Raw genomic sequence first — 72,089 nt, forward strand, 5'->3', positions numbered from 1 at the left:
TTAGAATGACCTCCCCCACCACATCTGAGCCACCTCGTCACTTCTTGAGTTCTGCAAGAAACGGAAGACATGGCTCTTATATTAACCTCACAAGGAGACATCTGCCCACCACCTGCAAAGCACCTGGATACCCTCACAGTTGATTAGCATGGTGCACGAATACTCACAACATAACATACCAAAAACATAATTATCGCCTCACTGAGGAGGACTAGCAATGCTGCCACCAATCTGGGGTTGCATGCATTTCTGTTGAGAGCAGACATTTAATAACATGGTCGGATTGATCCCATCCAAGCAGAACAAAGACTGATTTCCATAAGGTTGGTCCCAGACAGTAGTAGCACAAAGAATAAAAACATGGAGTAGAATTTCACCCAATTAATGATCAGTGTCTGAAATTTATTCAAAGTTTCCTTCCATCACTTTTTGTTTTTCTCAGCAGAACAAAAGAGCAAAAATCTCAACAGAGCCTATTGAAATATAACAATATAGAATAAATATTCCTTTGTTCTCTGATAAATAAAATCTCTCCATTTGGAAGTGCACAGAGTATAGGAATTGTGATATAAAAAAAGAGCAATATATATGTACATAACTGCCTCATACAAACTTAAAATCAGGGGAGACAAGAAATGTTCTATTCTGATTGTAACTCCTCTGCTTTCATCCTGTTGAAAAAAATGATTCCATATTTGTAAGAAACTGGGTTTTTGGTTTAATGGGGAATGTGCTCTTGTCAAGCAACAATCACAGTGCCTTTCAGGGTAACTAAGAGCGAAACCGTAATTAACCTGTGCTCAACCCGCTGGAAGCTTGGCACAAAGTGGGCAGGCTTAACTTAGATGCAATGTACAGTTTTTCTGCAACACTTCAAACAGTAACACAGTGAAAACACATTATAAAAGGAGTCCAAAATAACATTAGAAGATACATAAAACATGACCAATACAACAAAAATCCAAATAAGAGAACCGGAGATATTGAATTTGAAATTATTTAGAGAAAATAGCGCCAAAAGGTGTAAAGCACCAACTGTGGATATCTGGTCACACCAAACCGGGACAAAGTTACAAGTTCAGGCTGCCCACGATGGAGCATGGGCTAACTACAGGACACAGTTCGGCCTGCCAAACAGAACACCTTTCACCCTGGTTTGCGGAGTGTTGTGTGGAACTGCACCGAAGATGCATTGCCCATAGTAGCGAAGGGCCACTTTTGAGATGCGACTGCAGTCCACGGTCCTGTTGCGTCGAGCCGAGGATCCCATCAACAAGGACATGTGATGTGAAGTCTGAGGAGCTGCGAGGCTGTGATGCAGAGTTTGGCGTCATCATTGAGGCTGCCATCAATGAGAGTTGTGAGTGCCTACCCTAAGGAAGCGGTGGCAATGCGCTTCTTTGCAACAGGTCCAAACCACATAGCATTTAAGATGCATCAGTTCTGCTCGGGGTTGCACTGCGCAGCAGAGGAGATACATCGACTGCTAGATCCACAGAGGCTGGCAAAGCACCTAAAGCTCACTTTCAAGTGTCCAGGACTGGGGGGCACCAATTGGCAGGATAGACTCACAAATGGCAGAGTCCAGATGAAGATACAAGGTTTTTGGAAGCCTGTTATGTCCCTGTGGTTTCAGATCAGGAGGTCAGCCATCTAGCCCTTTTAGACACTCTGGGCCAAGGTTCAAGAGATGCAGGTCCAGTCCTTCTCACCAAGGCAAGAGGGCAGCATGTCAGCACAGCAAAGCAAGAGCGCAGTCCTCTAGAGTGGAAGTCCTTCAGCAGCACAGTAGTCCTTTCTTTCGGAGTATCCACAGGTCCAGAAGTGTACTGAAGACTTTAAGTCTACGATCCTTCTTTTATATCCTGGTGCCCTGGTTTTGGAAGGTGGGAGAAGCTTATAGGCAGAGGCTTTGAAATGAATGGAATTTTCTGCCTCCCCTAACCTGGCTCTAAGCTGGCTGAAGTGACAATGCAGGGTTGTTAGGCCCTTTGTGTGAAGGCAGATCACAGGCTATTTAGGTGTAAGTGGGAGTGTGCTCAGCTCTGCCCCCCGTCCTGCCAGCAGATGGCCCACTCAGTGCACCTAATACCTCTATTATGTGAGTGTCTGGGGGTATTCACAAATTCAAACTGTCAGTTACATCCAGTAACTTCACTTCGGCCAGGCTATAGGCACAAAAGGCCAAAGGCAGAAAAATGCCAACTTTCTATAAGTAAACACGAGGAGATGATGGATGGAGTGGTGAAACTTTTCAAACACTCACCCCCAGTCACAGATCTGGGTTGAATTCATCCTTAATTCTTTAGCTTACTTTGCCACCCCAATTCAGACCCAGCTATATGCAAATCAGTCTTGACCCTGTGCCTTATGGAAACAGTCTAGCCAAAAATGCCAAGCCAGGTCTTCCCTGGACTGGAAACAGGCATCCTGGGACCGGATTTGAGGTAACACCCCAAATCAGCCAGGCTAGCTTGTCCTAGGATGCTTGTTTCCAGTCCAGGGATGACCTAGCTGGGCAGTTCGAGCTGGACTGTTCCCATAGGGAGCAGGGTCAAGACTGATTTGCATATGGCTGGGTTGAAACTGGAATGGCATGGGGAGCAAAAGAACTATGATCCCTGTACTGGGGTGAGTATATATGACATTGTTCTGCATTATGTCCATCAATTGTTCTTTTTGAACTTTCTAGAAGTGGTATTTTTAAAATTGTGATCAAAAATCCAACTTTGCCAGTAAATAGGGCTTTTAAATCCAATTCCAAAGACACCAACAAGAGTATCTCTTCCCATTTGGAATTTACTCATAAATATATAATAAGGCAAGTTCAATGCTATCCTATGGGAGGGATAAGCCTTGAAAGAATGAAAAACTAATTCAAGAGTTTTTTACAACCAGGATATGTAAACCTTAAAAGTACATGTCCTACCATTTATGTTATGTTATGTTAATAACATTTATTAGGCGCAACAGCTGCCCCAGCAAAGGGGCGTCCTGGCGCCAGATCATGTACACAACACAACAGATCAAAGCTAAAAAGAAGAGAGATCAGATAACAGGGGAAAACAAGTGGGTTTTGATGGCGCGTCTAAAAAGAGTCAGGCTATTAAGAGCGCGAATATGAACAGGAAGGGAATTCCATAAATCAGCCGCCAGAACACGGAAGGAACGTCCTCCCATCCTGCTCAGCCTGAACCTAGGCTTACTCGCCAGATGGAGTGATTCAGATCTGAGGGACCGCGTGGGGACGTACGAAGAAATGAGGCCCGCCAAGGCAGGGGGAGAAGAAAGCTTCAGAATCTTGAATGTCAGACAGAGAGCCTTAAATTTGATTCTCTGTCTGACCGGAAGCCAGTGAAGAGAGGTCATAACAGTCGAGACCGAACAGCGTCTCGGAAGGCCAACAATGGCCCGTGCAGCAGCGTTCTGCACCCTCTGAAGCCTAGTGGCCTCAGCCTGGTTGACTCCAAGCAGCAAGGCACTCCCGTAGTCAATCCGGGAAAGGATAGAGGCCTGAACCACCAGTTGCCGAGTGGGATGGTCGAAGAATTTGAGGACTGGTCTCAGTCCTCGCAGTATACCATAACAGGTGGCTGCTGTCTTCTTCGTGTGGCTGGTAAAAGATAGATTAGAATCCAGCCAAACCCCCAGATTTTTAACTTCGGCCGCTGGGATGGGGGACACCCCTAGTTCGGAAGGCCACCACTGATCTCCCCAGAGATCCGCCTGCTTCCCTACGATCAGGACCTCGGTTTTCTTGGCATTAAGCTGTAGGCAGTTATTACGCATCCAGCTAGCCACAGCTATGAGTCCTGCCCGGAATCTGGGCGCAGTCACCTCAGGGTCCCCACTGAGTGTCACCGCCAGCTGCGTGTCGTCGGCATACGATGTCATGGTAAGGCCACATTGCCTGACGACAGCAGCCAGCGGCTTCACATACAAGTTAAATAAAGTGGGGCTAAGGGCAGAGCCCTGAGGGACTCCCAGTTCCAGAGGGTGGAGCGAGGACTGGCCAGGTGGAATGGCTACTTTGAAAAACCGGTCCGAGAGGAAGGAGCGGAACCACTGAAGAGCCTTCCCCGCAATACCCACTTCCTCCAATCGCCGCATCAGAATGTCATGAGACACTGTGTCAAACGCGGCGCTCAGGTCTAACAATAGGAGCGCTGCAGTCTGCCCCGCATCCAGCACCGACCGCAAATGCTCGATCATAAAGAGCAGAGCAGTTTCAGTGCTGTGTTGAGCGCGAAACCCATTTTGGCTCTCGTCAAGAATGTTATTACGAGAGAGGTGGGCAGACAGGATGGAATTCACGTGCGCCTCAGTGACCTTGGCGGTCCAAGGTAAGAGGGAGATGGGCCGATAGTTCTCCGGGAGCAAGGGGTCAGAGTTGGATTTCTTCAAAATAGGACTGACCACAGCTTGCTTCCAGGATGGCGGAACCACGCCCTCACTGAGGGAGCGATTGATCAAATCCAAAATGGGCTCACGACAGAGAGGCGGGAGACTGGTGAAAAGCTCCGGCTTCAGTGGGTCTAAGGGGGAGCCAGATTTAATTTTGAGGCTCAGAGTGTCGAATACCCCGTTAGACATGGCCGTCAAGGTGGACAAAGTTTCGGACACCAAGACCTTCACATCACTCGGGGTATCCCCGGGAGCAGATGGCATAAAACCTCGGTAGATTTTCTGCACCTTCTCCACGAAAAAGGATGCCAGGCTTTCACAGTGCGAGTCCGTGCAGATTTCTTGCGAGGTGGCCCGTTTCCCCATCAGGTCTTTAAGTACCTTAAAGATTAACTTAGAGGGGTTAGGGCTGTTGGAGAACTCAGCTGCATAATATGCGGCCCGGGTTTGACATATAGCTCTGTGGTAGGTCTTAAGCTGGGCAAAGTACAGTGATTTTAACGTGGGATCAAAAGATTTTCTCCAGGCCCTCTCAGCTTGCCGGCAGGTTCTCTTGAGCTCAGCAAGAGTCTCATTATACCAAGGGCTACGATTTTTAGCATGACATTTTGCCCAACGCAGAGGTATAAGAGAGTCGAGGGCAGTAAGGACCCAGTTGCAGAACTGTTCATATCCCTGTTCTGCATTATGCAGTTTGCCTAGTGGTTGCGCCTCCAAAATCCTGACAAACTCCTCCAGCTTGAGTTTGCGCCAATTGCGCTTTAGGATCTGTTTGTCAACAGGTTTAAGTTGAGGATTGTCAAGGGGACATATCACTTTAACCAGCAGATGGTCAGTCCAGCCCACCACCATCGGGTCAGCTGATCTAGCCCGAACTAAGGTGGTAAAAAAGGGGTCAAGCATATGTCCTCCTATATGGATGGGGGAGGAGACTAGTTGGTTCAGCTGCATCGCTTCCAAGTCCGCCAACAAGGAGCTGATGGAAGGAGATGACGTCTGGTCAAGATGTATATTTAAGTCACCTACTATGTTGAAGTTAGCACATGTGGGAGCAAGCAAGCTAACCACGTCCGCAAGGGCGGCTTTGAAAGCAGTGTCATTCCCAGGTGGGCGATAAATAAGCACGCCGCTGAGGGTGAATTGATGACTAACCTTTACCTTAAACGAGGCGCTTTCACACCTTGGCAGATCCAAAGCCTTCCACTCAGCCGGGAAACAAGATTTAGTCGCCATGGCTATACCACCTCCCCTAGTCGAGCGGTTCAGAACAAACACCGTATAGGTGGAGGGGAAAGCCAGATTTATAATGGCAGTATCGGTGTCCTGAAGCCAAGTTTCGGTCAGGAAGATGATATCAGGAAGGTCCGTATCAATCATGTCCCGTAGTGCCTGATGGTGCATGACCAAGGATCTAACATTCAAACTCCATATGTTAAGTGCTTGCCCGGTACGACCCGTATGAGTACTATGGACAGTCCTATCAACTGGGCGCACCCCAATGGGTGAGGCCAGAGAGAAGGAACCACATGCACAGTCAAAGGGTCCAGAAAGAGGGGATAAAGGGACATGGTTACACACCAGAAGACTGTCTTTTATAGAAAAAAGGGTTGCGCGATCATACCTGAGCGTCACCATGTTAATCAGGATGATATTAAAGAAGGAGGCCGAAGTCCATGTCCCGCTCCCGCTACCTCGACGCGGACGAGCGCAGACGGACAGGACTCTGGCACGACTCCAGCTAAGCGACGGCGTCCCACTGCGCGTTCCCGCTGCGCGGGAGAGGACGACTTTAAATAGGCAGCTCCCAACACAACTCGAGCGTCGGGATGCTCCAAGATGGCGCCCGCGCTCAAACACACTCACCCCAAGCAAAGATGGCGCCCACGAGTGACCAGCCCCGGGACCCGGACCCGCCAAATGGCGGTGAGTTTTCCAAAAATTAACTGCAGGTGAGGGGACAGAAGCCCAGCAGAGCGAAGGGTAAAATCAGGGCTTAAGCAACTTAAAATAACCAAAATGAGCTAAAGGTAGTATTTAAAATCTCTATTTGTCAAGCAAGCTGGCAGCGTGACCTGCGCTCGTGCAGCAATGATCAGGAAGCCAGAAAGTGTAAGTCCGCCTTAAATAGGCAGCTCCCAACACAACTCGAGCGTCGGGACGCTCCAAGATGGCGCCCGCGCTCAAACACACTCACCCCAAGCAAAGATGGCGCCCACGAGTGACCAGCCCCGGGACCCGGACCCGCCAAATGGCGGTGAGTTTTCCAAAAATTAACTGCAGGTGAGGGGACAGAAGCCCAGCAGAGCGAAGGGTAAAATCAGGGCTTAAGCAACTTAAAATAACCAAAATGAGCTAAAGGTAGTATTTAAAATCTCTATTTGTCAAGCAAGCTGGCAGCGCGACCTGCGCTCGTGCAGCAATGATCAGCTTTAAATACACTGCACTGTGCCCTCTGAGGTCTACAGGGCCTACCCTACAGGTGACTTGTATGTACAACAAGGGATGGTTTGAGCCTGGCAAAAGGTTTATTTTGCAAGTTCGAAATGGCAGTTTAAACTGCACACACAGGCTCTGCAAAAGCAGGCCTGAGACGTGTTTAGAGTGCAACTTAAGTGGGTGGCACAATCAGTGCTGCAGGCCCACTAGTTGCAAAAACAACAGGTGATGGACCGAATGTGGATCAATGTCACACACTCAACCCAGTCCAAAGATCTGGGCCCAAATCCATCGTTTTTTTGCACTCCACACCACCCCGGGTTAGACAATGGCGATATGCAAATCAGCTCTGACCCTGTGCCCCATGGGAACAGTCCAGTCCGAACTACAAAAGCCATGTCCTTCCCAGAACGGAATCAAGCATCCGAGGACCGGACCGGTTTCGAGGTAACACCTCTCATCAGCCCGGCTAGCTTGACTCCAGTGGTGTGGAGTGCCTGGGACCCACGTCTGGGCATCCCCAGCGCACTTAGGGCGGAATTTGCAAAAACAACAGGTGATGGACCGAATGTGGATCAATGTCACACACTCAACCCAGTCCAAAGATCTGGGCCCAAATCCATCGTTTTTTTGCACTCCACACCACCCCGGGTTAGACAATGGCGATATGCAAATCAGCTCTGACCCTGTGCCCCATGGGAACAGTCCAGTCCGAACTACAAAAGCCATGTCCTTCCCAGAACGGAATCAAGCATCCGAGGACCGGACCGGTTTCGAGGTAACACCTCTCATCAGCCCGGCTAGCTTGACTCCAGTGGTGTGGAGTGCCTGGGACCCACGTCTGGGCATCCCCAGCGCACTTAGGGCGGAATTTGCAAAAACAACAGGTGATGGACCGAATGTGGATCAATGTCACACACTCAACCCAGTCCAAAGATCTGGGCCCAAATCCATCGTTTTTTTGCACTCCACACCACCCCGGGTTAGACAATGGCGATATGCAAATCAGCTCTGACCCTGTGCCCCATGGGAACAGTCCAGTCCGAACTACAAAAGCCATGTCCTTCCCAGAACGGAATCAAGCATCCGAGGACCGGACCGGTTTCGAGGTAACACCTCTCATCAGCCCGGCTAGCTTGACTCCAGTGGTGTGGAGTGCCTGGGACCCACGTCTGGGCATCCCCAGCGCACTTAGGGCGGAATTTGCAAAAACAACAGGTGATGGACCGAATGTGGATCAATGTCACACACTCAACCCAGTCCAAAGATCTGGGCCCAAATCCATCGTTTTTTTGCACTCCACACCACCCCGGGTTAGACAATGGCGATATGCAAATCAGCTCTGACCCTGTGCCCCATGGGAACAGTCCAGTCCGAACTACAAAAGCCATGTCCTTCCCAGAACGGAATCAAGCATCCGAGGACCGGACCGGTTTCGAGGTAACACCTCTCATCAGCCCGGCTAGCTTGACTCCAGTGGTGTGGAGTGCCTGGGACCCACGTCTGGGCATCCCCAGCGCACTTAGGGCGGAATTTGCAAAAACAACAGGTGATGGACCGAATGTGGATCAATGTCACACACTCAACCCAGTCCAAAGATCTGGGCCCAAATCCATCGTTTTTTTGCACTCCACACCACCCCGGGTTAGACAATGGCGATATGCAAATCAGCTCTGACCCTGTGCCCCATGGGAACAGTCCAGTCCAAACTACAAAAGCCATGTCCTTCCCAGAACGGAATCAAGCATCCGAGGACCGGACCAGTTTCGAGGTAACACCTCTCATCAGCCCGGCTAGCTTGACTCCAGTGGTGTGGAGTGCCTGGGACCCACGTCTGGGCATCCCCAGCGCACTTAGGGCGGAATTTGCAAAAACAACAGGTGATGGACCGAATGTGGATCAATGTCACACACTCAACCCAGTCCAAAGATCTGGGCCCAAATCCATCGTTTTTTTGCACTCCACACCACCCCGGGTTAGACAATGGCGATATGCAAATCAGCTCTGACCCTGTGCCCCATGGGAACAGTCCAGTCCAGTCCGAACTACAAAAGCCATGTCCTTCCCAGAACGGAATCAAGCATCCGAGGACCGGACCGGTTTCGAGGTAACACCTCTCATCAGCCCGGCTAGCTTGACTCCAGTGGTGTGGAGTGCCTGGGACCCACGTCTGGGCATCCCCAGCGCACTTAGGGCGGAATTTGCAAAAACAACAGGTGATGGACCGAATGTGGATCAATGTCACACACTCAACCCAGTCCAAAGATCTGGGCCCAAATCCATCGTTTTTTTGCACTCCACACCACCCCGGGTTAGACAATGGCGATATGCAAATCAGCTCTGACCCTGTGCCCCATGGGAACAGTCCAGTCCGAACTACAAAAGCCATGTCCTTCCCAGAACGGAATCAAGCATCCGAGGACCGGACCGGTTTCGAGGTAACACCTCTCATCAGCCCGGCTAGCTTGACTCCAGTGGTGTGGAGTGCCTGGGACCCACGTCTGGGCATCCCCAGCGCACTTAGGGCGGAATTTGCAAAAACAACAGTGATAGTAGCATTTAATTTACAGGCACATTGGGGCCCATTAGGATAGCGTGCTGACTTTAGTCCTCCCGCCACCCTAGCGGTGCTGGGACTGGCCGCCAGCGATGTGGCGTCCCGCACGGCCCATTAGGATGTGACCGCCACATCAGCCGCGGTACTCCCCGCCATGGTAATCTTGCCGGGGTTAATGAGGTTGTGATGGCGGGCGGATCGCTACCGCCGGCTGGGAGATGGTGATCCGCCCGTCATCATAATCACCCCCTTAGTACTTATGTAGTAAAGTGATACTATAAGTAAGTAAATTGAATATACCAATTGGGTATAAGCCAATCTTACCTTATTCAGAGGAGAGAACATATGCAATTAGCACTGGTTTGCAGTGGTTAAGTGCTCAGAGCCCTAAGGCCAGCAAAAACGAGTTGTGCAAAAAATAGGAGGAGGAAGTTAGAACTACATCTCCTTCTGTTTCTTCATCTATCTTAAAGACACTCCAAACAACAACTAAATGATTATCTTGCTCAGGTCTTTTCAACAAAATTAGACTTAAACGTGATAGATTTTTTTCTGTCTAGATACCTGATAATCTTCTGCACAGCAACCTGTGAAAACTTTAAACTCTTTCACACTATTTGATTGGGGAAATCTGAATGCCACTGTCACAAGATGTTGTTCAACTGGATACTAACCACTAAATTCATGACACCTGTTTTCTCAAAACTCAACTGCTGGACCTATTTAACTGTTCTTTAGGACAAGGTATTTTACTACCATTCTGAAATCCCTTGAAAAAAAACAATCCTTGACCTAAGATTTCAACATTAACCAATCTTGCTTCTACAATTACTTGGACAGGACACTGATTCTTTTGGGTTTTTATGAACTTTGATACCTCATCCCTGTTTAAAGTATCGGGGCTCCAATACCTTTAGATCTCTGTAATTAATCTGCTTTTCGCAAAAAGGACAGATCCTAACTCCAACACCTCCTTAGTCCGAGGCAAGACCCAGCACTCCTCCATGGTAATAAAACCAATCCAAATGTATGAAATATAACACATATAAGTTTAATACAATACTTTAAAGGCAGGCCTTATATATCAGTCATGGCAGACTTCCAAGTAACAAATGGATCAATGAAATAAACGATCAAATTAGAATGCAGTATATACAGACAGCAAAGAATAGCAAACAATAGAATAGAAATAGAATAAAACTGGTTAGGAACACCTCACTGCCTAACTCTTCTGCAACACCCTTGCCAACTCGAGCTGAGGGAAGTTCCGTTCTGCAGCCCAGGTAGGAGTTCGGTCAGGACTCAAGTTCCATCCATCTCTACAGCAATATGTCTATTCTGTGGTGAACTTCCACCTGGCCCACGGAGGCTCCCAGCTTTAATACCATCACTGATGTAAAGCGGAGCTTCTAGAAAGTCTCGGCCCTTCTTCATCTGAAAAAAACTGAGCTGGCTCGTACTAGTCTGCGTCAAGGCCAAGCCCTTGTATTTTGGCTTCGAGGCAGAATTGTACAATCCACTGATAATATCCAGTTCTCTTTGGTCAGTGAGATGCGAAAAACAAGTGAAAGAGGGAAAAACACATGAGGAGCGAAAAACATGCCCTCCCCACTTTGCTGCTATGGGCCACCACAGAACATGGCATCAGTTAAGAAAATGGAGTCATTTAGGCAAACGCTACCATGCACACAGAGAAGCTTAAAGAAGAGCAAAGTTAGAAAGCAAGATGACATGAGACCAAGTCAAAGCCAATAGCAAACACTGCCGTGAAGCAAGATAAAGTCAGCGAGCAAGATTGACATGAGGCCATGTCAAAGTCAATAATAAGAGCTCATATCGAAGTGTACTGTTGTACTCCATAACGGCTCTCACTAAACAGGCATATTTAGGGCCGTTCTTCATTAAGGAAATAAAATAACACACTAAAGTCAGTTTAAGATGGTGGTAGTTGACGGTACTCAACCACAAGAGTGGCTCATTCACTACAACCTCTCAGCAGACTTGAATTCCATAGATCAAAAAAATATATAAACTGAGGTTGGAGTTGGTCACCAGGTTTTCAAATGAAGTAAATCATTTCTATCTGACTGTCAGCAGATCACTAAGCTACTACATTTTCATTACACACATACTGTGGTTTCCTACAGGTGTTAGTCCTGACCTCAATGTATTTTAATTCCCTCTCCTACCACGCCTAATGGTCAATTTCTACATGTAAATGGAGATCATGCAAATCATGTTTAGCCTCTCTATAATCTAGGCACAAATAATAATTTTGGACAAAATGAAAAGACTTTGCCCAACTGCTTTACTTTAATACGCAAGTGAATGTTGTTTAAATTCCTGAAGATAAATCTTACCAAAATAAAGGTGCTTCTATTGGCCTAGGCATCTCCCTTTCAGCTCCTTGCCCGCTGGCCTGAATATATACGATCGTCTTTATCCGTATCTCAGTTCAACCTTTACCTTACATTGACAACAATTGGCATTTACCACAAGTGAAAATTTAGATGCAATCTGGATTGGATTACAGTAAAGCCATTTATTTAGCCATCCCTGAAAAAATTCTCTATCAGCTTCAACTCTTCCAAAATGCTGCTGCCTGCCTTCCGTTTGGCCTCTCAAGAGTAGATAGGATATCAAATTCCTAAGACCCCTGGAATGGCTACCCTTTCGATCTAAAGATGCCTTCACAGCCCTTATGATCCCACACAAACTATTATTTTACCACTATCCTAACTTTCTAGCATCCAAATATTGACTTTATCATCCAAAGAACACATCAGCTGGTGGTATCGTAACTGGACTGCTGATTTTTACCTGCATTATATTTAATTGGAATCGCGCTTCTATAGCGTGCATTTATTTGGCTGTGCATTTGTGCTCATTGTGTTTCCGCATTTTAACTGAGCTGCTTCGTAGCGCGACTTTAGGCATACTACCTCACCTGATTTTGCTAGCTCGCTCAGCTGTACTTTGCAGCGCGACACTTGCTGAGGCTTTATTTACTTCCTAGGACTTCGTCTGTGCCCCCAGTGCCGTGGTGCATCTGCTGCCCCTGCCTTACTCTCCCTTTGACCCTCCATTTTGTTTAGGTGTTCCCTGGCCTGCCCCTCCTCCCCGCTACCGCCTCCCAGCTGCTGCCCTTCCCACGCTCCGCCCCCTCCACTCTCCATTTATGTCAGACGTCCACACGTGCAGCGTCCACGCGCTACGGCCGCGCCGAAGGTGCACCAAAGGTAAGCCCGTCTACGCCCGTCCGCGCCTGGACCGCGCCCAGCGCCAGACCCCCTGGCCCCCGCACCACCCACCCCACCCGCATTACATACGACTTCTCCACCCTCTTAGCCCTTAACCCCGGCCGACTCTCCAACTGCGCCCAAGCCGCCCCTGGACACACCCATGGACCCTTCTCTTGCAACTCCTGCAAGTTCGACGGCACCAAGAAAAACTCCTCACCCACGAACACACAACAGATATCTGACTCCAACCACCTAAAATGCATCCTGCTCAACACCCGCTCGGTCCACAGACACGCCATCGACCTCTGGAACCTACTAGACACGCCTTCTTAACAGAAACCTGGATGAACACCTCATCAGCCCCAGACATCACCATTGCCATCCCGGAAGGATACAAGATCATCCGTAAGGACCGCACCGACCAAACAGGAGGAGGCCTCGCTATCGTCCATAAGAACTCCATCCGCATCTCTACCAGCTCAGACGTCAACCTTGCCAGCGCAGAACACCTTCACTTCCAGATCCACACCGACCCCAAGACCACACTCAGAGGCACCCTCCTCTACAGACCACCAGGACCCCGTGCACAATTCAGTGACGATATCACTGACTTTATCACCCCACACGCCCTTCCCTCCGAGGAATACATTCTACTGGGAGACCTCAACTTTCACATGGAAAAGAGCAATGACAGCAACGCCACCTCCCTTCTGGACAATCTCACCAACCTCGGACTCAAACAACTTGTCACTACGCCCACCCACATCGCAGGTCACACACTCGACCCTATCTTCACCTCCAGCAAACATGTCTCCTTCAGCCACACCACAACTCTCCATTGGACGGACCACAGCTGCGTACACTTTATCTACAATAAGACCACAACTCACAACCATCCCCAACCTACTCTGCGAAGAAACTGGAACAAAATCACCATCGACCAGATCTCCTCATCGCTTCTTCAAAACCCCCCTGCCCACTCCTCAAACCCCGACCAAGCAGCCACTAACCTCACCCAATGGCTATCCAACAGCGCCGACATCCTAGCACCGTTGAAAAAACGTCAAATCAAACTAGGCAGCAAAAACGCCTCCTGGTTCAACGACGATCTTAAGAAATTGAAGAAACTCTGTCGCACCCTCGAGAAGGCCTGGAAAAAAGACCCAAACACCAGCACCAGAGACGCCTTCAAAAACGCCACACGCGTACACCACCAACTAATCCGGTCTGCCAAGAAAGCCGCATTCAAAGACCGTCTAGATAACAACGCCCACAACAGCAAGGAACTATTCAACATCGTCAAAGAATTTACCAACCCCTCAGCCAACTCCAACGACATCACCCCCTCTCAAGCCCTCTGCGACTCCCTAGCTTCGTTCTTCCACAACAAAATCGCAGACATCCACAACAGCTTCGACAACCGACCCGGAGACCAACCCACCCAACCCTCTGCAGGACCTTCACCCCCCTTGAACATCCTTAATAACTGGAACCCAATCTCCACTGAGGACACCATCCGCCTGATGAACTCCATCCACTCAGGATCCCCCACAGACCCTTGCCCTCACCACATCTTCAACAAAGCAGACTCCATCATAGCACTGCACCTTCGAGACGTCATCAACTGCTCCCTCAACTCCGCCACCTTCCCGGAAAGCTGGAAACACGCAGAACTTAGCGCCCTTCGGAAAAAACCCACAGCGGACCCCACCGAACTCAAAAACTACCGCCCCATCTCGCTCCTGCCATTCCCGGCCAAAGTCATCGAGAAAGCCGTCAACAACCAGCTCGCCGCCTTCCTCGAATCCAACAAATCCCTTGACTCCTCACAGTCCGGCTTCCGAGCCAAACACAGCACGGAGACCGCCCTCATCGCAGCAACAGACGACATTCGAACTCTACTGGACAATGGAGACACAGTCGCCCTCATCCTCCTCGACCTCTCCGCAGCCTTCGACACAGTCTGCCATAGCACCCTTCTACAGCGCCTCAGAAATATCTGAATCCAAGGAAAAGCACAGGAATGGATCACCTCGTTCCTCACCGGAAGAACCCAGAGAGTCCGCCTCCCACCATTCAAGTCAGAGGCCACTGAAGTCATCTGCGGCGTACGACAAGGATCCTCACTCAGCCCCACCCTCTTCAACGTATACATGAGCCCCCTCGCGACCATCGCACGCCAACACAACCTCAACATCATCTCCTATGCCGACGACACTCAACTGATCCTCTCCCTTACCAAAGACCCTAACACCGCCAAAACCAACCTACATGAAGGAATGAAAGAAGTAGCCGAGTGGATGAAGCACAGCCGTCTGAAACTGAACTCAGACAAAACAGAAGTCCTTATCTTAGGTACCTCCCCCTCCGCCTGGGATGACTCTTGGTGGCAAGAGGCCCTTGGAAAAGCACCCATCCCGACGGACCACGCACGGAACCTGGGCATCATCCTGGACTCCTCACTCTCCATGAACAGACAAGTCAACGCCGTTTCATCATCTTGCTTCAACATTCTTCGCATGCTCAAAAAAACATTTCGCTGGATCCCCACCGAAACCAGAAAAACGGTCACCCATGCACTGGTTACAAGTCGCCTGGACTACGGAAATGCTGGGGCTCGAGATTTGATCATTATCTTATCACTCTTGATCTAAACCTGATTCTGGTCGACTGAATCTTTATTGCCTGTCATTGAGGAAAGAAGGTGCATCTAATACCAGGTTAGTTCAATCAATAACGGGCTTGACTCGGAAGAACCACAGACTACTTCTAGCTTTCAAAGGTTTATTATAAAATCAATATAAGTTGCAAGTACAGGCATCTCAAAATGAGATTCACGAGATATACGGGCCCAACTACATACATGTGCTCTCTGAAAACCCTCAGGCGAGCCACGAAAACTACAAGTACAAATTCTAAAAATAATAGGGCTACCAACATAGACACATATTGAGATCTCTCTGACATTTACAGCAGGAAGGAAAATACAGGTTAGGCTGTCCCTACCCTGATCTGGATGGTATCCCTACTTAACAAGCTCTCATCCTACCAAAAGGTGTCAGTTGTGAATGTCTTCCTAAGAAGATCACCCACTCTTAATCTCTAAGTGGAAACCTATATTCGCCAGTCATGACCCCTCTCTGCCTACCCATCCGCTCTCTGAAGGGTCCTCAGGCATCTGCTCTACCTCCACCCAGGGGTGCTGTCCCTAATACAAAACAATAACATTCTGAGACGCCCCTCGGGAGACGCCCCTTCACGTGATGTTTTCTTCTGGCTTTTTCCATGATCTTCCCCGTTGAGCCTCGTGCGTTAGAGTTGACCTTGCTTCTCAGACTCGTCTCCGGCCCGCTGATACACCCCAACATTCTTGAACCCTCCTACATGTCTGCGTCGAGCTCCTAAACAGTTCTCTATTCATCTCATTATTAATTTGGACCCCCTCACATTTGCAGACAGACATCCGTAGCTGGATCCCCATTCCCATAGACTTCTAACAGAAGTTTGCAACATTTCTAGACACAAGTCGGCCTGTGCCTTTACGTGCAGATTAGAACCTTTAGGCCTTCAACCCTTCTCGCAGCAGTTAACTAATATAACATGTTAGCATCATTTCTGAATTAATAAAAGGAACTCACATCTATAGAATATAAATCTAACGAATAAACAACATTAATTATAACATTTGTGGCGTCCATGTAAATGAAAGGTATACCATTCTAACTCTTTCAGGCATGGCCATGTGGCCTGTTCCCTTCTGTGTTTTGCAGCACGACCTTTTCCCATTAGCAGCTACATTTATCATGGACCTTGATTAATCACATCTAATAAAGTTATACATTTCATACTCGTTTCTACATTAGTTCCACTTCTATATGTATATTCCCTACGTTGGCTACACAGTTTAGATATAGGTGAATATAATATTCGCACTCATGGCATTTCTCCTCATGACTTGTGCGTACTACATGTAATTCGGATATACTCATACATTTTACTCAGTTTACGCTCTCTCAGTTCCCCCCTTTGATGACCTCTCGGGGTCATCACCAACACTTAAACTGAAGTAATTGCTAGTGCTCCTCGTTTCTGCGTTTCTAGAGCCCTCAAGCTCCTATACTGATTGTCTTGTATAGCAGCCAATCTCTGTAGCTGCTCTCTTCTGGATCTTTCCAACTCATTTGATCTATACCATTGATACAGCCTCACCAATCCCCACAACATGATCACACAGATCACTATTATGATGATAGGTTTTAGGATGTACCAAACAAAGCTCCTTCCTATGTTGGCGAACCAACCTCCAACTTCACCCATTCCATGACCCACTTTTTCCCAAACATTTTCTTTTGTTAGGTCTTCGATCTCCTTGTGAATATTAGTTATATTCATAATGACCTTTTCCAGAGGCTTTGAATTGTCTGGAATGTAAGTGCAACATTCCTGGACCTTCAAAGCCTTACAGACTCCGCCCTCTTTTGCTAACAGGACGTCTAATGCAAGCCGGTTTTGAAGCACCATGGCCCTTATCGATTGCATCTCTCCTTCCACCAACATTAAGGACCTAGCAGTGCTAGCAGACAACCTGTCCACGACTGTAGCCAGTCGTCTAATTTTGACATCATTGAGAATCAGTCCTAAAAGAGGAAAAACAGCTCCAAATACATCCCCGACCATTTCTGCATCTCTCAGGTCTCTTCTCCCCCTCACTGAGGCCTTGCCCTCGATGATCTCTAAGTCTTGGGCATGGTATATTTTGGGGAAGATGATTGCCAGATAACATGATCCGTACCAATTGTCAGGCAATCTCACGTAGGCGTTTCTCCCACACACAAAGTATACATTTGGAATCACTTGCATTCCTTTCAGGAAGTCCTTAGTATAGTATTCTATATTGAAAGCATGTTCACAACTGACTTCTCCTACGTACACGTTTTCGTAATACGTTTTGGCTCTGTGAAGACATAATTTCCCTCTTTGCGTTTTATCTAAAGCTATTGGACCGCTACTACCTTTCCTCTTGTGTGACTTCTCTTCTTCGGTCCAATCTGTTTTCCCCTGTCCTGATTTCTTCAGGATCTTTTGCCTTCTATATCGATCATCCACCTGCCCTATAAACTTCTTCTCGACTTCTGACACCTTGCATGTCAGATTATTTCTACGGGCATGTGAAGTATCTAAAGTAATCCAAGGAATGAAGAACTTGGCCAATCTGTCTTTACTCTTCCAGTAGTCCCATTTGTTCATCTGCTTATAATTTGGGACTTCTGGTAACACAGAATCATAATTGGAGAAATAGTATTCAAAACTATCTCTCCCATAAAATATACTAAGCAATAAGCTACATGTAATGCCATATGTCAGCGGGAGGTGATGATATCTAATGCCTTCATCTACAGACGCCGGCAACTGCATGCAGACATAGCAGTCCTTAACCTCCATGGCATCCACGTATTCATACAGAAGTTTAGCATAAGCGTTTGACCTATAGTCGCCTTGGGACTCATCTATGTGTAACCTACGGGCTTCTGCTGCTAATAACGCTTTCCCCTGTACATTTTCTCCCTTCTTACTAGCAACAGTGGGTTTCGATGTCACTACAGCCTTGTCATCCGTTACCTTTGCTTCACTTTCATGTCCCATAACATAAGATACAGTTACAACTAAAGCTATAAGGAAAATCACTCCTACTATTAATGTGCCTATTATACATTTGGCCTTTCTGTTTGGGGTGCCGGTCTCCATTTCTTCAGATGGTACTATTCTTTTCTTTTCTGTAACACAAAGTTCTTTTCTTTCTGCTCCTTTACAGTCTCTTTTGATCTTCCAATCTTTAGAACCACCTGTGGGAACTGGCACTCCTCTGTTGCAAAGTCTTTAAGCTTTTTACACAGACATCCCTAGCCCTTCTCCGTCTCTCCTTATAGGGAAGTCCCTACAATTCTCTGCTTCCTGGGCGCTAGGTAATCTTCTTTCTCTTCTCGCTTATTTACAAAGTCTTTTAAGCATCTACTATAAGGCCTGGGCCTGCGGCTTGAATAGCATAGTTCAATATTTCCAAGCGAAGGATATTCTCCTCATGGTCTGTTACCTTGTTTCCAAAATCGGGGAATTGCAGTTCAGTGAAAAACATGTGCTTTAACTTGCTTAAGCGGGGAGGGCTGGGGAGTGTGAAAGTTAGTGTCCCTTCTGCTTCGACTCCGGGCACTAACAGCTTTACTTCCACCTTGATGATAGGTTCAGAGCAGGACACCAGCACCGCCCTGATCCTCCCTGTCGCTCGTTCCCAAGACATCTGTATCCAGATAGGTCCACTCAGGGGTGGCGTATCTTCTGTTTGGCACGCGTATCCTTCTTGATCTTCTTGGATCTGGTGCTGCAGCGCCCTGAGCACCTTCCTCCTGATCTGAGTCTTCCGATATTGGAGCAAGGGTTCTCTCCGGCGTTGACCTCAGGCTTGTACTCCTTCTCGGCGGCCAACTGGCTTCTCCACGCCTTACCCTTCTGCTCCTTCTCCTTCGGCTTGACTCGCGTTCTCTGTCGGCTGGGTCGGAGTCCGACTCGTCCTCCCAGCTACTTCCTCCTTCTGTAGCGTCGTCCGTTTCACTGTTGCACTGACCGTCCTCAGCCTGGTCAGACACACTTCCAGCTTCTTCTTGCACCTCTACAGCTTGGCTAGCCCCCTCTGTGGCTTCTCTGTCCATTTCCAGACTTTCATCCGAGAGAGGAGCTGCGTCTTCCAGAGGTGCTGGAACCCTCCGCGTATGCGACGCGTGGATCCAGTTGGGCAGACTTCCCACTTTTACCGCTGTATTCGTGATCAGGATGACCTGGTAGGGCCCTCGCCAACGAACATCTAGGCAGCTTCTTCTCACGTGCTTTTTCACCAGGACCCAGTCCCCAGGATACAGGTCATGACACGGGCCCTGGCACGATGGAACCTCGGCAGCCTGCACCTGAAGGGACACAGAATGAATGGCGTCAGACAGCCCCTTACAATAGTCCAGGATCATATCATCTGTGATGTTTAACAGTGCAGCCGTCGGCACAGACGGCAGTCTCATTGCTCTCCCCATTAACACCTCATGCGGTGATAATCCTGTCCTCCTGTCTGGGGTACTACGAATGCTCATAAGGACTAAGGGCAGAGCATCAGGCCAACTCAGGGACGTTGATGAGCACATCTTGGCAATCCGGGATTTTATAGTGCAATTCATTTGTTCCACAATTCCTGAAGCTTCTGGTCGATAGCTGCAGTGCAACTTCTGGTCAATGTTTAAAGCCGCACAAATCATCTTTACAAGCTCGCTGTTAAAATGTGTTCCCCTATCTGATTCCAAAGAGGCCGGCACCCCGAACCTCGGAATGAGCTCTCTAAGCAATAGTTTGGCTACTGTGAGGGTGTCGCACCTGCGTGTAGGGTATGCCTCGACCCATCGTGAAAATATGCAAACAACCACCAGGACATAACGAAGGCGGTTGCATCTTGGCATTTCTATGAAATCTATTTGCATCCTATTGAATGGCCCTCCTGACCTCCCTATGTGGCTTAGAGCAACTGGTGTTCTCTTCCCTATGTTCAGCTGCTGACAGGTCACACAGCGCTGGCACACTGATTCTGCTGCTACTCTAAATTTGGGGTTATACCAGGTCTGCCTGAATACTCTCAGCATAGCATCCCTTCCTAGGTGTGCTGGACCATGAATCAGCCTGGCCATTGGGCTCACCATCTCATTGGGTAATACTGCTCTTCCATCTGCTGACACCCAGAAATGGGCCTCACCTAGCACACATCCTGCAGTTTTCCATGCTTGCTTTTCAAAGTCTGGTGCATTTTCTTGCATACCCCTTAAGTCGTCCCAGGAGTCAACAGTTTCCAAAACCATAGCTAATTCAGTTCTGACATGTACTCCACCCACTTCCACCTCCGTGAAAGAGTACCCTTGTTCTGCGCAGTACCTTGCGACTTCGTTGGCATATCTATTGCCTTGTGACACGAAGTCCATATTTTTGGTATGCGCGGTACATTTCACAACAGCGATAGATGCTGGACATTGCAAAGCTTCCAACAGTAATCGAACAAACTCTCCATTACGAATAGGAGAGCCTGAAGAAGTCATGTAACCTCTTTGAGACCACAACTGCCCGTAATCATGAACTACCCCGTAACCGTATTGGCTATCGGTGTATATGGTGACTCGAATTTGTTTGCTTGCCAGGCAGGCACGCGTTAATGCAACAATTTCAGCTACCTGAGCGGAGTGTACTCTTTCCAGGCATCCGGCTTCCACAACTCCCATTATTGTACATACAGCATAAGCTGCTCTCAACTGCCCAACTTCGTCTCTTACACATGAGCCATCGACAAAGAAAACTTCGTCTGGGTCAGTCAGTGGCTCATCAACGATGTCGGGTCTCGGTTTGGTGCATAGTTCAGTCACATCAAGGCAGTCATGGTCTGTACATTCATCCTCATCCTCGATATCTCTTGGAAGTGGCATCAAGGTAGCAGGGTTCAAAACAGAGCATCTCTTGAGGGTCACGTTCTCTGCAGCAAGAATGACTTGCTCATAGCGCGTGAGCCTGCTATTGGTCAGATGCTGTGTTTTGGTCCTGGTCATCAACAGTTCAACAGAATGGGGCACGTATACCTCTAACGGGTGCCCCATGACAATATTCTCACATCTTTCAATACTGACACCTGTTGCGGCAACGGATTTGAGACATCCGGGCAACGCTGCAGCTACTGGATCTAGAGTAGCTGAGAAGTAGGCAACTGGTCTACGGGCATTCCCATGGATTTGGACTAACACAGCCAAAGCACAACCCTCTCTCTCACAACATTAGAGCAAGAATGTTTTATTGTAATCAGGCATTCCCAGAGCAGGAGCACGACACAGGTCCTCTCTCAGCTGCAGGAACGCCATCAAACAGTCCTTGTCCCATGGTACCGGATCACTCAACTCCTTGTGCGTCAGTTTTTGTAGTGGTTTTGCCTTTAGTGAAAAGTTGGCTATCCACTGTCGGCAATACCCCACCATCCCTAGGAACATTCTGACCTCTCTCTGTGTCTTAGGCGCATTCATTTTCATGATCGCCTCGATCCTGTCTGGTGACACTTTTCGTTTGCCTTTCTCAATTCTGTGCCCCAAGTACTGCACTTCTGTCAGGCAATACTGCAATTTCCCAGGGGACACCTTGTGTCCATTCACAGCTAGGTGATTTAGCAAAGCAATGGAGTCCTCCCTGCAAGCTTCCTCTGTCTCTGACGCCACAAGCAGGTCGTCTATGTACTGGACCAGAACTGACTTCTGGGGCAGCACTAGACTTTCAAGATTTTTCTTCAACAGCTGGTTAAAGATCGATGGGCTTTCTGTATACCCCTGGGGGATACGACACCATGTTAATACGCGATCTTCCAGCTTAAATGCGAAAAGAAAATGGCTCTCCTCGTCCAAAGGGATCGAAAAGAAAGCCTGGCACAGGTCTATCACCGTAAACCACTCAGATCCGTGTAATGTAGCCTATGGTTACCCTGTAATGCTTTGGTCCTCGACAGGTCTACCGTGTATTTTTCTGCTAATTCGACTAACTTCTCATGTGCTGCCCTTGCTTTTCGTGTGACATCTTTCGACATGAACAGTATCTCATCCTGTTCATACATGTCCATTCTTTCTAAGGGCAAGGTACCGTCCACCATATCATCTAGATCAGACTTTAAGGTAGCAACATCGAGTCTTTTGGCTTTTATCTCTGCTCTCAGTATATCCTTATTAGGTGGCCCATTGGTTTCTCTTCCGTCCCAGCTCCGGGCTCTACGCTTAGGGTCAGGGGAGTTAAGGGGAGTCCTCCCTTGTTCCCATCTCTCCAGGTCCCATGCTCGCCCATCTTGCCTCGGGGGATGATGGAACACGAGCCTGTTTCCCTCATTCCCACCTTGTCCATTCTCTCTGGGCTCTCTTATTTCGCGACAGGATTCTTTGCTGTCCTCCACCCTATCGCTATTCTCCCTCTGCCTGGTGTCACTCAGTATCTTGTAAGACCCTTCTCGACTCCCTATTTCCCCCAGACCCCGTTCTCGTCCGCGCTCCCAATGGTTATGGCAAAGTCTCTCGCGACTCCCATTCTGTCCGTCCTGTCCAGACGCATGGTGAGTGCACTTAAAGCTGTTTCTATACTCCTGTGTTCTCCTCTCCTCTCCGCTGTGAATTCGGCGAGACACCCCCTCACACTCAGGGCTTCTGGTAGGGCAAGGGTCTCTGCTACTATCTTGTCCCTTCTCGCCCCACTCTGGGTGACTTTCATCCGCTCCGCAATGTGTCCGGGTTCTGCTATCCTGGCTTTCCCTTTCTGCTTCTGCAGCTATGATGCTCTTGTGAGCCTCTACTGCCTCATCCCATTTTTTCATGTACTCGTTTAGCTCCTGGAAGGATTTGCATCCTGACCCCCTTAGATCCGTCGGCCATCTAGGTCCCTCCGGATCTCCTGTTGTGTGTACTGGGGTGCTCCAATCCCTCGGCCTGGGCATCTGACTTGAGGAGGCGATTGTATCGTTCCTCCTTACCATCTCTGCTCTCTCCCTGTCCTTTCTTACCTGTTCCTCCCCTCTGGCTCTCTCTGGGTCATAAATCGATACAATAGGGCCTATAGTAACAGGTACTTGCAGGGCATCTGGCAGTGCGTAGGAAGTGGCACACTCTGTTTCTGTGGCCCTCTGTACCACAAACCTTCCGACTACCTGCTGCACCGGATTAGGTTGGGACAGTTCTTTCTTAGCAGGGGGATCCCAATCTGTTATGGAAAGCGGTCCATTTTCCCCTACGCTAGCCCCCCTTTCCCGGCTTTGCTCCTTGTTACCTGTCTCTTTGTTGTATGGGGGTGGCCTATCTGTTAGTAACCTATTTATCAGGCTGTCCTCTGTCTCGCTCTCATCATCTTCCTCACATGGATTCTTGTTTGGGGTCACTTCTAATACTGGGTACAATTTGTTTACTTCAATGTTATGCACTCTCCATCTTTTAGCATCCGCATCCCACTTAGCATCTTGCACTGCTCTTACCGATCGTTTCACCCTTTCTTGGCGTCTATTCAGGTTTCTCTCGTGCGCCGCCCTAATCCAGGCATTGAGAGCTTCGAACTGGGTCGGTCTAGGCATAGGTCTCATTGAGGTCATAACTGCTTTTAATCGATGTAGCACCTCTAATCTGAACGTCCCGTACTTAGGAAACGTCAGTTCCTCATTTCCTTCTGTAATCTTACTCCACTCCGAGATCCACATTATTGTATGTAGCCCCACATTCACCGCCATGTAATAAGCCGGCGTACCCTCCGGCGGGGCTTCTTCCCCTTCGTAAGATCTCCGCCTTTCTCTCTTAAATGCCGCTCTTAACCATTTAAAACATTTCATGATTTAAACATACAATTTTCAACCTCGCTATTCTGTTTACTTCCTGATGACAATCCACCAATCCTAGCGCGGCTTTTCTAGCTGGCCTATCACAGCGCGGTCTTGCTCCGGCCGGCCAATCCCAGCGCGGCACTCTCTGACGTCACTAGTCTCCGCTTCGCAGCAGCACCCCTCCTTTCTCAGCTCGTCTCCCGGTCATGCATACGTCCCATTCATACACTGAAAAATGACTACTTCCGACCAAGCCGTCACTTCTCTTGACTGTACGTCCACAGTCTATCTGTAATTGTCACCACAATTGACGAAACATCTTCCGTCTCTCCGATAGGTTGCTTACACACAGTAACTTCCGACCAGCGTCCGTTACTCACGCACTCACTCTTACATTCCCCCCATCTCGGTCCTGCGGGCGATCAATGGTACCTCATGACCCCCTTCACTCTGGTTGACAATTACTCTGGATGTCCGATACACCCGAACCACTTAAGCTCTCTTTGAACTTAAGATTTGCACCGGTTGCGCGCGCTCACAACCTGTCTCACAGTCACTCTACAGGCATTCAACTCCGCTAGACATTACAACATAGATACAATACAGAAACACCGCAATCTAACACGCATGACCCTTTATACTCACTCTCGACCGATACTGCTGCTTTTCTGGTCTCACTTCATCCGGATCTTCTTCGGCGGGCGGTTCTTCCGATCATCGATCTCTAGGGGCCTTGGGGTAAGCTAACCTGGCCTAGGTCACCGTCCTCAAGAAAGCAACCATCCTCTATAGCTACCAACTGCTGGGGCTCGAGATTTGATCATTATCTTATCACTCTTGATCTAAACCTGATTCTGGTCGACTGAATCTTTATTGCCTGTCATTGAGGAAAGAAGGTGCATCTAATACCAGGTTAGTTCAATCAATAACGGGCTTGACTCGGAAGAACCACAGACTACTTCTAGCTTTCAAAGGTTTATTATAAAATCAATATAAGTTGCAAGTACAGGCATCTCAAAATGAGATTCACGAGATATACGGGCCCAACTACATACATGTGCTCTCTGAAAACCCTCAGGCGAGCCACGAAAACTACAAGTACCAATTCTAAAAATAATAGGGCTACCAACATAGACACGTATTGAGATCTCTCTGACATTTACAGCAGGAGGGAAAATACAGGTTAGGCTGTCCCTACCCTGATCTGGATGGTATCCCTACTTAACAAGCTCTCATCCTACCAAAAGGTGTCAGTTGTGAATGTCTTCCTAAGAAGATCACCCACTCTTAATCTCTAAGTGGAAACCTATATTCGCCAGTCATGACCCCTCTCTGCCTACCCATCCGCTCTCTGAAGGGTCCTCAGGCATCTGCTCTACCTCCACCCAGGGGTGCTGTCCCTAATACAAAACAATAACATTCTGAGACGCCCCTCGGGAGACGCCCCTTCACGTGATGTTTTCTTCTGGCTTTTTCCATGATCTTACCCGTTGAGCCTCGTGCGTTAGAGTTGACCTTGCTTCTCAGACTCGTCTCCGGCCCGCTGATACACCCCAACATTCTCGAACCCTCCTACATGTCTGCGTCGAGCTCCTAAACAGTTCTCTATTCATCTCATTATTAATTTGGACCCCCTCACATTTGCAGACAGACATCCGTAGCTGGATCCCCATTCCCATAGACTTCTAACAGAAGTTTGCAACATTTCTAGACACAAGTCGGCCTGTGCCTTTACGTGCAGATTAGAACCTTTAGGCCTTCAACCCTTCTCGCAGCAGTTAACTAATATAACATGTTAGCATCATTTCTGAATTAATAAAAGGAACTCACATCTATAGAATATAAATCTAACGAATAAACAACATTAATTATAACATTTGTGCCGTCCATGTAAATGAAAGGTATACCATTCTAACTCTTTCAGGCATGGCCATGTGGCCTGTTCCCTTCTGTGTTTTGCAGCACAACCTTTTCCCATTAGCAGCTACATTTATCATGGACCTTGATTAATCACATCTAATAAAGTTATACATTTCATACTCATTTCTACATTAGTTCCACTTCTATATGTATATTCCCTACGTTGGCTACACAGTTTAGATATAGGTGAATATAATATTCGCACTCATGGCATTTCTCCTCATGACTTGTGCGTACTACATGTAATTCGGATATACTCATACATTTTACTCAGTTTACGCTCTCTCAGAAACACCCTATATGCCGGTATCACCGCAAAACTCCAGAAAAAACTCCAACGCATCCAGAACGCATCAGCAAGACTCATACTAGACATCCCGCGTAAAGACCACATCTCTAGTCACCTGAAAAACCTCCACTGGCTCCCCGTCAACAAGAGGATTACTTTCCGCCTCCTAACCCACGCACACAAAGCACTTTACGAACTTGGACCCGAATGCCTCAACACACGACTTTCCTTCTACACCCCCTCTCGCCAGCTATGATCCTCCAACCAAGCCCTTGCTACCGTACCCCGCATTAACAAAACCACCATGGGAGGTAGATCCTTCTCCTACCTCGCAGCTAAAACCTGGAACTCACTCCCCACTCACCTTCGTCTCACTCAGAACCACCTAGCATTCAGAAAGCAACTTAAAACTTGGATCTTCGACAAGTAATTCCCCACCCTTCTTCAAGCGCCTTGAGACCCTCCGGGTATGTAGCGCGCTATATAAATCCTTTGACTTGACTTGACTTGACCAATCATTTCTTACTAATTGTGCCACAACCTCGAATAGTTACAGATGGGGACAGATCCTTCTCCATTACAGCTGCCAAATTGTGGAACTTTCTTTCAGCTGCAACTTACTCAGAACCTATTTTTTTCAAATACAGGAACGCCATTAAAACATTGCTCTTTAACCAATAGCTTAAATTCCTCCCTTTTAAGGCTAGTCATATTATCTTCTTTAGAGACAAGAATCTTAGCATAAGTGAGCTCTACAAATAAACATATCATAGCAACATGTGTTTTATCTTCAGACCTGGATGTACAAAAGTGGGAAAGCAAGGGTAAAACATATGACCATATAAGCGAAGTATGTAAAGAAAGGGAAATTGAAAAACTGGATATTTCATTGTTCAATATATGCCATCAAAATAACCTAGGTCCTATGCTTAGTGCAATCATTATATGTTGGAAAATTTCAATCAGTTATTTCTAGTAAACGTATTTGAATTGTCTTTTAGGACAATACGAATAATTAGTTTCTTCACATTAACAAAGCACAAAAGTCTCTTTGCAACAAACTGTTGAGGGATTTTGTGCCTTGATGGATTAGGATTTGGGAATATCGACAACAGTTCACCTACTGAAAGTAAATGAAAGAAATTATTCTTTGAACTTCAGATATAATCAAAGGCAAATATAGGGCTCTCTTGTCCAAGGCTGTGATGTCCTAGGGAGGGAGGACACTCCCCAGCGCCTCACTCTCATGGTCTAGTGCAGGGGTCTCCAAACCGGTCCTGGAGGGCCGGATCCATGCCAGATTTTTTGGATATCCTCATTGAGATACATGTAGGTATTTTAAAAATCTGGCATGGATCCAGCCCTCCAGGACCGGTTTGGAGACCCCTGCACTAGACCATGAGAGTGAGGCGCTGGGGAGTGTCCTCCCTCCCTAGGACCGGTTTGGAGACCCCTGGTCTAGTGTCACAAGGCCAGTCTAAGATCCTCCCTCCTTTGAGCCTTATAATGCTTGACCATGTCTGTGAGCCGCAGGGTAGGAAGGGCCATTCCCTGGGGCTCACACTTATGATCCAGTGCAGCAAGGCCCAGGGGAGGGGAGCTCCCATTCCAGGGACTCACAGCTATGACCCTGCACTCCAAGGCCCAGGGGACATGGTCTCCAAGCCATAGTCTGGTGCTATGAGGCCCAGGGAGGGAGGTTCTTCCTCCTGGGTGTTACTGTCAGGGGATAGCACTTTGGGGTCTAGAACAGAACCCTCTTCCCCGGGTCTCTCGGCTATGACCCGGCGCTGTAAGGCCCAGGGCCAACTCTTCAGGGTCAGGAAAGAGAGGCCCTCTCCAAAGGGCATCGCAACCATGGCCTAGTGCTGTGAGGCCCACAGGATGGGAGCCCCCATGCACCTTGCAGCTATGATCCAGCACCCAGGAGAGGGTGACGTCCAACAATGGCTTAGTGCTGATAGACCCAGGGGAGGAGGGTCCCCACTCCTGGACCTCACCACAATGGGACAGTGCTGCAACGGCTTGGAAGTCAACTATGAGCCTAATAGGGTCAGCCTCACAGCGCTTTGACATAAAAAGGAAACCCCCTTCCCTGAGTCTCACTGCTACAACCCAGCTCATTGAAGCCCACACTGCCTATGCCTAGATCTATCCCCGGCGGTCGCTGAGACAAACATTATCATGTGCAATCTGCAGTCAGAACAGGACTGGAAGAGTCTCTGTGGCTACTTAGCTTGCACATCAGATGTAGAGGGGGGAGATGGAGGGAACATTAAGGCCTAACAAATGACAGATCTGAACACTTGGGAAGAGGTCACCACACTTTATGTTTTGGTTGTTTCAAGTAAATAGTCGGCGGCAGCTACAACACTAAAGGGATAGGCATCGCACAAGTTATGCATTTATATTATGCTTATATCAGAGGCTTTAACTGCCTGCGTCAACAACATAAAACAAACAACATACGATAATGGTTTCCATTTGCCCCTTTATGTTAAATATTATTTATTTTTCTTCTTTCCCTTCTTCCACGGTTTCATACGTCAGTTCCCCCTTCTTCTCTGCTTTTATTCTTCTCGCTTGACTTTTTGCATGCTGCTAATTCATCATTTTCCTCCGTAGATCACTGCTTCCTTGCTATTGTGTGGACCGTTTGTTCTTTCCTTCTTCCATCATCTCTCCCCGAGCTCATGATTCCACTTGTTTCAGACTTACCACCTTTGTTCGAATCCTTCTCCTACATTTGACCTTCATTTACTCTGTTCCGTTCTTTCCCTCTTTTGATGCACTCTTTCCATATTTCCCTCACTCCATATTGTACCCATCATAGTCTCCCTCCGTTTTCCTCAAACTTTGTGCCTTCATTTATTCCCTTTCAACTTTTCTGTCTTTCATCATCAAATACCTTATCATTTTTAAAATTGCTAAGAGCAAGAAAGACAGAGCGTACTTTTTCCGGTAAAAACTACACCAACGTGTTAATGTCAGAAATATATTACAACCCTTGAAAGAAACAAATTAAAATAGCCAACCGTTCTAGCCTTAATGGCAACAGAATTGGTGCACGCCTGTACCTGCATATATTAGTTTGCGTGTTAGTAAATAAAGGTAAACCTGTTGCCTTTAGCTAAGCTTTTTTTATACATGAAAACAAAGGAGGTAGCACAATGGATAAGACACAAATGAAGTAAAACACTAGTAAAAGAAATACAGGAGAAAAACAAAGGGACATAAAGACGTGGAAAGGCGAAGATGTTAAAAATATTCCAAGCACTCGATAGGAGGTAGAACGATACACCAGATCGCCAATAGCATGAACGGAGCAGGAAATACTTCTATGGGCGGAGCCACAGCCCACTCTATGTATATTTTAAAGAATTGGTAAGATTAGGTGATTTAGGGCCATATGTATCATCAACCTGATTTGCGATTCCCAAATAGCGATTTTTAAGAAATCGCTATTTGAGAATCGCAAATAGGTATGTATGTACAAAATCGCATTTTTTTTGCGATTTCTTAAAATTCCTTAATTGCAATTAGCAAATTGCGAATCGCACTTAAGGAATACTCTACCATTCATTTCTATGGGCCATGAGGCCCTTAGGAATGAATGGGAAGTTATTCTCAATTTGGGATTCGCAATTTGCTAATCGCAAATTGAGAATAATTTCAAGGGTGCAGGGGTGTCCAAAGGACACCCTGTTGCACCCCTGAAATATGCATGGGTGCACATGTGGCGCACATACATGCCCTAAGGGCATGTATGTGAGTCACATAGCACTTTGAAAAATGCAAAAATTTGCATTTTTCAAGGAATTCGCAACTTACCACCAACTAGAAGTTGGTGGTAATTTGCGATTCCTTAAGGACATTTTGCTAATTTTTTTGGCTTCTTACATTGCATTTAAGGAATCTCAAAATTTGCGATTCCTTAAATGCAATCACAAAATAAGGAATTGCAAATTTTGCGATTCCTTATTTTGCATGAAGATTTGTGTGATACATACCATTTAGCAAAAATGCGTTCGCAAACGCCGAAATTCTGCGAATTTCAGCGTTTGCGAACGCATTTGGGCTTGATACATATAGCCCTTAGGTCATGAAGGCAACTGCACTATCAAGCCAGGCTTAACAAGTCAAATTGCAAAGCTCATGAAGAAAATCATATATGTTAACGTTTTATTTCCCATCCATATGTGCCTTTCAGTGTGGGAAAGTATGCTTTTGTGTTCACATTTCACTCCCCTATCCTCCACTTCCCCTTTCCCTTCCCTTCCCTTTCCCTAGCCTTCCTTTCCGTTCCTATTATTGTTCCGAGTCTTTTTCCAACTTTGTCTCCTGTCTTCCCTTACTATTTTCGACATGTCCGAATGTTCTCTGCTATTCACACTTTCTCCCCTCTCTTTCCCATCCCACACTTTTTCTGTCTTGTTCTTCCATTTGTCTTCTTCTCCCTTTGTTTATTTGTTTCTTGATTCTATTCCTCCACCCCCCCCCCTTCCTGCTGTCTTTGCCACGACGTCAATATACCTCTGTCTTTCCTCCTTCCCTAGCACTCTCATCCCTCGCTTCCTTGATTCCGGCCCCTTCCTCTGTTTCCTTCCCTTCCCTCCCTCTCCTCCCTCCTCCCTTTCATCTTTCCGTGTTTATGACACTCTTCATCTTTACAGTAGATTACAATAAACACTTGACTGCGTGAACGATAGCTTTGTCTCCACAACGTGTCAGGCATCTGGGATCAAAAGCTTCTGCTGCTGCCTCTTCCAAGAACACCACAAGGAACATGAACAGATCCACAAATCAAGAGCGCTGGAGCCGCTGAGCAGCTTTGGTGAAGGGCAACATTGAAGGAGGGCACTTTTTACTGAGTTTATTTCAGAATTTGATATTTAGTTCAGTGATTAGACTTGCAGGTGCAATGCAATTGTAATTGTAAATTGTATTTATATAGCACTTACTTCCCCTGACAAGGCGTTGAAGTGCTTTATGGCAAGGAGCACGCTATTTCAGAGCCCAAGAATAGAGGTTATTGGTTAATAAATTAGTAATTGTTTTTCATTCGTTTGTTTATTAGTTGTTCTAGGTTTATGCACTTGATTTGATGTGTTTAGTAGAGCTTAGAATACGGATATAATACTAGGAATGGATTTGGAAAGGGAAGTAATAAGCTGTTTTTGTATATAGTGATTGTTAGTTGGGTGTCATAGGTAAAAAAAGGAGAGGAACTTTGAAAAGGAAGTTTGGGGGTTCATAGTAGTCAGAAACATTTAGAATGGGTTAGGGAGAGAAGGGATGGGACGGGACAATTTTTGCAATGGTTTTTTTTTATCATAAAAAAAACTGAAATTCACTCATATATCATGTTGGGATGGAAAATGTTCTCTGCATTGTAAGAGACGTGAACCCATGTCCTGAGTGCCCAACCGTACTGTTGTCTGCATCCATAATGCTGATTATTTATCATAGGCAAACACTGATCATGCATGTTTGCCATGACATAGATCTGCCTCACACAGTTTGTGATGTTGTTGAACCAGGAGGGGTGCCCAAAACCCTATTTCCTTCATCAAGAGTTAAGCAGCACAAATGAAGTAGTGGTAGCATACCCTGTAGTGATCAGTAGGAGTGAACGAGTCCTTTTTACCCTGTGACACAGAAGTAAGTCCCACTGACTCACTCACCTTTTAAAGTTCCCCTGATGTATTTAACATACCATTGGCCTACTTCGGATAGAATTAGAGTGCTGCGTAACACAGAAGTAGTGACTATGCTCTGGATGTATGTGTGCTTGGAAAGGGTACAGGACACAGGTAGAGCAGTACTGTGTTGTATATTAATGGTTAGTGTATTTACTGAGTATATGTATTCCTGTGAAGAATACATTAAATGAGAGTTGTAGTGCTGTGCTGTGTGTATGTTTGCTTGTGAGAAGTACAGTACATGAAGAGTGAAATGTTGTGTAGTGCGCACATGGTGAGTGTGTGCTGGCAGTGTGTGTTTGCAAACAGCAGACCTTGGTATAATACAGAAATGCTACATCACTGAGCAGTACCCAAGAACTGAATGTTTGTGCTGAATCTATATGTGTCTACAGTGGCACAATGCTTGGAGGTAACAGTACTGGGGAGTATGGGTCTTATTTATGAGAACCTTGCGCCATTGGATGGTCACTTTTTGTGACGGCCCAGCTGTGCAGATTATTAAATCATATCTATGAGGCCACGCAAAGCTACTATACATGGCTTTGGATGGCCTCGTAGATATGTTGTAAAGCAAGCGGCAGAGCAAATCGCTGCCTTGTCTTACTCTGTGCCCGGGAGGCATTCCATGGGCCTTGCCTGTTTTCCCATGCAGCACCCATGGATTTTGATGCTGCTCCAGATTTGCAAGATCAAGTAATCTAGGGAGGTGCCAAATCCTTCCACCTCCCGCAGTGAAGCTTCCTTGTGCTTTCCTCTTTCTATGTGGGCTGAATTCTGCAGCACACTTAGAAAGAGGAAAACGCCTCTTAGGGTTGTTTTTGTGCACAAAAACAATCCTGCCGACAACACAGCACCATTGGCACAAGAGTGCCTGAATTGGCGCTAGGCAGCCGAAATGGCACCAGTGCAGGGAGAAAGGATAGGTGTGCACTCTATTACAAAAATATGGTGCCTTCCTGCCCTTTCACTTTGGAATAAGGGAAATGCCGCAAAGTGAGCTGCTGCGCTGTCCTAAACCAAATCCCTGTAAATTTGGGCCCCTGTGTGTAGGGCAAGTACACTTAATGCAAATGTGCCTGCATTGGAACATTACATGGAGGATCTTAGGTTCCATTTTGGGAAGCCCAGGCCTGCATGGTGACGACATGAGGAGTAGAGGATACACCAGACAGATTTGTGTATTTCTGCATTCCTGGAAGCTGAGTGGGACACACGCTGAAAGAATGGAGTTCCCCATAAATACTTCAAAAGGCTGCTCTTCGATTCAATAATAGATCACAAGGAAGGGGCCTCGACACATCCCATGATGGAGATGGGGGCTGAAAAGGGAATCATAAGGAGTGGAGTTGGGTGCCCCAAATTAAACTTTTAATGCACATATCACTGAGGCTGACATTCAGGTTGTGAATTTAGTCACTCCCATGGCCTGTGTTGTTGGACAATCAGCTTCTGAGTCTTGCCTGCTGTGATAGACAGCCTTTCAAGAGGAAAGAAGAAAAAGGAAGTGTACACTTCAAAAGAAGCAGTACCCCAACATAAAACAAAATGGAAGATAATTAGTGGAGGTTGAGACCCCAATCTTTTTTTAATCTGCCAAGCAGCCAGACTGGCTGTGTGAGATGGGGAAGTTCTGTAAGACTTCTCCCTGTGAACAAGGCTGGGAAAAGGGGCCTGATAGTCTCCATGTTGGGTGAGGGTACATTGCCCAGGGAAAAGCAAGCTCACCTGCCCTGCACCTACCTGCTTGCCAAGACCAGTGTACTCTGTGATGAAGACAAGAGCACTGGAGGGAGCAAGGTCCATTGGGGATCCCTACCAAAAGGACTCCCTGAGCAAGTTATGAGGAAATACCTCTGCAATGACTGGGTTGTTGCCTGTTTACAGGAGCGATCTGGCAATCCCCGTATGGCAAGTGAGGTGCGTCCTGAACTGAGTAGTATAGTGTGCACCGTGGTGGAGTTCTGGACTTTTTGGTTCCGTCCAGAGGTGTCAGGGTACAACACCCGAAGACCCCGGAGTTCCACCTGCCTTGGTGCACAAATGAACAGAAACACGGGCTTCTCTATGGTGGCGTCAAAGACCAAAGGTTTATTACTGCAGGGACACAGAAGTCACAGAATCTACACACGGGCAGAATTCAGGAGACTGTTCGATTTGTACAAAGTGGGTTGCTCCTTATATACTAAAAATTGTGCTCTAGGCAAATATTTCACATATCGGTACATTCCCAAACCTTTGTGTCTCTAAACAATAAATATTTGGCGTTACACAGGAACTGTCGATAATATCTGATACCAAACATCACGAAGAGGGGTTCCCACTAGTCCATCACAATCCCTTGTCAATATTGCATTCAAGAGCCGGACCGCCTCATCGTAAAGTTCGTTACCTCCCCCTAATAAAGGCCCAGAAGGAAAGGAGCAGAGCCAGGTGCAGAAGATAGAGAAGCGGGATAAGAGATGTTTGTGGGTTGTAAATGGGCAAGGCTACTGGCTTCGGCCGCCTAATCATGATCAGGTACAATGGACACGAAGACCAGTTTGGCAGGACTGGCCTCGGGCAGAGGAGGCAGCCTTTGTCGAGTCATGCAGCTACAGCGTGATCTGGTTTAAGGTGCACGTGTCATGTAAGAGGTGAATCTCCGGCTAAGGCTACGTGTCCTTAATCAAAGTGGAGTGAAATGAAGTGATCAGAGGCTATTGCATATGTGAGGGCAAGGAAACACAAAATGGCGGCCACGATCTAAGATGGATGCCGTGTGTATATCAGAAATGTGTCAGTGGAAGGAGTGCTCTTGCTCGTAGCGTAGCGAAAACACTAGGATATACTAAATGGATCATTTGCGGTTCACTGATATCATTTTTATGTATTTCCGACAAACTTGAAAACACGGGTTCAAGTCATCACAGAACCGTCACGGAACCTCACGGATCCTCAGACCCTCCTTTTGCCCTTACATAGGCAATTACTCAATCTATGTCTGAATCTAGTTCTATGTTCATCAGGTCAGTGACATGCTGTTGTATCATCATCCTTTCTCGTGTCTTTTCTCCAAACGCAGGTGGTTTTCTGAGGCAAGTTGCAGCACAAAGACTACACAGAGCAGGACCACACTGGATAATCAGACAACATGAGAACAGGAATACTAAGATGACACCAATGACCATTAGAACCTTCCATCCCCACGCTGAGATCAGAGTCCAAACCCACTCCATGAAGGACCAGTTTCCCTTGTCTACATGTATGGAGTCCGAAATCTTGTGCAACTTAGAGATCGCCTCGTAAACTGTTGGAGCATTATTAGGAATAAAGACACAGCAGCTCGATTGGATCATTCTGCATACCCCACCTCGATCTGCAAGTATAACATCTAGAACCATACGGTTCTGCAATGTCATGAGCCTATCCGCCTGAAGCTCAGCTGTCAGATTGCTAAGGGCACCAGCAGTTTCGGTAATAGTAGATTCAACTACCCGTGTTAGCTGACGTATGTTTCTACTATTGGCCATAGGCCCCCAGAACGGGAGGAAGCCTTTGAAGAAGTCTCCAGCTTCCTGACCAGCGGTATCTTCCTTGCTGAAAACACCTCTTGCTACTCTTGTTCTGTGGTAATCCGGTGAAGCAGTGTATGTCGGAGGCATCAATCGAGCAATATAACATGATCCTGAGAAGTCGGCAGGCAACCATGTATAAGCTCTGTCTCGACAAATGAAATAGGTACCCCTAGCAGTGAGGAAGGCAGGGGAGGAGTTAGCCGAAAACACATAAGTTTCTACGCACTCACTCCTCCCTAGCTGAGCTCTCGGATTTCTCCCATTACCTTGCAGACAGACCTGACCTCGGTGAGGTACGACCCAGATTGGAGTTGAGCTTTTACGCTTGCTTTCTCCTAAACTAAGGCGATACTCTGAAGTATTCCAACTTAAATATACTCGCAATTCGTCTCTAGGGTAAGATGGAGTATTATTGACATCCTTGATCATGTCAATAATTCCCTGGACTAAGGCTTTGTTGGCAGAGTTATATTTAGTGGAACGTGGTGGACGTGGAGGATAGGTTTCAAGGGCATAAGCAAAAATGGTTTGGAAGGCCTGAAATGATCCATTATAGCTGTAAGGCAAAACCAAATAGGGAATACCTTTATCCATAGTGTGAGGTATCAAGCCACACACCCAGCAGTCTGTAGTGTTAACTACCAGTTGGTGTTGGTGCAAGAGCTGTACAAAAGTGTTATTAATGAATTCTGAGCGTCGAGCTTGCTCATGTTCTGGAAATGAGTGAAAAGAGTGTATAGAAGAAACAGTGGAAATAGCTGGATCAAGGGGAGGCACTGTAGAAACTGGCACAAAAATCAAATTTATGCTAAAGACAATTCCACCCACCAATGTTGCTAAAACAATCAAAAATGTAATGGCACATTGCATCAAGAAACATTTTCTGTGAAGAATTCTATTTAGTCTGTTTCTGCGAACGTAAATCACATTTTCTCGTTGCAGCGCAGGAAGTTCCATCTTCTACAATCCGCTCGCGACCACTGATGATGTGTACGTAGACGAAAATGCCTCTGTCAGCCCTGGGAATTCCCAAAACTAACAGAAAGATCGACCTTGTGTCAGACCCCTGCAAATTCAAACTAGGCACACAGCCACGACCCTACGGCTACCCAGACGGCAAGGCAATTTATTAAAAACAATAAACAATAGCAAACTTCCTGGCTGAAAAGCAAAAGTTCAATGTATATATGTATATATCAGAATCACAATATGCAGTTGCCTGCTTTATTAGTTCGTTTTTTGGCTTCTAAGGTTGTATCTCTTCTTTGCTGGTACTGTTTGATCGGAAAATAGTGTATCACTAACAGTTGTTGTAGAGTTTAAGTTCGCAGATGGCAAAGTTTCTTTTGATGCTGGAGACAAATGTTCAATGTTCAAAGCAGTCTTTTCAGGAGGAGAGTTACGTTTCAAAGTGTCAATAATCAAATCGGCATCGCTGAAAGGGACAAATTTCGGAGTTATTTCAGATTCGGAGGCACCAATTCCCTTCTTCACCCAGTCGTCGTAGGGCAGCGGCAGTGGAACACGTTTTACGTGAGAAGCGTGGATCCAGTTCTTCCGGCCAGCAACACGTACAGCTGTCCTCGTTGCCAGCAGGATTTGGAAGGGGCCGATGTAGCGAGGCTGAAGATTCTTTGTCCTCGCGAAGTTTCGGACCACAATGAAGTCACCCGGTTTCAGTTGATGCCCTGGACTCTCCGGAGGCTTTGGTAAAGCATCAAAAACCTGTTGATGAATAAGACTTAATTTAGCAGTCAAGTCGTAAAGGTAGTCTATCAACATAGGATATTCAATGGAGCAAAATTGTTTTGGCCTGGGCACACCCCAGACATTTGCCGGGCGGCCAAACACAATCTCATACGGAGAAAGCCCTATTCTAGAATGCACTGTTGCTCTCGTTGATAACAAAGCCAAGGGAAGTGCGTCTGGCCAAGCCAAACCTGTGGATGCTTGTATTTTGGCTATTTTAAGCTTGAGGGTGCCATTGTAACCCTCGACTAAACCAGCAGACTGGGGATGGTTCGCACTATGAAATTTTTGTTTCAGTCCTAGACCAGCACACACACTCTGCATAACTTTCCCTACAAACTCACTTCCGTTATCTGACCATACAATCCGTGGCATTCCATACCTAGGGAAAAATTCTTTTAGAAGAATTTTGGCAGTTGATAGAGCAGTGTTGTCCTTTAGTGGGTATGCTTCTATCCACCTGGAAAAAGCACAAACCACCACCAGGACGTATTTTAAATTATTACAGCGTTCCATGTGAATGAAGTCTAACTGTATTACTTCAAAGGGACAGGAAGGAGGAGCAAAATGACCAGCTGGAGTTGGAGTTCCCTTGCCAGGATTATGCATCAAGCACACCATACAATTTTTCACCACTCTCTCTGCACACTTACTGATTCCCTCATTCTTCCAGACCGGAGCTAACATCTTACATATCCCTTTAGAACTTATGTGCGCCACTCCATGCGCCATCGTCACTACTGCAAGCACATACGCATCAGGCAACATCCAACGCTGCTGTTCTGTCAAATCGATCCAACATCCATTCGAGTCCAATTTGCCCGTACTTTCTCTCCATACGCGTTTCTCTTCCTCAGTCGCTTCTTTCTGAATCTCTTTCACACTTTCCATTGTATCCTCACACATTCCAGACTCAGCAATCCATCTTGCAGACGTAGCAACATACATTCTACTCATCATGTCTCTAGCTGTCTGTTTAGCGGTTTCATCAGCAAAGGCATTCCCACGACCAACATCATCCGTGATTGCTTTATGAGCACTGCACTTTACAATCGCAACTTCAGTCGGTAAGGTTAGAGATTCCAACAAGTCGTTAACTAGCTGACCATGTTGAATCTTAGTCCCATGGGACGTAATGAAACCCCTTTCTCTCCACAATCGGCCAAAACTATGGGCCACGCCAAATGCGTACTGACTATCTGTAAACACATTCACTCTCTTTCCCTCAGCTAAAACACACGCTCTCGTAAGAGCTATTAATTCTGCAGCTTGGGCAGAATTCTGACTCACTCTTGCAGTTTCCACAATCGTCTTCAAAGTCGTTATCGCGTAGGCAGCAGTCACGTCACCATTCTCCAACTTAAAACATGACCCGTCCACATACAGCGTACCATCCGGGTCGGATAGAGGAGTATCCCTCAAGTCGATGCGACCTTTTGTCTCTTCCTCCGTTTTGAAATAACAGTCATGTGGCTCAGAATCACTCGACTCTTGATCAGTCGGCAACAATGTTGCTGGATTCAATACATTGCATCTTTTGATCTGAATATGACTCGCTAATAACGTCAGCTCGTAACCAGATAATCTCGCACTAGTAAGGTGTTGTGTCTTCGTTCGGTTCATGAGTGTATCCACTGCATGAGGAACCATGACCACTAGCATATTGTTCATCACCAAACCAGCAGATTGCCGAATGGAAGCTGCAGCTGCCGCTGTAGCCCTCAAACAACTAGGCAATGCTCTAGCTACCGGATCTAATGTTGATGAGAAATACGCACAAGGGCGTTGTTTGTCACCAAATTTCTGTGTCAGAACACTCAACGCGCAACCTTCTCTTTCGTGAACGTAGAGCGTGAATGGCTTGCTATAATCAGGTGTACCCAATACAGGAGCTGAACACAGTGCTTTTCGTAACTCAATAAAGCTCTCTTGACATTCATCAGACCATGGCACCGGACTCGGAACATTTTTCCCAGTCAAAGCTACCAATGGCTTCGCTAAAAGTGAAAAATTTGGAATCCACTGCCTACAGTAGGAGGTAATACCTAGAAAGGCACGTACTTCCCTCTGTGTGCGTGGAACACTCATCTGCGTAATTGCTTTTATTCTTTCTGGGGTCAACTTCCTTCCCTCCTTTGATAAGAGGTGACCTAGGTAGGTTACTTCTTGGCAGCAATATTGCATTTTGGAAGGTGACACCTTATGATTCAGATTAGACAAATGATGCAATAGTGAAATTGTAGCTGCTTTGCAAGTGTCCTTGTCATCGGCAGCCACTAAAAGATCGTCTACGTACTGTACTAGGGCAGAGCCTGGAGGAAGGACAAAAGAATCTAGCTGACTTTTTAAAGCTTGACTGTAAATAGATGGACTCTCACAGTAGCCTTGTGGAGCGCGTTTAAATCTGAAACTGCGACCTCCTAAACAGAAGCCAAAAATATCCCTACTTTCTTCAGCTATCGGAATGCTGAAAAATGCATTTTTGAGGTCTATAACTGAGAACCACGTAGCTGTGGCAGGAATCAATGTTAACAAAGCAGTAATGTCTGGCACTACAGGAAACTGCGGAATTACAATCTTATTAACTTCTCTAAGATCTATGACAAACCTATAAACTGGAGACTTTGTAGGATCAGTTCGTTTCAAGATCGGTAATACAGGACTGTTACAGACATTTCCTCGCGTTTCTTCAACCACACCTTTCTTAATCAAATCTTGCACGATTAGTAAAAGTGCATGTTCTCCTTCATTCGAGATTTTATATTGAGGAATTCTTGGAAATTTTACATTCGCTTTCAAAGTTACTACATATGGTGGAATTTCTAGTAGACCTACATCATTGGGACCAGTCGCCCAAAGAGAATCAGGGAGTGAACGTAGCTCCGGCGGGAGTGCGTCCATTGACAAGTACATCGGAGAGGTGAGTCTTTTACCCAAAGTAAGCTGTACTCCTTCCGGAGAACAGTACAATGTCGCATATAGTCGTTTTAACAAATCTAAACCAAGCAGATTCTCATTACAACCTGTCGTCAAAATCAGGGGTGCTTTCAATTGACACGGTCCAACAGAAATAGACAAAGGACCGGATATCGGGTTGTACACAGGGGCGCCTGAAAAACCTACGGAAACATTTGTTGAGCCAGACAAAGGTGCGCCAGGGAGTTTCGCATGCATGATAGAACTTTTCGCGGCACCAGTATCCAACAGAAACGGTTCGACTACACCTGATGTTGCTACTGCGACATAAGGCCCACTCTGATCCACTGGAACTGATACTACTCCCTCTCTCTGTCTATGGCTGTCCTAGTACCCATTTTGTTGAAATCCCTCTTCAACTTCACAATAATCCTCAACAAGATATTGCTGAGATCTATTCTGTTGAGCTGACTGTACATTTCGTTGATCAAAGTGATTAGAAGGACGATCATTCGTTTGCGGAGGCATAGCACCTCGCCCTCGTCCTCTAGAATTCTGCGCATAACCACCACGACCTCTCTGAGCTGCTGCATTATTTTGTGCTAAGATCGGACATTCATTTTTATAGTGACCCTCTTTCTTGCAGTACGCGCACTGATTCCACTGATATTGAGGCCTTGATGTATTATAATCTGTCCTTTGATATGAGTTTTGCTGCGTATTAGTCTGATTCGCACGAGGCGGATACGCCTGCTGCAAAAGAACTTTAGTTTTTAAATCTTTCGTTTTCTTCTCTGATTTCTCCTTTTCCTCTTTCTCCCTATTTTCGTAGTACTGTGCAGTCGCAAGTATTTGCGCTGTCGTAGATACAGCCCACGCACTTTCTGAGTCTTTCAATTTATTGCATAATTCAGGTAACAAATTATGCACAAATTTATCGACAAACAATCTCTGTCCCCCTTCAGTGCTCATGTCCTGACCACTATGGTCTACAAAAGTCTCTTCGAACCTCGTGAAGAAGTCGGAGACACTTTCGTCTTTCTTTTGCTTGCATGCAGACAATTTATCCCAATTAACACGCAACGCAGGCATCAGAGTCTTCATTAAATCAATTATTCTACCTGGCAGATTAGCAATCAAAGGTTCGGGTTTCGCACCACCTATTTGTTGAGCGTCTGCTGCAGTGATAGCTGCCCAATCACCACCTAAAGCAGCCTGATGATCCTCTCTACGAATTTTAGCCCACACTGGTTGCGGAACTACATTACCAAACAACATATCAATGTCGGCTAAATTCATTATACAAGCCTCAACTGTCTGTGTCAATTCCTTGTAATATCCAGCTGGATTCTTACGTGGATCTGGCAAGGCCTGTTTCACTGCTAACACTTCTGCTCGCTTCCATGGAATATGTATCCATACTCTTTGGAACTGTGCTGGAGCAGCTGCAATACCTGCAACCGCATCAGCTTGCACGGCTTCGCGCCAAATTGGAGGAACCTCCCTCATTGGATATTGGCGACTTAGCTTCACTTTACCTCTTTCTAAATCTCTCGGCGAACGAAGAGATGGATCATTTCTAAAACTCAAAATAAGTTCCATCGCTTCCTTTATATTCTCACCCACTATCATTCCAGCAGCAAACTCCTTTTGAACCTTAATTAAATCTTCCAAATCTGATTCGACATCGTCTTCTTCTATTTCCTCACATAACAACGAGCACATCTCGTCAAAGACGTATCGCTGTGTTGGCTCTCCCCATTGCATAAATGTCTCTAACACATCTCTCGTATTATATCTTCTAACTTTCGTAATCCATCTGAGAGCCGTGGAGTCTAAAACTCCCCGTTCTTCAGTACTTGGTAGCTGACTCCGTCTCTGAACAGAGTCAGGAGTAGGAGTCTTAATCAAGGTTTTATATATAGGAGACAGCATATTAGTAACAGAATCAGTGATTCTTCGACGAACAGAAAGTGGAGTTAGTACACTCGCAGACATAGAGAATGCAGTAGAGGTAGGAATAGATGACGAAACAGTAGGAGTATCGAGGAAAATAGCTTGAGGACCAGTAGTTACAGTGGTAGGTATAGGAGCTGGCAGTGCAGGAAGAGGAGGAGCTGTAGGAACATTTACATTCACCACAGGAAGTATAGGAACTTGATTCTGAGGAACAGGAACACCAGGTTGTCCAGCAACCGGCAATTGAACATTCGGGATGGGTGGAGCCGTAGCACCTTGTGCATATGGTGGAGGCGAACGTAACAGATAAGACAACAGAGGATCGTTTTCGGAATCCTCCAATATCTTAGCCATTTTCGATGGCAAGGCAGGATAGCACTTGTCAATCGCTAAATTATGCTCTCTAATTGCTACATCTATAGTCTTTTCACACTCGTTAGCCTGCAACTGTTTAGTCGCTTGCTCTAGAGTTAACTCTTCTAGTTCCTTTTGCTCTTTCTTCAACCTTTTCATTTCTCTCTGTTTGGATTCTTTCCGCCAATAACGAAAAGAGTCAAACATTGCCGGCCGGGCTTTCTTCCTAAACAATTTCGCTTCTAAGTTGTCGAGAATCTCTTGTTCAAAGCTACCATGCAGTGGCCAACTAAGGACACCATCCTTCTTACAATAACGGACCCATATCTCATTATAAGTTATAGGACCCACACCATACTTACAGTATAAATCATATAGGGGAGTCCCAATCGGAGGAACCAGACAAGAGTCCTCTAATTGTGAGTCACTGTTGCAACTAAAACAAGACAACATTTTCCGACTTACCATTTTCAGTCTGGAACACAAAACAGACAAACACGGAACAAATATGTGCACTCGAACCAAGAACTTAGGCCTACCAAAACGAACTGATGTATCGATACCCAAAACTAAACCAAATAGATCATCGTAACTAGAACAACCAAAGATAATCTTACCAAACCAAAACCAAACCAAGAACCGATCAAGGATTTTTAACAATCCTCACAAAAATAACCAGCTAGCTATCACTAAATACTTAACTGAGTCACTGAAGACGTCACCAAGGAGAAACCCGTCACGTTTCGCCGTACTAAGGACTGCACCACTTCGGGTCCAAGACAGGGCGACGGTCAAGGCAACGGCCCACTGCAGCTGTCCTGAACGGGAACCCTCGTGGAAGAGAACTTCAGGGCCACTTTTGCGATATGCCGGGATCGATGAAGTGGGGCGCCTCCCTCAGGAATCTTCACACGAAGTTTCTCGAACTCTTCAGGCTTCTGGACCGGTACCGAATGACGTCGCCCCACGTTGGGCGCCAATTGGAGTTCTGGACTTTTTGGTTCCGTCCAGAGGTGTCAGGGTACAACACCCGAAGACCCCGGAGTTCCACCTGCCTTGGTGCACAAATGAACAGAAACACGGGCTTCTCTATGGTGGCGTCAAAGACCAAAGGTTTATTACTGCAGGGACACAGAAGTCACAGAATCTACACACGGGCAGAATTCAGGAGACTGTTCGATTTGTACAAAGTGGGTTGCTCCTTATATACTAAAAATTGTGCTCTAGGCAAATATTTCACATATCGGTACATTCCCAAACCTTTGTGTCTCTAAACAATAAATATTTGGCGTTACACAGGAACTGTCGATAATATCTGATACCAAACATCACGAAGAGGGGTTCCCACTAGTCCATCACAATCCCTTGTCAATATTGCATTCAAGAGCCGGACCGCCTCATCGTAAAGTTCGTTACCTCCCCCTAATAAAGGCCCAGAAGGAAAGGAGCAGAGCCAGGTGCAGAAGATAGAGAAGCGGGATAAGAGATGTTTGTGGGTTGTAAATGGGCAAGGCTACTGGCTTCGGCCGCCTAATCATGATCAGGTACAATGGACACGAAGACCAGTTTGGCAGGACTGGCCTCGGGCAGAGGAGGCAGCCTTTGTCGAGTCATGCAGCTACAGCGTGATCTGGTTTAAGGTGCACGTGTCATGTAAGAGGTGAATCTCCGGCTAAGGCTACGTGTCCTTAATCAAAGTGGAGTGAAATGAAGTGATCAGAGGCTATTGCATATGTGAGGGCAAGGAAACACAAAATGGCGGCCACGATCTAAGATGGATGCCGTGTGTATATCAGAAATGTGTCAGTGGAAGGAGTGCTCTTGCTCGTAGCGTAGCGAAAACACTAGGATATACTAAATGGATCATTTGCGGTTCACTGATATCATTTTTATGTATTTCCGACAAACTTGAAAACACGGGTTCAAGTCATCACAGAACCGTCACGGAACCTCACGGATCCTCAGAGGCACAAGTGCCAGGCCTGCACTACCTTGTTGTTGTGCCTCCGTATGCTGTAACTGGTGCACCAAGCCCACACGCCAAGACCTGCCCCTGACTAATCCCCCCCGAGGACCATGAAGGACGCCACAGGAGACCTCACATTCTTGTTGGGCTCTGTTCAGGAGCTAGTGGATTGAACATCCTCCCAACCTGTGTGCAGAAGAGCAGAAGAGTGACTTACCTCATCTTCGTGAATCTGATCGCGTGCCGTTTGAGGGAGAGAGCCTGTACCTGCCAGATACAGCTGCGTAAACCACAAGCAGCCTGACAAACAGGATCAGGACTTGTAAGCACCTACAGAGTGGGTGCTCTCTACACCTCTGAAAGCTTCCATAATAGCAGGAGCAGGTAAGACTTGAAGTGGAGCTGTGGGGCCTCAGGGGACTAACTGCTGAAGGTGCTATGGCACCATAGACACTTCTGACTAATTCCTAGAGAGTCAAAGAGGAACTCTTGAGTGTGGCCTACTAACAAACACTAAAGCCCCGACCTCAAGGGGATTGTAGTCTTACATATGGACGTCGTTTCTCCTGTGAATGTGTAGAATTATAAATAAAATACTTTCTTTCTTTTAAAAGTAGGTATTTGACTGGATTGTTATTTATTGATAGTAATTTGTGCCCTTTGAATTATGAGTTGTGTTCACTCACCTGTATCTACACCCCTCCCAGTGAGGGGGTCTTTGACTGCTCGTCCATAGCTGCCACTGAGAGTCAAGTGCAGACATGGTACTTGGCCCAGTTGCTCGGGATCCATAGTGGGTTTGGCCCTGAGACATCAGCAGTAAAAGGCCTCAACCAGTACAGTCGGGCCCAGTAGCCACTGAGTGCTTCTTGGCACTCTGAAAGGGGTTCTGGCAATACATATATGCACATGACACTTGTTAAGATTAGATTGTCTATATAAATGCCCACATGTGCTCAATAGCAGTAATATTTAATATGGTATGAAGTGCACAGTTGTCTTGTGGTGAAGTCAGCAAATTACGTCATGACATTTCTTAGAGGTTTTGTAGCATAAACTCTTCTACATATGTACCTATATGTACACATAATCAGCAATTAGGTTCCTTCCTCTATGAATGTATCCATCCATCCTTGAACACCATTCACACTTGAACCATTTCATCCATCCTTCCATTCATCCACAAATACCACATGTCCTCAAACTAATCCATCCATCTATCTACCCAAAGGCATCACTCACCTTCAAACTATCCATCCATCCATCTACCCTCGAACCAATCCGTTAAGCCATCTATGCTCAACACCACCACCCTTAAACTAACCCACCCACCGAGAGAAACCACCCTCTCTTTAACTCATCAATCTATCCATCTATTCATCATTCTCTGCATCAATTCATCCATCCTTGCATCCACTAACCAATCGATCCATCATCTGCCTACGTATTCATCCTGCCATCTATCTATCCAACTATCCCCCCAAACAATCATCTGCACAACCCACCCCTGAACCAAAGCATTCATCCGACAGTCCACCCTCCAATTCACTCTACCTAATGTCTGTTCCCTCCAGCAGGCTTCCAGAGTCTAGCAAATGTATCTAGATATGCAGTCACCGTCTATGTCACACACACTGTCACCCTTTTCCACATTTAATTCACATGATAGTCCTCGGAGGATTGAAATGTTTGTTCTTAAGGGGAGCTTTTCCTCCTCTGGACACCAGCTCCTCTATATTCGATATTTAGTCTTAACAGGAGTAATTTATAAACAAACTGCTCTGAAAGTGTTGGCCTCACAATACTCATTATTTGATTATCTGACCAACCGAGAAACAGTTCCTTTCAATTTAACCTAATTTATAAATAGAAAAAAATCGTGTTTCTTGTTTTTTTGTATAAAGACCCTCAGTTTGAGAAAGACTTCGTGTGGACCGTACAAAAAACCTAAAAGGGGTTTAGAACCAATCTACTTCCTCTCATTGTTGGATCTCTTGTTTCTCATATTTGATCACTTCTTATTCAATGGCTTTCCTCTCTCATCTTGTGTCCCTCTCGTGGAGCATAGTTTCTTTCCCATTCTTTGGCTTGGATGTTTTGTATGCTTCCACTGTTCACATTCATGAAACTAGTTTTTTTTCTTTTTCTTTTACTCTCAGAATTCTATGAGAGTGGGCATTTTTTCCAGCTCTCTCCATCGTTTGCAGATTCCCAGCCAAAACCTAGGCACACTGTGGGTGCTCCATCTTGCTCTCTCTCTGCCCCCGGCCATCAGCTCATTTGCTTTTCCCACACGTCCCTGGCTTTACGTTTTTATTTGTTTTTGTTCCCCTGAGGCCAGCCTCAAGTGGTTCTGTAGCTCCATCGCCCCAGCCCACTCACCTGGCCCCCAAATCTGCTGTCCGTGCTCTCCCCACCCCACTCCTCCATGAATCTCCCACCCCTCGCAGTCATCTAAATAAAATATTTTTAATTGTATTTTTTTGGAGCGCCTTGCCGGTTCCATTCAGTGCCATATTGCTCTGCATTCCAAAAAGTTTCACAAAAGTAAAATTTCATTTATTAATTTACTGGTTCATGAAAATAGTGCCCAGGTCATTCCACGTGCGCATGCATGCTTGAAGTTTGCGTCACATACATCATGCTTCTGATCGCATACATCATCTCAAATGCATGCACATATGGATTAATGCATCCACCTGTAATAGGCGCATCATTGCGCCTTTATTTATTTTTTTTTTTGCGGTTGCTGGCCATCACTAGCAAAAAGCTTTGCCAAAGCCAAATAGGTCAGAAAAAGTCGTGACACATTTGATTCACAAATGCTTATTTCCTAATGCCATATAGTGCCTTGAATGCAACGCAGTGTAAAATGCAGTCTAATATGAATTGTAATGCAGATGAAAGCAACTTTATGTGCCAATTAGTAGATGGAGAACTCATAGCAGGCCCGGTTCTAGCGGGTGGGCCGGGTGGGCCGGGCCCACCCAAACTTTGGCCTGGCCCACCCAAACATAACCCTTGGCCCTGGCAGTGACGTCAGCAAGGCCAGCAGACTATGGCCACTGCAAGTTAAAACGTTCTTCGAACGTTATCTTTTTTTAGGAGTTGCGTGATTGGGCCTGGGCTCGCACCCCCAATCACGCATCTCCTATTAGGCAGGTGGGCTGTGTCCCCCGCCAACTCGTGCAGGTACATTAGGGGCACTGCGAAGGGGACAAAGCCTTTCGTTGGAACTGGATTTGTGGATAATTAATTCTTTTCTGCTGGTAAAGAGGAGTTTGTTTTGCCGTTTCGTTTTCCTGACCTTCCTGACCCCTTGAGCTGTTTGTTTAACCATCCGGCTGTGACAGAGTTCGTAAGGAGCAGGTAAGAGAATGTGTGGCTATTGTGTTTTTTACATCTGTGAGAAAGACATACTTAGAACGCCGTGTTTATTTCATTTTCATTTACATCGTGTGTTTAAATCGTTGGTATCATTCATGAGTGTTTCTGCAAGGATGCACGACAACTAAATGTCCAAATAACCTTGGGGATTGTTGATCTTGCTGGAGAGCGCTCTTTTTTTGGTTTGTAGTATTTAAATGCAATAGAACTGTAGTTAACGTGGATAGCTCAGTGGGTTACTGCCTTTGTCACAGAGATCCTTTGATACATAGGACAGTGTGATCAAAGACGTGTATACAAACCAGAATGGTATAATTAGATTTTTTTTGTATTGCTAGTTAGTTCGAATTTTCCCAGTATTTCATTATTCTAATGTTGCAATACAGAGTTTGGGCAGATATAATTTCTAATCAGTACAGCCAACCACTGGGGTATGCTTTAAATCCTGTGTTTGTGGTTCTCCAGACCCAACCCTCTTAATACATATTGCCACCAGCAGCATGGATGAGATGTGATTCCTACACCTGGTAATCTTCATTAGCTTATGTGACATTCCCTATAGGCTGATTTGGATACTTTTATGAATCATTGTGTGTCTGCATAATGTGTGTGTGATGTACAGTGCTGTGATACCCTACACTACGAGTAGCGCTATACAAGAAATAAAATGCATATGAGAGAGGGGCTATGGAGTGATGATGGGCTCTGTTGGAGGGTGGCAATGAGGGAATCCGAGGGGGCATCATGAGGGGTGAAGATACGGAGAGATGGAAGGCACTGGTGGAGGTTGTTTGTGAGGGAGTCTGAAGGGGAGGTCATGGGGGAGGGGCTTTGGAGTGATGAGAGGCACTGGTGGAGGGTGGTAGGAAGGGATTCTGAGGAGGCGGCCATGAGGGGGGTTGCTTTTGAGGGATGGGCACTGGTGGAGGGTGGTAGGGAGGGAGTCTGAGGAGGCGGCCATGGGGGGGGTTGCTTTTGAGGGATGGGCACTGGTGGAGGGTGGTAGGGAGAGAGCCTGAGGAGGAGGGCATGAGGGGCACTGGTGGAGGGTGGTAGGGAGAGAGTCTGAGGAGGCGGTCAGGAGGGGATTGCTTTGGAGTGATGGGCACTGGTGGAGGGTGGTAGGGAGGGAGTCTGAGGAGGAGGTCATGAGGCAGAGGGGCTTTGGAGTGATGAGGGGCACTGGTGAAGGGTGGTAGGGAGGGAGTCTGAGGAGGATGTAATGGAGAGGGGCTATGGAGCGCTGAGGGGCACTGGTGGAGGGTGGCAGTGGGGGAGTCTGGGAGGAGGTCATGAGGAGCACTGGTGGAGGGTGGTAGTGGGGGAGTCTGAGGAGGCGGTCATGAGGGGGGTTGCTTTGGAGTGATGGGCACTGGTGGAGGGTGGTAGGGAGGGAGTCTGAGGAGGAGGTCATGAGGCAGAGGAGCTTTGGAGTGATGAGGGGCACTGGTGAAGGGTGGTAGGGAGGGAGTCTGAGGAGGAGGGCATGAGGGGCACTGGTGGAGGGTGGTAGGGAGGGAGTCTGAGGGGGCGGTCATGAGGGGATTGCTTTGGAGTGATGGGCACTGGTGGAGGGTGGTAGGTAGGGAGTCTGAGGAGGAGGTAATGGAGAGGGGCTATGGAGCGCTGAGGGGCACTGGTGGAGGGTGGTAGGGAGGGAGTCTGAGGAGGAGGTCATGAGGGGAAGAGGCGACAGAGAGATGAAGGCCAGTGTTGGAGGATGGCAATGAGGGAATCCAAGGAGGGGGAGGTCATGGGGAGGAGCTACGGAGAGATGAGGGGCACTGGTGGAGGGTGGCAGTGGGGGAGTCTGGGAGGAGGGTGGCAATGAGGGAATCCGATGAGGTCATGGGGGAGGTGCTTTGGAGCGATGAGGGACACTGGTGGAGGGTGGCAGTGAGGGACTCAGGAGTAGGTCAATGGGGGGAGGGGTTATGGAGCGATGAGGGGCACTGGTGGAGGATATTTGTGTGGGAGTCTGAGGAGGTGGTCATGGGGAGGGGCTTTCGAGTGATGAGGGACACTGGTGGGGGGCAGGTAGGGAGGGAGTCTGATGAGGAGGTCATGACTGAAAGGGGCTAAGGAGAGATGAAGTGCACTGTTGGAGGGTGGTAGTAAAGTTGTCTATCGAGTAAGAGGTCAGTGGTGGGACACCAATAAATACTTTTGCACCGGCGCTAAAATAGACCCTGTAATGTTTTTGCTTATTTAATTAGCAGTTGGGTCATTAGGGCCACTGTGTAACATATTTTAAAGTGTGTGCTAATTATATTTACTCTTATATTCAGGGTTTTCAGTTTGAAGGTGATTTTACAAATCTTTTTAGTGGGATTATGGAGAATGAAACCAGGTGGTGCCTGATATGGGGTTGGGGACCAAGGTTAGCTGTGAGTTAAGGTGCACGGTAGAGAGATTGTAGAAAAATGATGATCAGGCCTGGAAGGGAGTGTACTGCAGAGTCTGGGGTCAGATGGAGGTAATAATGAAGAGAGATTCTCTCTGAAGGCTGGCAACGAGGCAGGCTGAGTAGTGTTACTTGCCTGATACTCCCACCTCAGAAACCTCATCTGCCCATCAAAAGGACTTTACATGGGGATCAAAACACTTTTTGAGAGTGTTAACGATTAGAAAGAGATTTGGAAAATAATGGAGGGCCCTGAATCTCCTGTTATCCCCTTCTATCACATGCAGGAGTACATTTTTTTCTATTTGTAGGCTACCTCCAGAAGCGACACATTGCGCCCGCAGTGGCCCACCCAAATGCGCCCTTGGCCCACCCAAACAAAAATTCCTGGAGCCGGGCCTGACTCATAGTCGATGTAATACTCTGAAATTACTTTAGAATACATAACTAACCCCTTCCCTCTGGCGGAAATCTGTCTGCCACCGCCAGGCACTTGCAAACTCTTGGATGAATAACCAGGCCTTCTGAACCTCGTAGGACAGATGCCATAGTGGTGACGCACTTCGTATTCAGTTTTCATCTACTGTTTTATTTTCAAATCAATTCCTGTAACTTGGAGTATGTTGAGTCATATGAACAAAATCTACAGTAGAACATCCAATCGCAGGTGTCGTCCACCTACACAAATTAAAAAATCGATTGTAGCATGTGTTGTGCCTTTTAGCCTATTGGGGACTGTCTGCCGCCGTTGTCGCATGAAACCAGACGCCACATTTCTACCCCAGAGAGAACATAATTCACATTTCCATTCACAATAGAATCCATCAGAGCATATTAACTCTGAAGAGTGTTGCAGTCTGCAATCTGCGCACTAATGGCATAAATCCTAGGTTCATTACACATCAGGAAAAATCAAATTTTTGGTGAAGCGTAAGGAACAAAATTGTTAAAATTCACGTGCGTGCGGGAAAGCAATCTATTGATTGAAAAGCACGCGGGCAGGGCGAGCGGCGCTGCCGGATTGTAGTGGTGCTGGGAGGGGACGTATTATAAATGGATGATTTAGGAGCTATAGTAAAACTAAACTAGCCCATGGCTGCACATTAAGGGACTCTTTCACATAGGACATAGCTCTTTCGACAGTGTGTGTAAGTGTTATGCACGGTGAAAGCTATAAGGTACGAATGTTGGAGAGTCTCTTCAGAGGTGTCTGAGGGGTCAACCCCTACCCTAAAAATCCAATGTTGTGTTACTAGATGGACTTGTGTGGGAGTGTTTGCGTTGGGTTTCTCCTGGGATCAGTACTGGCACTCACACGACCTGCACACGTCTATCGGAACCTGTGAAGTGCTCCTTGAGACCAGCCCCTTCTCCTCCATGTGACCTATGCCAAGGCGTAGACCAAGTGGTGCTGCAACAATTTTCAGAGTGGAGAAGCTGCCATCAAGGTATGTCACTGACGGCATAGGAATTTTGAAAATTTCAAGCATCACACGAAAAACAAGTGTAACAGATGAGCCACGTCCATCCAGCTGGAGAATGGTAAGGGTGTGGTGCACAGGTGGTGCACTTTGGACATGCTGTCACACATATAGTCATAAATCATGGTGTGGTAGGGCACAGTCTTTTACAGACAGCATATTTTCCATTGAAATGGCCACTAAATTTACACAGAAATGCAGTTTTACTGATAAAATTATATTGCACACACATAATAATGTGTTGAAATCAGGTTTCACAAATATTTATCTTTTTCCCATCGCCAAGTAAAGTGCCTTGATTTATTTTGATCATATTCTAAATCCTTGCATTAATGATACTTTGGAATTACAAAAAATGTCTCATTTGTAATGCAGATATGTTTTGAATAATTGACACAGTTTATTTACAGGTATTGACAGAAGCCAGCAGTGTATCTCAAAAATATTGTTACATAGTTCCTTTTACAAAATACCCTCACTTTGCAGACAGAGAAAGAAAAGTAAACATCAATCTCCTTATGAAAATAATAAGCAGCAGGGTGTAGCTCAAGAGGCCAACATGGCGGACACTCTCTAACGGGGGCTCCACGTTCAATCCCTCTAATCCGGCATTCATCCGGTGTACTACCTGCTATTGGCTGCTGAATTGAGATCCCTGTGCTCTACACAACGACCCAGGCCGCCGGAACACCCTGGAAATCTGCCTACAAGATGCAGTGCTGCCAAGCCCCGCCACCCAAGGAGGAGATATAGCTCCCACACTGAAGCTTTTACTTTGCAGGGCTTTGGCTGTGCCTGGGCCGTCTGGAGCGTTACATACGCCTTTCTCCCCCCTCTCCGGCCTTCATCAGGATCTTACTGAAGAAGCGGTCTGACTATCTGTGTTGCCACTGGCTGTTGGAGCCTTGAGGTACGGGCCGTTGGTCGGCGCCAGTACTCCGCAGGACTTGTCCACTCTGTCCTCCTCCTCACTGCCGCACTGCCAGCGACTCAGCCCTTGCAGGAGAGACCTCCGGAAACTCTGAACTTTTGTAAATGCTGTCCGGGCAAGCCTGGGGGAGGGTGGGCCTACGATAGTGAGGCACTATCTTGTCATTGCTGGCACCAGAGCCTGTGCAGAGACATGGTTTGGCCAAATGTCTCCAATTACTAGGACGGGATGCTGTGACACAATACCGCAAACCATACCTTGAACTGGGTAGACAGAGACCTCAGCATTTCCGCTGAGGAGCACCGACTGCTTGGACCCGATGAGGGCACTCTGGTTGCAATCACGGATCTCTCACCTCTGTGAGATCTGAGAGCCTTTGGCCATGTGGCCTGTGATGTGCCAGACAGCCACAGTGGCCTGGACCCCTGTCCATGGAGGTGAGTGCAGAGCTTCAGAGTTGATATTCTGTCTACTCCTTAGCCCCTCCACCAGGTGGAGGTAGTTCAGGTGGTGAGTCGCACGGGACCCAGACACGCTTTTAACAGCAGTGCGACTGCACCTATTCAACACCTGCAAATAGACTATCTCACTGCCAATAGGACATGGGCTGCATCTGTGTAAATCGCTATCTACCTTGCCCCTGTGCCCTGCTCACAATATATTCGAGATGCTGTTGGCAGACTCTGCGTTATAGTTGTCAGAGTTGGCTCCAGGGAAAACACCCGACCCAATGGCTTTCCCACTGAGTACTACCCTACATTTTGCAATATCCTAACCCCTGAACTCAATGCCCTCTATAAGGAAGTGGGTCAGACAGAAGCCTTTCCCCCATAGATAGACACCCCCACAATTGTGGTGATTTCCAAAATATACCCATTTCTGTCCAATATCCCTCATCAACGTGGGAGTTGAGATTTTTTCCACACTGCTGGCCATCCATCTCAAACAAGTCCTACACACACTGATAAATCCAGAGCAATGTGGCTTTATGCCGGCCCGAAACACAAGCAAAACACTTAAAGTGAGAGTGCACTCCTTCCCTTTATTCGTTCTTTAATTTAAACTTGAAATTGTGTGCTTGTAGTGCGTGCGAATAGTGGCTGAGAACTGTTCCGATCTCAGCTAATATCAAATTTTTCCCAAAACAGGCACATCACTCGCGCCCCCAACTGTCGCACTGCTGAATGGGAAATAATCCCTCATGATAAGTCACTTCATCCAAAAGTCGCCATTATTTATCACCATCTACTGAAACTTTTTAGCAATCTTTATGACATCAGTCTTCCTTCATATATTACCACGGAGACAGAATGGTTGCGCTTGAATACTTTATTCATAATTTTCAAATGCCTCCTGCTGCCCATCCAGGCTTTCAACAGTGACACGTAAATACAACCATACATTAGTGAAGGCTCTTTGTATCATAATCAATGCATTTCGAGCAATGCTGGCTCTTTGTCAGGGGTCACTGTAACACATAAAAGTACAGCTCAACTTACGTTTCAATTCGAACCTACTGCAAAAGATAAAGTACTCCCTCACACAACACCTGCACCCAAAATTCCCCTATTCCCCTCCCTCACCCTTATGATTGACCAGCATTCGTGCATTAAAACTAAAATGAATCCATTCCCACTGCGTCCTCCATCCCTCCAAACAAAGCGCTGATCAAAAGTGCATCCAAAAAGTGAAATAACTAAAACCAATTAATCCAAAAATCTCAATTAGTGTACCCCCTAACAATTACCCCTCAATTCCCCCACTCAACCTCACCTGCCAAACCAACCTGCCTTCCCCATATCCCTCAGAATCTGTCATTTAACTTTTTTACCTTTTTCAAGCCTTGACCAGCAGCCTGGCAACCTCTTGTGCTTCAATCCGTCAAGAAACTAGTGAACTCTCCCTGTTACTTTGACTGTTATTTAACGTGTGCTCTCCCACGTGAACCCCTTCCTTCATTATGATTCACTGATTCAAACTATGCCTGTGCCCTGTGCCTCCTGCGAAATGTGCTATGTACAAAAAAAATACAGATACAATCTCTAAATCCCACATTGCTCTTTCCTAGCACAAAACATTACCTCCAATACCTTAATGTGTCTCTGGTCCATCGTCATCTTCTGCCTCCTGAGTTAATCTTGCTTTTATAGATTTTGAGAAGGAACTTGATTCAGAGGCAGCATGATTAGTCAATTTACGACAAATTAGAGTCTATACTCCTCTTTAGTAAACAGTGTGAACTTCAATTAAAAAGCTTTGCTCGGTTCCAATGACATATAATAGTGTTGACTCAAATGTTGTACACTGTTTGTTGTCATAAAGGAATCCATGCTCTAGTCTTTGTTTTACCACCATATAGATTTCTTTCTGCTCGGAATTCATTGGTTGTCTAAGAAGATCTTGACTCAGAAGACCTGAACTTTGGCTGCTTTGTGAACTCTCATTAGCAATTGTTTCTTCCTGTTCAATCACATTATTTAACATTTGCAAATAGTCTGAACAATGAATGCTGTCTTTCACATCGTTGAATGAATGTTCTTAGCCGTCAAATTCTCTGAATAATTCCGAATCAGAACAACAAGGCTTGAACAGATGTTGAAGTGCCAAAGACAAAAACTCTCTTTTATCAGAAGTTTAGCAGCTACGTTTTCTCTGGATAATTAGACTTCTTTTTGTGTGTCGAACCAAACAACCGTTGTAGCCAACAACTGCATATTTTCCTTCATCTTAGCTTTGTGTTACATTGTTTCTATATCTGTAGTTTTGAAGCATTTCATAAAGACCTATGTTTTCTAGATGTGGATTTCTTCTTGGATAATGAGTAGCCAACATATTTGTTTTCACAATGTTTGTACTTTCTGGGTCGAACTCTGCTAGGTCTTGAATTTCCGGAAAATACTTCATCACACTATTTTATGTGCTTGCTAGGCCTAGACTTACCTAAAAAATGTCCCTTGACTTTGAGTACAAACTGGCTGAACTCTACCGATCACAGCATTCATAGGAACCAATTTCAATATTAGAAAGCATCTTCAAACTGAAGCTTTACAATTTCTTGGTTAGAGACTTTTCTGAAGAAATCTCCTCCCATATCTCCTTCCTCTCTGTCTTCTCTGATTTCGTTATGCAGGAAGCCACATAACAAGCAACTGTGATGGAACTGTCACCATAAATTGTATATCTATGTTGGCATTCCACTTTTTGAGAATCCTCAGGATCATAGTCATTAATATACTTAGAGGCCTCTGTTCTTCTGAGATCATATGTGTTTTTCAATTGATTTTCAACTCAGTGTATGTCTGATCGCAGAAAAAAATAGTTCACTCTTCCTTTGAAACTTGAAGGTCTTGAAAATCCAAAATAACACTGTGTGTAAATTTTGATTTTGTCTTGTATTTTCGATGACAGTACCTGCCACATCTATGTGTTTGAAAGTTCAGAAATGTTGCTGTTTCAGGCTTTTTTCATCACTATCTTTTGGAATGGCACGTGTCACGTACTGTTCTATGAATGAGAGTACAGAGTCATAAATGTCTGTTCCAGATTTTGGTGCATCTTTTAACCATTTTGTCTGAACTGGGGTGGCAGAGTGGGCTAAAGAACGGTGATGGATTAAACCCAGATCTTTTGACTGAGTGTGAGTGTTTGATTGGTTCAGATGCTCCGTCCATTACCACCCCCTTTTATACTGCTTTTGGCCGCCATAAGTGTGGCAGGGTATGCTCAGACATGAGTCCCTTGCTCACTTTGCCACTGGATTCAAGCAAGCCGGGCTGAAGACGGCTGGAATGCCAGAAACCGGTCCTCGGAAGCTTGTTTCCAGTCCAGGGAAGGCATGGCTTGGCAGTTCGGGCTGGACTGTTCCCATGAGGCACAGGGTCAGACTGATTTGCATATAGCCATGTCTGAACTGGGGTGGCAGAGTGGGCTAAAGAACGGTGATGGATTAAACCCAGATCTTTTGACTGGGTGTGAGTGTTTGATTGGTTCAGATGCTCCGTCCATTACCACCACCTTTTGTACCGCTTTTGGCCACCATAAGTGTGGCAGGGTATGCTCAGAAGTGAGTCCCTTGCTCGCTTTGCCACTGGATTCAAGCAAGCCAGGCTAAAGATGGCTGGAATGCCAGAATTCAGTCCTTGGAAGCTTGTTTCCGGTCCAGGGAAGGCATGGCTTGGCAGTTCGGGCTTGACTGTTCCCATGAGGCACAGGGTCAGACTGATTTGCATATAGCCATGTCTGAACTGGGGTGGCAGAGTGGGCTAAATAACGGTGATGGATTAAACACAGATCTTTTGACTGGGTGTGAGTGTTTAATTGGTTCAGATGCTCCGTCCATTACCACCCCCTTTTGAACCTCTTTTATCCATAACAGCATGTGAATATGAGAAGCACCTCTTGCTTAGTACTCTTTACGCCAAAATAAATCAGTAGCTTTGCCAAGAGGAGGATTTGTTTGGTTGCAGATAAAATATAGCATGGCTTGAAAGCTGTGGTTAAAATATCTACAAATATTAGCAGGATTCAAAGAGCAAAGTTCTCCTGCTGTCTTTAAATTGATGTTCCTAAAGTTTGAGTTTGCTCCTCTCAAAACTCAAGTAAGTCATACCAGGCGTACTCCGCAAAACTGAGTGTCACAAACCAAGAAGGTGCACCTAAGTTTCTCAACATAAATTTAGTTCACTATTACGTTGATACCAATACTCATTGGTCCCACATTGGGAGGCCATCAAATTAATAATATTGTATTCCAACTTTTCATCCTTACTATGAACTTTGCAAACAAATTATTTTGCTGGGAGATTTTATAGATTTACTCCTGTCTTCAGTATGTGGTTTACAGCATATGATAGTCCAGGCAAGTCACTCTCAAATATTAGATGGAAAATGTAAGGAATACATTGCCGAAATCTAGGGTCCTCTGAATAAAATCTGGTTGACCTGTTCTTGGCCGCTGGTATTTATACGCGGTGTCATCACATCGACCACCTACTCCTGTAGGAAATAGCTGTGGAAAACGGCAAGCCTCTAAACTTTTCTCCTACACACTCATTGGAGCTCCTTTTGCTTGTTTAATTTGAATCAAATCAATAGCATCACCAATAACTTATTTGGAATGCAGTGGATGGATACCATAGTGCTCATATATTTCTTCTGACTTGGTTCTATCCCCTTTTTTAATGTGTCCTCTTGATGGTAACATTTCATCCTCCATACAGCTTCCATCTTCAACAACATCGACACTTTTATAATGCATATAATTTTGTTTTAGGTATAATTTAACTTTATTAACATGCACTAGCTCTTGACAGATTTATTTGTTTTTGATAGGGACAACATTTACAAGAATATTAAGTGGTTCATAAATCTCTCTTTTTACACTGACAGTTTCAATATTCTGTTTAAAATCTAAATGTAGGTAGACAACTCTTCCTTTAAGGCCTTTCTGAAGCTCTGTTGGTGGTAGTTTCCCAGTATTTTATTCTGTCAGATAGCTCCTGTATTAGATAGTGGGGTAGAGGATAAGGAATGCGATGTCATCCCTTCATACATCTCTCCCCTCCTTTATCCACAGTCCCCTTTTTCCACCTGGCTGCTTTACTGTCAGCAAGAAACGGAGAAAGGGGAAACAGCAGGTGGCCCCTTTAAGACAGAGCTGAGGGCGGGCATCAGGAACGACGACACGCTTCAAGAAGGCAGGGTGGAGAGCACGTCGGGTCAGTCGGTGGATGGATCAGCTGTACGCGGGACGGAATCACGAAAAGAAGAAACCAGCGAGAAAGACCAAACAAAAGAAGAAGATCCAACAGCTCTTGAGAAGAGAGAACCGGAGCCCTGGGAAGGTCGCAGCCTGTTGACAAGCGGAACGCCCGTACCCGGAGGAGGAAGAAAAGACTAAGAAGAGAGAGACCAGTCTGCATCGAAGACTGTGGAATCACCACGCCACGGCCCTTGAGGAAGGTGGCTTTTCCCGGTGCGTGGACATTTATGGGCGTTCGGAAAAGGGCTGAGACACAGAGGGACGGAAGGGGAGGTAGAGGGGTAAAAAGGACGCAGAAAAGAAAAGGGAAAACTAGTGAGAAGGAAAGAAATCCAAATGGAGTAGACTTTCTCTATTCTTTTTTTTGGTTGCTCCAACCTCCACCCCTCTCTTCACATTTTGCGTAACTATCATTTACTCCTCACATCTTCCCCCCCCAGGTAAAGCACAAAAATAAAAAAAACACTTACCTGAGCCTTTTTCCTTCTGTCCAAGGGACAATGGCGAACAGGGCTCAATGGAGGGATCAGAAGTGAAAGACCAGGTAAGAAGAGGAACACAAAAAAGAGGCGAACAGTCGTTGTGAATTCATGTGCTGCCAATAATATAGCACATCCAAAATCAAGTAGTGAGTGCATTGAGCCTTTCCTTGACCCCGTTATTTCTCCACAGTGTTACAGGTTCCAAACTAACTATTGCTTGAAAAGGGTGTATTGATTGCATGAGAATTGATTCATTCATTCAGGGGGAGAGGTTTGGTGCAGTGGTCAGAACAGCGGACTTCGGAGCATGGGGCTCATGGCTCGATCCCCAGCACAGGCAGCAGCTCAGCACAGCACCATGTTACTCTGGGCAGTAGCACACTTCATCTCCATGACAGCTTCCAGCACCTTGATACCCCTAGGGGTAATAGGTCATGCTTTACAAATCTGGAATTATTTGTACATATTTAATTCTCTAAGTTCATCTAGAATTTAAACCAATTCTAACTTGTTATGTATTGCCCTGGCAGGCATTTTTGTTATCCTCTAACTTACCATAGCAATACTTACATATAATTTGTCATGTTGACACAGAAATCGTTCTTATACAAATAAATATACAGGCCACGTATCTCTATTCTCTTGTTCAGTTCTTGAGAAGAAAACAACATTTCAAGTTTGACTTTTGTAATGAGTGCATTGACAGCAAACATGAAGACAGTTTGGTTTCTCTGACAAAATGGTGGTAAACTTTGCAATACCTTGTGTAAAGTTATCAACACTAATACCTGTGTCTTGTTTGTCTACACCAACTCCTCATTTTCGCTACATTCCAGGTCATGACCAAAGAATCAAAACTTGCCATCTTCACGAACTTTTTCTACCTTTGCTACTGTACCATGCAATAGAGCTCTATTCATTTCTCCTGAACATAAGGAAGGACTTTTCACAAAATTTTGCATTTTAGAGTGATGAACAGCTAGCATTCTGAAGTGATGAAAGGTGCTTTGGCACAATTTCTTCAATAAAAATGCCAGTGAATGTCCCTGTTAATTAATGTACTTGCTTACTTTGCATGGATTTAATCGTTTCAAAATTCCAATTTTCTGTTTCCGACTTCTGCAAGGAAATGTATTCAGGAAAGTTCTCAATATACCAATTGATTTATGACCAACTGTGACGGGGGTGCTGCGAACGGGGACACGAGAAGCATTGACCCTCTACCTTTCTTCAAACAGCGCCCCGAGAACTGGAAGGTCAACAATGTGATTACACCGGGACTCGAGTACAATCACCCTGAGGATCACTGCTTCTTTAATTGGGCGTATCCCGGGGCTAGCCACGCCGCCGGCAATCAGGTAAAACACCATGAGATCCCCATACAGGTGTGTTCATCACCCGGAGGCGGAGGAGGAGTTTGGAGTGGCATGGAGAGTGACGGCGAAGAGTGGAAGCTTAGAGACGGCGAGGAGTGGGAGTTCGGAGGTCGGAAAGGCGAGAGGAGGAAGAGCGGAGAAGAGAACATCGGAGGAGAGCCGGGAGACAAGGCCAGTGGAGAAAGACCGGAGGAGACGAGTGGAACATCGAGACGAAGGAGGAGACGATCGGAGGAGAGACCGGAGGGAGAACAGACGACTGCAGCAACAAGCGTGGAGTCCAACGAGAAGGCGCTTCGCCAAGGCACACTTCAACAAGGGAAGTGTGGCTCGCGCAGGTACGGTCACGCTTTGCGGGCTAGGTGGGACATAAGTGGGCTAAACCTCCGTGAGGTCTTCACCCGAGTATCCTCTGCACTACCCTACCCCGTCACGGCTTTGCCAATCACGTTAGCCTAAACGGTTGTTGTGCACGTGTGACTCCCTCACAACCCCCCCCCTTTGAAGCACTGAGAGTGAAGTAGGACGCCACACTGAGACTTTTCCCTTTCCCTTCTTACATGTTACAATCTGGACACCGAGCTGGAAGACGACGTGCCTAGCATCCGGACTACAAGTCCCAGAAGATACCGGGATAGAAGAGCCACCGGAGCAGAGGCGGATCGAGAGCTTCCCTTACCATTCTACCGGAAAGTAATCCAGCGTAAAAAAGTGTTCAAGACAATAAAACCCTCCTTACCCTCAGTACCTGTGTCTGTGAGTCTAATCCCATCCCACACCAACATTGCAAATACTGCTACCATTCCATTTGTATACAGGGGCCTGTCTATGTCTTCCTTGTACCTATTCAGCTATCACTTCCTCTACATTCCTAGGAACAAACTCCTCTTTTGCAATGGGAGTACCATCTTCATCTTCGTACCAAATTCTGTGTTACCATACGAAGAAACATTTTGACTCTTATTTCCTTAAATTACTGTTCTTCTTGTTAAACTATCTGCTTTCTTATAAGAGTATTTGCTCTTAATGTCACTTAGTTTATCTCCTTTTTTAGCTGATTTGAAACCTTGTTTTTGCTTTGATTTGTTTTGCTCACTTTGCAATTTCCACATACTATTTTAAGAAGCATCTTAGTTTTCTTACCAGCAGCTCTTTTCTCTTTACCTGCATCCTCTGCTTTGTGTCCCTTTTTCTCATTTGTGAAGAGATAGTGTCTTTTCTTCTGTTTCTTTCTCCTTTTTTCTCAGCATTATAACTCTCTGTTTTTTAGAACAAGCAGATGTCTGGAAAGAAAAAACAAATCAATACATTTCATTTTTCATTATATATTATTAATTATATAATTTAAGCTTGTTAGTACCTACAAAAACAGTTATGTCACTAGGTATAGCTACTATAAGTCTGTTACTTTTCTTGTTTAAATCAGTGTGTGCCTGGGTGTGTCGCTCTATGCAAAAGTGTGTGCCTGGGAGTATCACTGTATGCAAAAGTGTGTGTCTGGGTGTTTCAGCATATGTGTCAGTGTGTGCCTGGATGTGTCAGTGTATGCATAATGGTGTTTTTGGGTGTATTAGTGTATGGATGGGTGTGTCACTGTATCCATCAGTGTCCACTTCTGTGTGTTAGTGTACATATCAGTGTGTATTTGAGTGTGCTACTGTATGCATCAAAGTGTATCTGGGTGTGCCAGTGTATGCTTTACTGTCTGCCTGGGTATATCAGTGTATGGAGCAGTGTGTGCCTGGGTGTCTTAATGTATGGACCAGTGTGTGTCTAGCTGTGTCAGTGTATGCATAAGTATGCGCCTAGGTGTATCAGTGTATGTATAAGTGTGTCAGTGTATGCATAAGTGTGTTCCTGGAAGTAGTAATGTATACACCAGTGTGTGCCTGGGTGTGTTATTGTTTGCATGAGTGTGTGCTTTGGTGTATTAGTATATGCATCAGTGTGTGCCTGTGTGTATTATAGTTTGTCTGGGTATGTTAGTGTATCCATCGGTGTATGCCTGGGCATATCACCGTATGCATCATTGTGTGCCTGGGTGTCTCTATGGATGCATTAGTATGTGCCTGGGTATGCTAGTGTATGCAACAGTGTGTTCCTTGGTGTCTCACTGTATGGATAAGTGTGAGCCTGGCTGTGATAGTGTGTGCATCTGTGTATGCTTGGTTGTCTCAGTGAAGGGTTCAGTGTGTGCCTGTGTGTGTCTGTGGCTGTATTAGTTTCAGTGAGTATGTTAGTGGAAATACTTTTCTTAGTGCCTTTCTCACTGTGTCAGTTATTGTGTAGCTATATCACTTTTGCGTTCATATGCGGTTTTCTGGCACTATAACTGGGTGGATAACTGCAGCCATTATTATACAGTGTGTAAACATGCACTGTAACTGTATCACTTTAAATTTAAAGAAAAGCTTATGAGTTACTTTATGGCTAAGTGACTAGGTGTATCAGTACTTGAGTACATTTCTAAGTGACTGTATGAGTGCCTCTGGCTATCTCACTTGATTTGTAAGTAACTATCTCAGTGTATGATTGCCTGTCTTAGTACCTGTATGGGTCTCTAAATGGGTATGTATGTACCTCTATGGAATGGTCACTGGCTGTATTAGTGATAGTTGGTGTATGTAATAGTGTGCAAAGTGTCTCTATTTGTTTTGTGTACATAGCTGCTGTCTTTATATCACAGTATATGTAACACATCTCTCTTTCATCATCTGACAGCCAGTCTAAAGGGGTGTATAGTTTAAAAAAGGCATATCAGTAGCTAAATTAGTAATTGAGTACTTTTACACTTGGCTGTATGCTTCTCTACGTCTCTCTGTAACAACGTTATTTCTGCATTTAGAAATAGCTTGATATCTCGATCACTGAATCACACAACGTCTTTTTGGGAGTCTCACAAACAATTTTACTACAGTATCTCACTTACTGTCTAGCTATACTAGTATGGTAATAATAATCCGTTCCGTAAACCTGAAATTTGGTGTATAACTACCTGCTTGTGTTTCTCTCTATAAATAAAACACGTCCTTACATTTATTTACTGTAGCCAGTTATCTAAATCTACTTCCAAAACTCATAACTTATTTAGCACCTTGATAAAATATATTTTGATACTGTTTACTCTTGTATATATCATAGACAGTTTCATCCACATTATGGACACACATCCCTTTTCAAACAATTTTTTTTCTAAACTACACTCTAATTCACATACCCGTTAAATGATTTTGTTGATCTGTCGTTTTTTTTCTCAGTACCAGTTAGCATCTCAACTCAGTGAAAATGTGAAATCTACACATAAGAATAGTATACCACTCTCATACAAAGCACCATTAATGGCAACGTTTTCAACTTTGCTTTCAGGGTTACTCAGGCAGAAAACAAATCACAGCCTTCCTTTAATATTTGACTTATGTTATACAACTTCTGAATGGCCAGTATAGTTAAGCCTTTCTAACACGCCTTTAAAGAAACCCCACTTTGGTAGGGGTTTAGGGCGGAATCACAGATTCACCCCGGGGCTCAGCTCGGCCCCCAATGTAACTTTGCGGCTGATTTGTATTCTATATGGGACTCTGTTAAAGCATCTGCATTTTACCTTATAATATAGTACTGATTTAGAGAATAAGTCATCCATAACTAGCAAAGTGTCTAAACCACTCTCCTTTTACCTTTGAGGGTACAGTCTCTTTAGAACTCTTTCCCTCCCTCAGTTTTAGCTCAGTTTCCATAGCAACACCCTATCGAACACTCTCTTATAACAGCAGGTCAAACGTTCACATCACTTTCAGTGAGCAGCATAATAGCTTTAAGTTCAACTGTAGCAGGTGAGATTGACTGTTGAGGAATATAAGCCAATCCAAAATAACATAACATGTTTAAAATGTTTCCAGAGCTAATGACAGATCTACTCACTTTCTGCTGAAAATCACTATCTAATTTTAGCTACCTGCATATTTACACCATCCACTCAAATATATATTTTTTAACAGGTTCTGTTCTCTATTGTGACTGTCTTTCATTTTGAAAACGGTCTCATTCAGTGCCAGCATTCTTTTGTATGCTACTACTCCTTGCATTCAAAATGGTTAGAGTGTTAATTGTGGGCCATAGCTTTGAGTTGAGGGCCAGAGAGTGTGCTAGAAAGAGTGGCCTTGACAGCGACTTGCCTAATGTGGACATTACTTAGGTGTGTGAATGCCTGAGTCGGTCTTTGAGTGTGTGTGTGAGTGATTGTGGGGGTTTGTCAGTGGGTGTTTGAATGTCTGTGTGGGTCTGCGAATGGGTGTCTGAGTAGGTCTATGAGTGGGTGTGCTAGTGCCTGAGTGGGTCTGTGAGTGCCTGTGTCAGTGTATGAGTGGGTGTGAGGGTGCCTCTGTGGGTAAGAAAGTGGATGTGTACATGGATGTATGGGTCTCTGAGTGCTTGTGTGAGTACCTGCATAGGTCTGTGGGTGGGTCTGTGAGTACCTATATGAATGTGTGAGTAGATCTGTCAGTGCCTGCATAGATTTATGAGTGGGTGTGTGAGTGCCTGTTTGGCTCTCCTCAGTGGGTCTGTGAATGCCTGTGTGGTTCTGTCAGTGGCTATGAGAGTTCATGTGTGGGTCTGTAAGTGAGTGTATGAGTGGCTGTGTGGGTTTGTAAGTGGGTGTTTGAGTGTCTATCTGTTGTGCCTGTGTTGGTCTGTTAATGGGCCTGTCAGTGCCTGCATGGGCCTGTAAGTGGGTGTAAGAGTGGCTGCAAAGATGTGTGAGTGAGTGCGTGACTGCCTGGATAGGTCTGTAAATTGTTGTGAAAGTACCAGTCTGAGTCTGAAAGTGTTTTTTCTGTTTTCCAAAGTGCGTCAAGATTCGCAGATCCTGCATAAATTTATATGGAAGTTGGATGGGGGATCTGCAGATTCTTGAAGTGGGAAAAAAATATATAACTCAATTTTGTACCCAACATAGGTCCCACTGACACTTCTCTAACACACCCATGGGATCAGGGCACCACTACACAATTGTTCTTTTTACAAATGTATAGGTTTTTTTGTAGACTGCACTATTTTCTAAGGCGACAAGCATTTTCATTTCACTGATAAAATTAAGCTTATCATATTCACTTAACTGCATCAGAAATTCCAGCTTTCCATAATGAATGGAAATACAACGGCCTTGTAAATTATTTGGTCTTGTCTGTTTTATTTATTAATGCTCATGGCAATGAACATATTGATTATAACAAACTTCTATACAATTTCCCCTTACATTTTTCATTAATGGCTCAAGCTATTCAGCTGTTCTGTACCTTGTCATGTATTCGAAGTTTATAGCCCAGTTCGGTTCGCTCCTTCTATTATTCACCCCTCCTATGATTACACCATGATCATATCAATGGAATCTACTGCCACTCAGAGTAATTCCAGTGACCATCATTAAATTGGCATTCCGTCAGCAACATTTTGGGCCATATTTATCAGGGGGTTGCAGCGCTTTTGCTCTACACAAGTTGGTGCAAAAACGAGGCAACCCCTGAGATGCAATTTATAAAGCTACGCAAGGCCCACTTGCGTGGCCCTGAGCCGCTTGATAAATCCAGAGTAGTGCAATGCAGCGCAAATCACTGCGTTGCGCTATACCACCTCAGAGAGGCATTTCATGGGTGGTGCTTGGGTGTTCCCACGCAAAATATACGGATTTTGACACAATCCTAGATGTACAATTACTAGTAGACCTGGGAATGCACTAAAATGTCTTCCCAAGGGAGGCGTAAAGAGGAGAAATATCTTCATTTTTTTTATTTTGTCCTCTTCCTGAGTGTGCTGCTTTCTGCAAACATAAAAAGAGGACAATGCCTCAGGGGATTATTTTTGTGCAGGAATGTGCCCTGTTGTGCACTTAGACAGGGTGCAAACCTCTGCCAACTAGAGACCATCATTTCTAACAGTTTCAAACATTGATGTGAGGAAAACTGGCTGAGCTATGGTACTTAATTAAATAAACTGCCATGTTAATGGCATGGTAAAACACCGACATTGTCACACACTGCAAATCCTTCAGGAATCGCAACTCACTCAGCAGTCAAGACACTATTTGACCACAATATACCATGAACACTCAGGAGTCAAAAAACTGCCAAGCAATGCTCATGTCCTGTTCCTCTGGCAATGTATTCATCCAGCACATTCTTATGGGCACTCGGGGTCTGAAACTGCCAGCATCTCAGGAGCCATGGGTGGACTGACATTCTAGAACTACATTTCCCAGGCTTTCTATTGCAGTGGAAATTTGAAACTCCGCCTGTGTTACAGGGTGCCACACTGTCATGCCTGAGCTAAGTATTGAGTCGTTCTAATGGTGAAAACAATTTAGTGTTTCTCTTTGGATTTCAGATCTCCATTAAAGGCGTCATACTCCGGTATCCACTATTCATTTCAAAGGAGCGCGCAGAATACTGCAGATTTCTGCGGGACGCGGGCTCCACTGCTGGAACTTCATCTTGAGTGGTTTGTTTCTTATTTTCCTGGCATTGTTAGAGCAAGTGGCGTAGGAAAGAGGGTGCGGTGGGTGCGGGCAGCCCCCGGTGTCACCACTGACGGGGGTGACAAAATGACAAAAATATGTGTTTTAAACCCGTATTTATGTGATTTTGTCAAGCCGGGGGTGACAAGAAATTTTCCGCACCGGGTACCACCTGACCTTGCTACGCCACTGGTTAGATCCCCGCTGGATGTAGCCCCCTTGACAGAGCTTCTATTGGGATCATGACTAGGCCTAAGCTGGAAACCGTGACTAGTTTCTCGAGGCCTAACAATTTCAGTGTATTTTGCCAATGCACTTTGGTATTTTACTGGAGACGATCCCTTCATAACATTCCTCGGTTATTTGTTTTGTGTTGTACCTTTGCTATTACATTATAGCTTATATCTTGTACTTATACAATCATTCATCTTACTCAGCTCTCAGACGGGTTTCAGTTGGCAGAGCAGACATGCCTGCAAGCAAATAAGAGACCGATGCGGCACAATCCGTCAAGGCGTCGAGGACACACTGGTGTGAAAAAAAATATTTTCACATTCTCGCAGTTTTAGCATGACAAAATAACGCAGACACTGAATACTTTCCAACATTAAATAAACTTCTCTCATTTGCTAATGCACCAATCTGTTCACGAATCGTTTTCCACTCCAGTCGAGGCTATGTTTTGGAAAGAGGGGCGTCATGCGATTGTTCACCACCTTACGAGCTAAATGCTAGGTACAACGTTCCTGCAGAGTGATGAAATTCCTGTTCTGGGAGTAGCATCCCTTGTGGCATTAAATATCACCGAAACCCATGGGAAAGCGAAAACGGGCCTTTGGAGACTTTCCAAAGTTTCTGAAGTATGAAGGTACTCGTCACCCCCCTGTGAAACCAACCGAAAAGCCTGTAAATAAGCATAGGAATCGGTGTGGCTGGGACTAGTGACGAGAAAAAGGCCAATTCATGGATTTATGGCAGAAGAGAAACAACGCCGAGCACACATTTATTTCTTCCATCCTCTTCTCTAGAGATCCCTTTCCAGATAACAGAGCTCCGAGCAGGCTACTTGATTACTGTATTTCGATTCTCCTCCCGGTCCAGAGATGCAATTGTCCCTTTGATTCTTCTCTGACTGGAAAATTAAAGATTCTTCAAACTTCCAAATTTCATATTCGAAAACATGCACTTTTAATCCATATTTGAAATGGGTTGTTTTTGTCAAAACTTCTGATGTCTTGAAAAGAAATTGAGGTTCACTGGCGTTCAGGTCAAATTATTAATTTAAACAGGCTAGCCGTTCCTCCATAGATCTGTGGTAAAAGGTTTTCATTTCCTAGAGCTCCTCATCAGGGAAGCCTTTGATATCAAAGGCACCACTGAATGTGAGAGGAATACTGGTATGCACAAATCAATCAGTGAGGGAGCATTCCCTGTGTATCAGGAATTAATCCAGAAAAGTAAAAAAATTGCGTTTAGACAGGGGGAAAATGGATTTGTCTACACCAAGTCTTGCATATTTCTCGGTTTTCTGAAAATTCAGGAGGTTGTAGTGCAACAACAAGACAAAGCAGATAAGTGAACAAACATGAAGACTTGTGAGTTTTAAAATACTTGGGTTAGTAAGTTACCCAATTTTCTAATAATACCCTTTTTAAATTCCCCATTTCTCCTCGCCCATGTTCTTCTGTTCTATAAAAAAATATTGGGGCATATTATCAAGGGGGTTTATCTCTGCTTTTTTGGCTTTAAAAGCCAAGAAAGCGGAGATAAAATGATCTCCCTATTACCTAGCTGTCGCTAACACCAGTTAGCGACAGCTAGTAGGAGATAGCGACCATCTTGGCCCCCACTTTGCATGTCAGTGATATTTATCACTAATGACATGCAAAGTGGGCGTGCCAAGATGTTAGCGACTGGAAACAGTCGCTAACATCGCTGTCTCCTATCACCAACTTATGGAGATATTCGCGCTAAGCGCGAATATCTCCAAAAGCTAACACCTGCCCTGAGCAGTTCTTAATGAATTTGGAAGGGCAGCTGCACTCTTTTAGATGAGTTTGAGAACGTTAATTCGGTATGTGTGCTGTGCTGGTATGTAGCCTGCAAACTATAAAGTATGAAGTATGTTTGGCCTGGTTAAGAACCAGGACACCAGTACGCACTACTCAATTTGCATTTGAACGTTAATACATTTATTTAAATTTTCATCGAAAAATCAACTTAAATCAGCATAACATTTATATTCATGTTTCCTTTGTTAAAGCGCATGTTCATTTGTCAACATATACATAACTGTCTTCAAGCATCTATCATACATCACATTGACAATACATTTAATATCCACCCAATGCATTTCGGGGCGCGAGCCCCTTCGTCAGGGGTCTGTATGTGGATGAAAAGAAGAAAAAGAAAAAGAAAAAGGAATCTTATTACTATTGATGCACTGTAATTAATAAGGATAGATCTCTGCGTTGTGTATGTTTCTTACCGCAAGTTAGATGGAGTATATTGTTAATTACACTTCTGGTTGAGTGTTGTTGTGATCTACGTAAAGAAGAGAACTACGTATAAGCATGGTGGGTTGATTTAATCAATAATATGTGTCCAGAAACTCTGGATGAAGATTATTGTTACCTGTGCGCTTGAGATGATAGAGTCTTCAGGGACAACAAAGTGGTAAAAGGCGAGATTAGGGGTGAAGAGAGTGTAGGGGGTTTACATTGCATAAGCATAAATATACAAGTCCTCACCTCATGTGTGCTGACTTTAGATCTAGGAGCCTATGTGGGGATAAACAAAATTCCGATCAATGGTGCGAAAATAACAAGAATGGCGGTAAGTGAAGACTCCATAAAGTATTGGAGTTTACCTGAGAGTCCTACCAGATATACATCGGGCTCAACAAGTGCTCGAGGAGGTATAGAGACCTGCCGAGAAAATAAAGATAATATATCTTGAGATGCTGGCCAGCATGCGATTTATTCAAATCGCATTTCAATTGGTAAGCTTTATGGTTGGTTAAACGGAAAAACCTTACCGGAGCTGAATACTAAGAGATCCCGTCTCGGCGTCTTTACCAGCGTTAGCGTGAAGGCGGCTAGTCCTTCCTTTATTCCGATGTTTGACTTCCGCGTAGATAACAATAACGGACTGTCGGGAGTTTTTTTATTTTTGCTATAATGTTGCGGTTTTTAAATGAATGTGTGTATAAGGGAATTCGCTAAGGAGTTAGGTAATTGCATGGATCTTGCGAGTCAAGGCGGGTTCGATGTATTAGCGTGTAAAGCCCCTGTTCTCAGCTAGACCAGTTGAATCTAAGCTCTAACTCTAGCGTTAGTCGCCATCTTGGAGTGGTATATTAGTGGGGTGAAATCGATGTATTAACGCATGAAACACCTGTGATCAGCTAAACAAGTAGAGTCAGAGCTTTGAACATTGAGCACTTGTTGAGCCCGATGTATATCTGGTAGGACTCTCAGGTAAACTCCAATACTTTATGGAGTCTTCACTTACCGCCATTCTTGTTATTTTCGCACCATTGATCGGAATTTTGTTTATCCCCACATAGGCTCCTAGATCTAAAGTCAGCACACATGAGGTGAGGACTTGTATATTTATGCTTATGCAATGTAAACCCCCTACACTCTCTTCACCCCTAATCTCGCCTTTTACCACTTTGTTGTCCCTGCAGACTCTATCATCTCAAGCGCACAGGTAACAATAATCTTCATCCAGAGTTTCTGGACACATATTATTGATTAAATCAACCCACCATGCTTATACGTAGTTCTCTTCTTTACGTAGATCACAACAACACTCAACCAGAAGTGTAATTAACAATATACTCCATCTAACTTGCGGTAAGAAACATACACAACGCAGAGATCTATCCTTATTAATTACAGTGCATCAATAGTAATAAGATTCCTTTTTCTTTTTCTTTTTCTTCTTTTCATCCACATACAGACCCCTGACGAAGGGGCTCGCGCCCCGAAATGCATTGGGTGGAGATTAAATGTATTGTCAATGTGATGTATGATAGATGCTTGAAGACAGTTATGTATATGTTGACAAATGAACATGCGCTTTAACAAAGGAAACATGAATATAAATGTTATGCTGATTTAAGTTGATTTTTCGATGAAAATTTAAATAAATGTATTAACGTTCAAATGCAAATTGAGTAGTGCGTACTGGTGTCCTGGTTCTTAACCAGGCCAAACATACCTGAGCAGTTCTTAGCCATGTTATCCAATGGGAGGTGGATAACATGGCTAAGAGCATTAGCTCGGTAATGCATGAATATCGCTGACTTTTCAGCGATATTCATGCTTTGCGGCCGATATTTATCGCATTTGCGATAAACCTTGGTAATACCAAGGTTTATCTGCGATAAAAATCGCCGCAGCTCAGCAGTAATTTATTGTCTCTAACCAAGCAATAGCGATAACTATCGCTATTGCTTGGTAATATGCCCCATTATTTCCCCAGTAGTCATGTGCTGAGACTACTCTGGGGCATATTCTCTAAGGCGATATCGCCACGTTAGCAGCACTTTTCTGCTGCTAAAGCGGCGATATTTTTATCGCCCTTCTCAAGCTGTCGCTAATAGCGGTTAGCGACAGCTTTTTAGCGAAAACGTCCATTGAAAAGATTGTGAGTTCAGTTAGCGTTAATTATCGATAATGACATGCAAGGGAGGCGTTCCCATGCAAAATCTGCCATCAAGCCAACATCTCCATATTCACAAGGGGACTCCTTAAGCCCAGAGGACCCAAAAAATGTCTCTAACTGCAACTAGAGGCAGTTTTCTAACCCCTTGGGTGCGTCGGACAGCCCCCGGCCGTCTAATCACATGGCACTGGGAATCCCTCTGGTGCAGGCACCAGGAGGATTCCCTTTCTACCCCAACAGCCTCGGGAACTGGGGAAGAGCTTCCCCAGCTCCCGAGGCTGTTTCTTTGGTTTCCCTGAAATGACGATCAGCGCGCACATCGCACTGACGTCATTTCATTGAAACCGAAACTGAAATGAGCCTTGAGGGCTCAGGGGGCTGTCTCAGCCCCCCCGAGCACGTAGAAAGACGGAGGAGGTATCACTGAAAAGGGGAGAATCTCCCCTTTCCAATGGTAACCCTCTAGTGGATCCCGGCTTGGGGATCCGCCCACTCGGCACCAGGGTGGGGGAGCAGCCCCTTAATGTTTGGGCTGAATTCAGTCTTTCTGCCCCCCCCACCTGCAGGGCAGAAAGCCCACTAGAACCAGGGAATGCTTTTACTATGTAAATTAGGGGTGGGGGCTGCCCAATATGG

The sequence above is a fragment of the Lissotriton vulgaris genome, chromosome 5 (genome assembly GCF_964263255.1).
Source record: "Lissotriton vulgaris chromosome 5, aLisVul1.2, whole genome shotgun sequence".
Lineage (NCBI taxonomy): Eukaryota > Metazoa > Chordata > Amphibia > Caudata > Salamandridae > Lissotriton > Lissotriton vulgaris.